The sequence below is a fragment of the Rhinolophus hipposideros genome, assembly GCF_964194185.1.
Source record: "Rhinolophus hipposideros genome assembly, chromosome: 11".
NCBI classification, from domain to species: Eukaryota; Metazoa; Chordata; class Mammalia; order Chiroptera; family Rhinolophidae; genus Rhinolophus; species Rhinolophus hipposideros.
In genome coordinates, this window is record NC_138057.1 from 3,318,748 (window position 1) to 3,390,836 (window position 72,089).

Consider the following 72,089-nt stretch of genomic DNA (forward strand, 5'->3'; position numbering starts at 1 on the left):
TGGCATATAGTTGCTCATAGTAATTTCTTACAATTTTTTGTATTTCTGTGGTGTCTGTTGTCACTTCTCCTCTTTCATTTCTGATTTTATTAATTTGGGTTGAGGTGATACTTTTATCTAATATAGAGTTCATACTCAAATTTCTCCATTTATTCCATTAATATCTCTTATTCCTGTTTTTTGTTTTTTTCTCCTAATGCAAGGCCCAATCAAGGACACCACATGGCATCTTGTTGTCATGTCTCTTTACTTAGTATCTTAAATCTGAGCAGTTTCCAGCCTTTTGGTATTTCCCCTCATGATATTGATAATTTTGCAGAATCCGGGCCAGTCAGTGTACTGTTCTATGAATTTGAAGACATGTAATCCCCGTGATAATAAAGATACAGAATAGTTCCATCCCCACCAAACAACTCCTGGACCCCACTCCAGTCCTACTAAATCAGAAACTGCATTTAACAGACTCCTTAGGAATATAACCTTTGAGAAGCACTGGCTTCTTAAGATAATATTTGAAAAATTTTTGGCACATAGCAGACTATCAATAAATATTGACTGTCTTTCATTATTAGAAGGTTTTCCAAGTGCAAACATTTTTGTTTCATTGTGTGAGAAAGTTCAACTTATTTATAGTTTTAATAAAGCAAACTACACATTGGTTGAAGAACGACATGGTCTTGCTGTAATCACTGTGACTGCAATCACTTTCGTGGTCATTAAACTGTCACCTCTCTACTCTGGTAATTTCAGAAAACTTTCATGAGTTCAGATGATTGACACCTGCCCCCTGTGTGCATGTGATTGTGCACATAGATACACAAATACACACACACAGACACACACACACCATGCAAACACTCACACCTTAACTAAGATTACTAGAAATAGCTTTTTGTTTTTCTTTATTGAAGATGCTGCTATAAAAGTTAGTTCCCTGGTTGAGCCTTCTACTAAGGAGAGCATTCTATTAGAACCAAGGAGGCTGCATAAAGTTTTCTGGGTCTCCTGGCCATCATCACTCATCCTCTAGCTGATACAAGGAAAACAGTGCAAAATGGCCAGCAAAGCATAATTTGGGCTGGAGTGGGGAGTGGTTCATGTTGCTGGTTTGTGAATACACACTTAGAGCCTTGCATACTTGACAGACTCAACCTTTTTAAAATCTTGCTCAATGTCTTTGGCGGGCCTTGAAAAACCTAGGGAAGATAGTAAGTATGGTCACTCCAATGTGATGTTAACAGTCAATTTCAGACCATTTAAATATGTAAATCTATTAAATCAGATTACACATATATTTGCGTGATGTTGTATTAAGGGTAGGGATCTCTTATAGGTTCACAGTCTCCAACTGTCACCTGCCAATTCCCTAAGAAAGATCACTCCCAATATTCCTGTTGATCAAGCAAAGCTACTTTTGTTAGATTTGTTGCAGTATGGGACAACACTACCTTTAGGGTCATACTGTCTCAGAGAGAGAAGTTAGGGGAAGAGGCTCATAAGGTGTCAGGGATGTGGCTGGGTGATTTTCAGTTCTCTCCTTTCAGAGGGAGAACTGGTTGGTGTTGGGCACAGTTTATGACTTGGGTTGGTGTGCACAGACAGGAAAGGTAGAGAAGAAAGTATTGATGACATAAGATGTCAGTTTTGATAATAAACTATTTTAATAATTGTTTCACAGTCTTAATCTGTCAAACAAAGATTTCATGGAGCAAGTAGCTACGCTATATCCCCCAGATCCTAATATTGGTTAGCACAGGAATGGGAGGGTATATCTGTCCGATAAATATTTAACACAAGACAAGGAAGTTGTTGATCTGAGTGCCAACAAGCAACTGCTTGGACCATGGATCGCTGTAGGCGTCCTGGGCCTCTGTAGGCATCTGAGACCCGAGAGTGGCAGGACGCTACTGATGTTCTGCCATCCCACTGAGATGTACATGTGTGCAGCTGTCAGGAGTGTGTGGGCACGGGGCCTAGCAGGCGAGTCCATCTCAGTGGCTTCTTCTATCCCTTCACATCCCTGCTTTTGCTCTGTTGTGTTGTGGGCTGTTTCTATGGCTTTGTGAAAAGCTGAAGGGAACAGCACAGCAGAAAGGTGACTTACCACTTAGACTAGGAGAAGAACAAATATTCTTTGACTATGAAAAATATGAATTGAGACAATCTTGCATAAATCACTACAAATATTGACTACAGTTGCATTTCCTATTTTTAGTTTCATGGACACTAGATTAATTCTCTAAGAGAAGGGTTTCTGTAGATGACAGTTCTGGAGATATGGAATATGTGTTCCTGGAGAGGTCCTTCATACTTTTCAGCACTCCGCTTGTGAAGGGCCTCTTGTAGAGCCACTGGTGAATTTCACTTACGTCACTGATACTCAGATGCATTTGACTAACAAGTACTTTTTACATTTAACAGGTACTATCATCCTGTAGAAACACATTTTAGTTACATAGTGAACCATACTGACTGTAGAAAGTATGGAAAACAATCTTTATCTGTCAATCAGAAAGACAGGGAAGTGAAAATGGATGGATGTGTTTCTGAGAAAAGACTTTCATGATGACAAATGAGAGCTTGTGAATAATTTTGACATTTTGGAATTAACTTTTCACACCCAGAACAATTTTGCTTTACTGGTGTCTCTGAGGTACAAATACAACCTATTCCAACTGACAGCCAATTATACTAGACTCTAATTATCCATACGGTGCCCCCTGAGTGCAAAGGCATTTCTTCATTTAGTGTGTAACAGAATACTAAACTCAGTGCCATGACACATAATGGGTGCTCAACAGGGCTCTTTGAACTCTTAGTTAAACAACTGTACATGAATAAAGAAGCATGTAAGTCACATTTGTAGAATTCATTCTTATTGATTGAACTTTATATTAAAATGTATTAAGTTTATAAAAGTAATAGATGCTCAACATTATAATGTATAACAGTACAGATGACATCACCTCCAATTTCCTTCAACTGCACTCTTCTTCCATCCTCTACAATTTGGTGTATATTCTTTTAAATATATATTTATGTGTTTATATATATATATATATATACCCAAAAATGTATACACATTTTAAGAAAGAAAAACTACTAAATTGTAATATGCAATATATACTGATAATAAAAGATGAATACAAGTCACGTTTGACTTCTGCAATTACGAGAGGTGCTCAAGTGATTTCCATCAGTGTCCAGACACTTCTGATTATGGCGAACTACTGCTTGAGCAATGTTGACCAAAGTGTCCACTTGTATAAATTATTTTGGCACCCCCGATACATATATTCTCAATCTTGATATTTTTCTCTATGTGATAGGAGAAAAACGGTAGTTTACTAATATATTAATTCCTATTTCTTTAATTTAATAGAGATCTTTGGTCAGCTGGTATATTTCATTTTGTGATATAGTTGTATTTTTGAAAAGTAAAATATTTTAATCTTATTTTATTATTTTGTGTCATAATATTGGGATGTTTTATGCTTTTGTGATGGCTTTTGTCATTGAGTGATTTCTTTGAAACAGCACTTTAATGTTATCACCCATTGGAAATAAAAAGAAAAGTTAGTTTTGATGTACTTGATTGAATTTGAGGATAATAATGGTCTGTAAGGAAGACGCTGATATAAGGGACTTCAAAAAAGTGTTTACTCACCTCTTTGGGAATTGGGAATAAATTCCCAATAAATTGGGAATTCTATTTATTCATTATGTGCTTATTTTCCTGCATGCTAAGTTAAAGTTGGCAGCTTCTAGAATGGCTCTCATGACCCACCTCCTGGTGTTCACACCCCTGTGTAATCAATCCTTCCCTGAAGGGGGGCTGGACCCAGTGACTGGCTTCTAACAGGTAGAATATGGCACAAGGGATAGGAGTCACTTCTGAGAGTGTTACAGAGACTCTCATATGTTGCTCTCACTCTCTCTGTGGCTCTTTAGCTTCTCACACTAATGAACCCACACTCACTGCCCTACAGAGAGACCCACATGGCAAGGGACTGAGATGCTTTCAGCCAACAGCCTGCAAGGAACTGAATCCTGCCAATGACCATGCAGTGGGCTTTGGAACAGAACATTTATCAATTAAGCCTTGAGATGACTACAATACTGACCAATATCTTGATTGTGGCTTTATGAGGAGCCAGAGATGGGCCATAGCTGGGTTTCTGACCCACAGCAACTGGGAGATGATAAATGTTGTTTCAGTCTACTAAATTTTGCAGTAATTTGTTACACAGCTACAGATAGCTAATACTAATTGTTAATTGATCACATATTCTACAATGTGTATATCTGTCTTAATTGATGTGTGTTTTTGCCAAACAGTAGAGGTTTTTGTTTTTTGTTGTTTTTGTTTTGTTTGTTTTTTCACCTAAAAAAAAAAAAATCTTAGACAGTGCAGGAGGTGGGCAGTTCAGTGCTGGCTTCTCCCAGAAGTGTGGTTTGCATGAGAGGCCCCTGTTTACAAATGGCTGCTAGGCTCTGTTTTTAAATTTGAGCCCAGTTAGCAACGAGGAGCCATTCTTGGTAGGTGTTTCCTATCTCAGAGTCCACAGCTCTTTAGGAATAATAGCAGTCAGGGTACCCTAAATTTAAACTAGCATACGTTATAGTTTTCTTCTATGTTGCTATACTTCTATTACATATCATTAAGTATGTTAAAGTGACGTTTTCCAGCCTTGGCTAGGGAACAGGTCCATTAGGATGCTTGTAAAGATTCTCAGGGCCCTCTCCAGATTGAGTAGAATCTCCGTTGGGAGGAGCCTGGGAAATTTTTTGGAGCATGCTGTCTTAGGAGTTTATGATAAGCTAAATTTAGGATAATTATTGAAACTTAGTCTATGGACATAGGAAGTATCACTGCAAAGATATTGAATAAAAGCACATTGTCTGAAGCTCAAGCCAGGCTGGACTATTTATGTAATGTAAGGGAGCTGAGGTCCTCTGAGCAGTGGAGGAATATTATAGTGACTAGTAGGAAAATGGTAGAATCAGCCTTTTTGCACATGTGAAGCCATGCTAACAGTATGGAACGGTAGGAAAAGCATAAATTGAGGAAGCAAAGGATCCAGTCTTTCCTAGATTTGTGACTCCAGTGAGTCACGCCATCTCTCTGAACTCCATTTGCCTCTTGTGAAAAAAAGAAAAATAAAGGAAGCTGTAAGAATATCTAACTGATAGGGTTAATTTGAAGATTAAATTGAAGTATGCATATAAAATACTTTACAAAGTACTGTATAAATATTAATTCTTATATTTTGCAAAACAACAAATCACTTTCTACATTAGTATCTTTAAAAAGCAATACTGACTTTTTCTTTTAAAAACAAACCAATATACCATTTTAAATGTATTGTGTAAGCCCATTATATGGTAAATAAATCTACAAAAGAGATCATTTTTCTTTTTTGTGCATTATTGCTTTATGTTGTGGCAATCTGATAGTGTCATAATTTTAGATCGCCTCCTTACAGAAAGTTCTTGCTCTGCAAGACTTGAAGACACTTGCTGATGATGCCTGGCTTAGAGAAAACCTACAGATATGTAAAATAGTAAAATAAGATAATTTGAAGATCATTTGAATAATGTAATTTGAAGTCAAGAATGCTATTTATAAAGAAATTTAAAACTGAGGGCACATGATTAGACAGTTTAAGCATCTCAAGATTACAGCTAACTGTGGTATAGAATGGAAGGAATTGTGAACAAATAATTCAAGTATCTACCTCGAAAAATACAATGCATATCAATTAACTATTTAAAACCCTCTGAGGAAAACTTTACTATGGTGATAATAAAAAAGAGGAGCATCTTATTTGTATATGACTTAATATTTTTAATATGTGGAAAACAGTATCAATCCAAAAATATCTTTGTGTTTCACTGTCAGAGTTGCGGAATATACAATTACTAGCCTTGAAAGGACAGGCCTGTGCTTTATTTCTATAGTTCTGGGAGGTTTTAGTCTTGGCTATCCTAATCTAGGCTGATGTAATCAGATTCTACATGTTATACTTTAGATGGGTTACTAGAAAGGCCCTCTACCCACTGACTTTAAAAATGAATGACTTTTCATTTTGTCCTGGGATTTGAACCTAGGAGTCCTTGACTGACTTTTTAAATCAGGTTAGCACTAGAGATGAGCCTTTTTCCCTGGGAAACATTGAATTGCTACCTATAGGAAAAATCCAATTACAGACAACAAACTTCATAATTTGAGAATGTTCTAAAAGACTGGAATGAGTTGCTCTTCAGAATAATTACTGTATGTATACCACATAATATCCTCTAGAGCAAATATCGAAAGAAACCTAAGCATTGTGTCCAATGCTTTCAGGGGAGAGCCACCAACTTTCAATTTAATTATAACTTTATCACTTATCACTCAATTTGGTACCTACAGAGTTGATGTTCCTTCAGGGAATACAAAACATTATTTTCTAATTAAAATATAATTATACATCAAGGACAGAAGGACAGAGATCATTTTACTTCTGCATCTCCTCACATCGGAATGGACATAAAGATGCTTAACTCTTCACACCCACACAGGGTCATCTCATAGTACTTGTTGTATTTCTATTAAATTATAGGTTTTTACCCAATGCTTTTATTTCAAGTTAAAGAACATAAAATCTCGAAAGGTGAAGAGTGATTGAAATAGGGTAAAGTTTATTTTGATTTCAAAACATTTACATTTTTCATTGGAATGCATACATTTTAGGATTAACAAATTTTGTTTTGTTATTAAATACAGTTCTGTAGTCTGTGTAATTCAGTCATTATTATCAAGCATTTATTACCAAACACACACGTGCGTCTTATATCCAAACTCTCTTTAGCTTCTCTGAGCACCTTTTTCTTTCTCTATGTCCTATCCATTCTCCCCTTTCCTAAACTATCCAAATAGTCATTGATGCATTTTTATTTTTGTCTTATGGATTGGTGACTCTACGGTTTATGCTATTGTTTGGTTCTATGTTTTCAGCTGGTGTTTGGGATCTAATGAACAGGTGGATTGAGACCCACACGCAGAGACATTTTTGAGTCAATAATGTGACAAGATGTTATCACTCATTGATGCAGCTGCTGCCCAAACAAGCACAAACTTCTGTGGTTGGTTATATTTTCGTCAGTTAGATCTATGTGTTGGATCTTTGCTTATCTTATAATTATTTTTTAAATGAAGTGAAAATTAGTACCAACTGCATGGATATTAAAGTGTGAAAAAGGCCTTTTGAGCCTTGCTTTTGCCCAGGGGCCCACTCCAAACCCTTTGGAGTGTACTTTGATAATGAGCTCTTGACTCATTCTCTGCTGCTTGGGTCTGCTTCTATTTCTTTGGAGTGTATTATCTCTTCTAATAAACTACTCTTTCACTACTTAAAAAAATAAACAAATAAAATTAAAAATAAAGTGTGAAAAAACAGGATAGAACTATGTGCCTCTAAAATGGACAGGACCTGTGTCTGCCAATGACAATATTACACACTGCTGTCATCCCCTCAAATACCTTTGTGAGAGTGAAGCATAAACAGAGACTTCTGCTATTTCACTCATTTCCCAGCTCAGTTGTGATGCCTAGAAACACTCTACTTTGCCAGATACGAAGCTCAAATTCTTTTATTCCAGTTCCTCTTTTGTATTCAGGAGTTTTAGAACATAAAGAACTCAGCCTCTTGGAATGTTGTTCAGGGGCTGGATTTGGGGAAACAGCAGGTTTGTATGTTTTTAAAAATGTCAGTGGGGCACAGACTCAACCAGTTAATGGTTGATTGACTCCAGTGAAAACATAAGCAATGGACTTAAACAAGGAAGAGAAGGGCAAATCCAAACCCAGAGAGAGAAATTCCATTAGGATGCAGTCCATTTCTCCTCCACATTTCTGAGCTCTTCCTCTGGGTAAGGCAGTGCAGAGCCCATGCAGAAAACAGAGGCAGCAGGTGACCCTTTTGACAAGAAACTTTTTGGGTAACAAAGGATAAAGCTTGAATAATTTTAATGATAAGTAAAGAAAGAACATATCACTAGGTAAGATTTTTGGCAGGTAGTGGAGCTTATAATTGTTGGTCTCCCATACCCCACTTTGCTATGTTACCCATGAGAAAAGCCTATGGAATATAAAAGCAAGGGCAAGATGACCTTGGTCCTGGGTTCACGAGAGTGTGGTATACCTGCTGCTAGAGATGCAGACAGCTTGAAGCAGAAAGACTGTGCCTGTTTCCCAGTGAGGACTAGAAAAGGGGCTGAGAGGGCTGTGCTATGGATCCTTAAATTGCTCCCCCTTCTCACCACCTGACTTCTACCACAGAAAGATGGTGCTGGGAGGCCCCCACAGCCATGCTGGGCTAGTGGGGCAGCTTCTTCTCTACAGTGGCCATCCTACACATGAAATCGGGAATAACTTCTGCCCTGCAGATTCACAAGGACCAGTGTAGCCAAACACTGTGTATCAGTAAAAATTAGCAACCTGTATTCAACTCTAGCTTAACTCTATGGACTTAACACTGATACCACCGAAACTAAATATAATAAACTCAATTGATTAATAATTGGAAAAATTCTTCCAGAACCACATGCACAAAGAGATACTTGAAATTGACAAAGAAAAAGAAAGTACGAGGAGAAGAGCACAAAGAAAGGGAAGAAGAAAAAAAGGAGGAAAAAAGAAAGGTGGAAGAGGGGAGAAGAAAGGAGAAGGAGAAGCTAGAGGAAGGAGGAGGGGAGGAGAAGGGTGAAGAAGAAGGATGGGTAGGAAGGAGAAGGTGGAGGAGGAGAAAGAAGAAAAGGGAGGGGAGGAGGAAACACACAAGTGCTCCAGTGGTTCCAGTCTGTGATGTGATAGGACTTTTAGAAGGAGAGAACAGAACATTTAAAGCAAAAGTAGTACTAGCATGAATTATAGAGCACATGTAAAGAAAGAGCCAAAACTATACATCTAAAAGTCTAGGCAAAAATTTAGGCCAAATAAAAGAAAAATTAATAAACACTTAGAAAATTTATCAGTTTTTTTTCAGAATAGAGCAAAATACTTAGATAAGATTTTTAAAATATATATAAAGAAAAAAGAGGACGTCATCAAAATGGTGGCGTGAGGTGAGCCTCTGTAAATCTCCCCTAGAATTTACAACTAATCCAACAACAATAACTCCACAAAGGACTTCCTGCACAGCAGACAGGCAAGCCGAACAGGCCCACTACTGAATTCACCTAAATGTGGGCGAATCGCGCGCGAGTGGGGGAGGAGGGAAGGGAGAAGTGCAGAGACGGAGCCGTGGGGGCACAGGACACAGACCTAGCTCAGTGCTCCGAGATGGCTGCATCCCGGAACTACCACAGCTGCGGGAGAGGGAAGAGCTCGGACTGCTAGGGCTCTGCTTACGGCCCACAGGGCTGAGGGGGCAGCATATAACACGGCTGAATCCAATGCTCACGGCAGAGACCTTGTAAAAAAGACTGAGGGAAGAGGGCTGAAAACAGTGGTTTAAGCCCTCACTTCCGAGCAGAGAACAGAAGCCTTAGGCACTGAGACTAGCCGCACCCTCCCTACCCTCCCAGAGCTCGCCCCGCCCCCACCTACCTGGTGCTAGAAATGGAACAGTAGCAGTGTCAGATCAAAAGAACAGAATATTTGCTGTTCTGAGAACTGTGGACCGCAGACACAGATTCACAGCCCAACTAGTTCTGGCAAAGGGGAGGGAGCTGTGGAAGCAGGACTGGCTGTGGTGGTGGTCGCTGCCATTGCTCTGGACACCTCTCACAACTCACCACAGCCCTGGCTCCACCTATCTGGGCGGATCCCTGCAGGAATAAACAGAACTGCTGAAACATACGGGCTCTGAATCTGGTGCAGAAAGAGCTTTGGAACTTCAAAAGCTCTCTGCATACCAACAAAGACACTGCGCCCAGTGACCCAGGCAAACCATAAACAGAGGAAGAGCCCCTCTCCTAGGGAATCCCCCAATTGTGTGAGAAGCTAGAATAATGCAGAGAAAACATAGCACTACTGTGTGAGAGAGGAAAAAAAGGCTGCAGTCAGAGAGAAAATAAAACATTCTACCAACAAGTACTGGAAAACAAAAGAAAGACCTCTTCCTATCAACCTGTTGCAGAAGCCACTCTGTAGATGTCTAGGAAGAGACATAATAAATCAGTAATTGTCATGAATAACCAAGGCAACAAGACAGCTCAGAAAGAAAGTGAAAAGTCTCCAGAAAAGGAACTTAAAGATATGGAAATATGTGACTTGAATGACAGAGAATTCAAGATTGCAGTTCTGAAAAACTCAAAGAGATGCAAGAATACACAGAAAGGCAATTTAATGAACTCAGAAATGCAATTAAAGAACAACATGAACATTTTACAAAAGAGACTGAAATTTTAAAAAAGAACCAAGTGGAATTTCTGGAGATTAAGAACTCAATAGAAGAAATTAAGAATGAAATAACCAGCTTAGATAGTAGAGTTGACCAGAAGAAGGAAAGAATCAGTGACATCGAAGATAGAAACCTGGAAATTACACAGATGGAAGAAGAAAGAGATTTGAGAATTAAAAGAAATGAAAGAACTCTAAAGAACTTTCTGACTGTATCAGAAAGAGCAATATAAGAATAATGGGCATACCAGAAGGACAAGAAAGAGAGAAGGGAACAGAGAATATATTCAAACAAAATTGTTGATGAGAACTTCCCAAACTTGTGGATAGAACTGAATCCTTGAATCCAAGACGCAAATAGAACACCCAATTACCTAAATCCCAACAGGCCTTCTCCGAGGCACATTGTATTGAAGCTGTCTAAAATCAATGACAAAGAAAGAATCCTCAAGGCAGCCAGGGAAAAGAAGACAGTAACCTACCAAGGAAAGCCAATTAGAATATCATCAGATTTTTCAGCAGAAACTCTACAAGCCAGGAGGGAGTAGAACCAATATTCAAACTATTGAAAAAGGAAATTATGAGCCAAGAATAATATATCCAACAAAGATATCCTTTAGATATGAAGGAGGAATAAAGACCTTTGCTGACATACAGAAGCTGAGGGAATTTTCTAATACACGACCTGCACTACAAGAAATATTAAAGGAGGCTATTCGACAACCATTCATAGGGACAATTTGTGGCAACATAAAAAGTGAGAGAGTAAAGGCCTGAACCAGAATATGCGAATAGAGAAAGTAAGCATGCTGAAGAAAATGGAATACTCTAAATATCAAACTTTCTTTTACATAAACTTAAAGGTAACCACTCAAAAAAAATCCAGAACTGAAATATATACTGTAACAAAAGAAGAAACACATGGAAACATCATAGAATACCACCACACAGACATAATAGACAACAACAAAAGGCAAAGAAACAATGGAGACACACCCTTACCAGAAAACTAAAGACAGAATGACAGGAAATCCTCACGTATCAATAATCACCCTAAATGTAAATAGACTGAACTCACCAATAAAAAGGCACATGGTAGCAGATTGGATCAAAAAACTAAACGCAAGCATATGTTGTCTCCAAGAGACACATCTCAGCTACAAGGACAAGCTTAGACTCAAAGTGAAAGGGTAGAAATTGACACTCCAAGCAAATGGTACCCGGAGAAAATCAGGTGTAGCCATAATGATATCATATGAAACAGACTTCAGGGTTAAAAAGATAACAAGAGACAAAAACGAACATTTCATAATGGTGAAGGGGACTATACAACAAGAAGACATAACAGTCATCAATATTTATGCCCCCAATCAGGGAGCACCAAAATATACAAAGCAACTACTAACAGAACGAAAGGGAGAAATTGACCCACACACAATTATACTAGGGGGCTTAAATACATCATTGAGAGCTGTGGATAGATCATCCAAACAGAAAATAAATAATGAAATAGCAGCCCTAAATGACACATTAGATGAAAAGGACATCATTGACATATATAGAGTACTTCGTCCTAAAACATCAGACTATACATTCTTTTCGAGTGTACATGGAACATTCTCAAGGATAGATCATATATTGGGACATAAAATCAGCCTCAGCAAATTTAAGAAGATTGAAATCATACCAAGCATATTCTCTGATCACAAGGCTTTGAAATTGGATATCAACTGTGAAAAGAAAGCAGGAAAAAACACAAACACATGGATGTTGTCACGCAGGGGACCCTGCATGCTGCGCCATTTGTCGTGCAGGGTCTCAGCTCCCACTCCCCGCCCAAGAACGCAGGACACGGTAAGGCCAAAAAGGAACACCCAAGGAGCCATAGATAGGGGAGTCAAACCAATATATTCTCGCTGGCGGCTGGGCTGGAGACACAGGAAGCAGGATCTACATAATCTGCCTAACAGCAGTCCGCGCTTGCCAGCCACCATCTTCTCGCTAGCCCCCATTCCCTTCTGCTAGCATAGCCACAGCCGTTATATTAGTGGCCAATGGCTTACGGGTTACAGCTGACGGCCAACTAGCCACAGCTGCTGGCCATCTGATCACAGTTGATGGCCATTTACTACCCGAGCCAGCACCTTTCTATGTGAGGCCGAGAGCCTGGAAACTGCTTTTTGGGGTTTTGTCCCCACACTCCACCCCTACAGGGTCTCGCCTCACAATCTATGCGACAAGTGTCTTCTGCGAGGGGCCCTGTGCAAGGAGCCTGGAGGTGAATGCACTATCCTGACCACAGCCAGGCTCTCTGGGCACAGCCAGGGTTTCTCAGGGCACCACCAGTACTTCTGGGCACAGCCAGACATCCTGGGCTTCTTAGGGTACCACCTGTTTCCCCGGGCACAGCCAGAGTTTCTCAGGGCACCACCACAGTACTTCTGGGCACAGCCAGACTTCCTGGACACAGCCAGGTCTCTCAGGGCACTGCCACTCTCTCTGGACACAGCCAGACTTCCTGGACACAGCCAGGGCTCTCAGGGCACTGCCACTCTCTCTGGACACAGCCAGACTTCCTGGACACAGCCAGGGCTCTCAGGGCACTGCCACTCTCTCTGGACACAGCCAGACTTCCTGGACACAGCCAGGGCCTCAGGGCACTGCCACTCTCTCTGGACACAGCCAGACTTCCTGGACACAGCCAGGGCTCTCAGGGCACTGCCACTCTCTCTCTGGGCCTCTCGGGGTACTGTGCTGGAACAACAGCGGCTCACATCAAGGTGCTTACATATTATCAATGGCGGCCAGTCAAGATCAAAAGCAAACATCAAACCAGTCCCACTACATGGTGATATGTTCCCAAACAGTCAAGCGTCCATTAAATCAGGAATAGAAGGCAATTCCCCATAGTCCATAGTCATTCGCCAGGGCTGTTCTGGGGGTGAGGGATGACCTTGACCTCGCCCTCATCTCCCACGGAGGACTCAGCAAGCATTTCCTCCTGGGACTAAAAGTCCTGCATCCGGGCTGCCTCAGCAAGCAGTTCCCAGCCCACAGGGCGGCAACAACCTTCGCTTTCTCCGCTTTCTCCGGCCTCTGCTGGTTGGGGAACCATCCACGTCTTTCCACCCCTCCACGGGAATCGAGCTCTCCAGCAGCTGCTCCTCCTGGTCTTCTTCAGACTGAGCTTTCATACGCACAAACTGCTCCACTGCCCTTCGGAAAGCTTTGGCCAGCAGCGTATCCTGCCGACTACGCCATGTGTCACGCAGGGGACCCTGCGTGCTGCGACATTTGTCGTGCAGTGTCTCAGCTCCCACTCCCCGCCCAAGAACGCAGGACACGGTAAGGCCAAAAAGAAACACCCACGGAGCCATAGATAGGGGAGTCAAACCAATATATTCTCGCTGGCGGCTGGGCTGGAGACACAGGAAGCAGGATCTACATAATCTGCCTAACAGCAGTCCGCGCTTGCCAGCCACCATCTTCTCGCTAGCCCCCATTCCCTTCTGCTAGCATAGCCACAGCCGTTATATTAGTGGCCAATGGCCTACGGGTTACAGCTGACGGCCAACTAGCCACAGCTGCTGGCCATCTGATCACAGTTGATGGCCATTTACTACCCGAGCCAGCACCTTTCTATGTGAGGCCGAGAGCCTGGAAACTGTTTTTTGGGGTTTTGTCCCCACAGATGTAAAACAACATACTTTTAAAGAACGACTGAGTCAAAGAAGATACTAGAGGAGAGATCAAAAGATACATAGAAACAAATGACAATGAAAATCCTACCAAAATAGTTGGGATGCAGCGAAAGCAGTTTTAAGAGGGAAATTTATATCATTACAGGCCTATTTCAAGAAACAAGAAAAATCCCAAACAAATAACCTCATGTTACACCTTAAAGAACTAGAAAAAGAAGAACACGTAAAACCCAAGGTCAGCAGAAGAAAGGAAATAACAAAAATCAGAGCAGAATTAAATGAAATAGAGAACAAAAAGACAATAGAAAAAATTAATGTGACAAAGAGCTGGTTCTTTGAAAAGATTAACAATATTGACAAACCCTTGGCTAGACTCACTAAGATAAAAAGAGAGAAGACACTAATTAACAAAATCAGAAATGAAAAAGGGGAAGTTATCACGGACACCACAGAAATACAAAGGATTATCCAAGAATACTATGAAGGACAATATGCCACCAAATTCAATAACCTAGAAGAAATGGACAAGTTCTTAGAAACATATAGCCTTCCAAGTCTGAACCATGAATAACTGGAAAATCTAAATAGACAGATCACCAGTAACGAAATTGAATCAGTCATCCAAAACCTTCCCAAAGGCAAAATTCTGGGACCAGATGGCTTCACTAGTGAATTCTACGAAACCTTCAAACAGGATCTAATCCCAATCCTGCTCAAACTCTTCCAAAAAACTGAAGAAGATACAGTACTCCCTAACTCATTTTATGAGGCCAACATTACCCTGATACCATAACCTGTTAAGGACAACACAAAAAAAGAAAACTACAGACCAATATCTCTGATGAATACTGATGCAAAAATCCTAAACAAAATTCTAGCAAATCGAATACAACAATGCATTAAAAAGATTACTCATCACAACTAATTGGGGTTCATCCCCGGGGCACAAGGATGGTTCAACATCCGCAAATCCATCAATGTGATACATCACATAAACAAAATAAAGAACAAAAACCATATGATTATATCAATTGATGCAGAAAAAGCATTTGACATGATACAACATCCACTTATGATTAAAATACTTAATAAAATATACATATAAGGAAAATACCTTAACATAATAAAGGCCATCTATGACAAGCCCTCAGCTAATCTCATAATTAATGGTGAAAAACTGAAGCTGTTTGCTCTACGTTCAGGAACACGACAGGGCTGTCCCCTATCACCTCTGCTCCTCAACATAGTGTTGGAAGTCCTTGCCAGAGCCATCAGGCAAGAGAAAGAAATAAAAGGCATCCAAATTGGGAATGAAGAAGTTAAATTATCACTCTTTGCAGATGACATGATGCTATATATAGAAAACCCTAAAGACTCCACCAAAAAGCTTTTAGAAATGATCAACGAATACAGTAAAGTTGCTTGCTACAAAATCAACGTACAAAAGTCCATTGCATTCCTATATTCTAACAATGAAATCTCAGAAAAAGAAATACGAAAAACAATTTCCTTTGCAGTTGCAGAAAAAGAATAAAATACCTAGGAATACACTTAACCAAGGATGTGAAGGACCTATATGCTGAAAACTATAAGACATTTTTGAAAGAAATTGAAGAAGACACAAAGAAATGGAAAGACATTCCGTGCTCATGGATTGGAAGAATCAACATAGTTAAAATGGCCATATTACCCAAAGCAATATACAGATTTAATGCAATCCCCATCAAAATCTCAATGGCATTTTTTAAAGAAATAGAACAAGAAATCATCAGATTTGTTTGGAACCAGAAAAGACCGTGAATAGCCAAAGCAATCTTAGGAAAAAAGAACAATACTGGAGGTATCACACTCCCTGATGTTTCCTTGTACTACAGGGCTACAATAATCAAAACAGCATGGTATTGGCAGAAAAACAGATACATAGACCAATGGAATAGTATTGAGAACCCAGAAATAAAACCACAGGAATATGGACAGATAATTTTTGACAAAGAATGTAAAAACATACAATGGAGGAAAGACAGCCTATTCAATAAATGGTGCTGGTAGTATTGGATAGCCACGTGCAAAAGAATGAAACTGGACTGCTGTCTGTCACCATGTACCAAAATTAATTTAAAATGGTTCAAAGACTTGAGCATAAGACCTGACACAATAAACTGCATAGAAGAAAACATAGGTACTAAACTTATGGACCTTGGGTTCAAAGAGCATTTTATGAATTTGACTCCAAGGCAACGGAAGTAAAAGCTAAAATAAACAAATGGGACTATATGAAACTTAAAAGCTTCTGCGCAGCAAAAGAAACCATTGACAAAATAAAGAGGCAGCCGATTAGGGGCTAATATCCAAAATATATAAGGAACTCATGAAACTCAACAACAAAAAACAAACAACCCAATTGAAAAATGGGCAGAGGATCTGAAGAGACATTTCTCCAAAGAGGACATACAAATGGCAAATAGACATATGAAAAGATGCTCAACATCACTAATCATCAGAGAAATGCAAATAAAAACCACAATGAGATATCACCTGACCCCAGTCAGAATGGCTATCATCAACAAGACAAATAGTAACAAGTGTTGGAGAGGCTGTGGAGAAAAAGGAACAGTGATACACTGTTGGTGGGAATGCAGACTGGTGCAGCCATTATGTAAGGTAGTGTGGAGGTTTCTCAAAAAATTACGAATGGAATACCGTATGACCCAGCCATCCCTTTGCTGGGTATCTACCGAAAAAATTTGAAAACATTTATACATAAAGACGTGTACTCCAATATTCATTGCAGCTTTGTTTACGGTGGCGTAGACTTGGAAACAACCAAAATGTTGTTCGATAGATGAATGAACAAAGAAGTTGTGGTATATATTCACAATGGAATACTATTCGGCAGTAAGAAAAGATGATATAGGAACATTTGTGACAACATGGATGGATCTTGTGAGTATAATTCTAAGCGAAATAAGTCATACAGAAAAATCAGAGAACCCTATGATTTCACTGATATGTGGTATATAAACCAAAAACAACAAAAGAACAAGTCAAACAAATGAGAAACAAAAACTCGTAGACACAGACAATAGTTTCGTGGTTACCAGAGGGTAAGGGGTGTGGGGGTTGGAGATGAGGGTAAGGGGGATCAAATACATGGTGATGGAAGGAGAACTGACTCCGGGTGGCGAACACACAATGGGATTTACAGATGATGTAATGCGGAATTGTGCACCTGAAATCTATGTAATTTCACTAACAATTGTCACCCCAATAAATTAAAGAAAAAAGAAAAGAAAAGGAAATGTTTTGGACTCCCCCCAAAGAAAAGAATGGAACAGCATATACAGAAATAGGACAAGAAAAAAGTGAGTATGACTCCTAAATCACATAAGTTCCATTAATTATACCACTCAATGATCTATTATAGTTAGTATTCTGCTGGTTAACAAATAATTAATGCTAATAGAAAAATAAAAAAATGGTGTAGTTATACTATAAAAAACAGATGATAAGCAGTAGTAAAATTCGATAGATAGTTTTTCATTTTTTAGGTTTATAATAGGAAATATTACAAAAATGTTCCTATTAGAGAAAGCAATTAGAAAAAAAGGCTCAAAAATGGGGAAAAAATCTATAACAAAGTAACTTCATATTCATAAGCATGAACCAAGAGTCACTATGATCTTCATGAGGCCAGAGATAGTATCTATCTTGTTTACTGCTGTATCTCCAGACATATTTTCTAGTGCTTGGAAAGTAGTTGCTGCTCAGGAAATATGTGTTAATCAAGCAAATAAAGGAATGAGTGAATGAATGAGGAAAGGAAGAGAGCTGATGGAAAGTGTATTACAGAGGAGTTTATGGGAGTCCCTGCCAGGAGACCGTTAGGGGTAAATAGCCTTCTTAGGCCTTTTGGAAGGATACAGAGTTGCTGCCTGCTAAAGATCAGTGAAGCTCTTTCAGGTTCATGACACCTGAGAATAGTCGGACATAATCTCTGCCCTTAAAAACCATGATCATTAAGAAAGACAGAAAGTTAAAGCTGGCAGAAAGTTAAAGACAGAAAGTTAAGGGAAGAGAAAGACTACGATAAATTCAAACAAACAAATAAACAAAGAAGAAATTTTGTCAGAGGAAATAAGTAATTCAAGAAAAAAGAACATTTAACTAATTTGAACATCTTCAGGAAGATTTGAGATGTCTAGTATTATTAGTAAAAAAGAAAGGTTACCATGAACAGGGAACAATAGAAGAATAGTAAGATATTTTTGGAAATTAAAATATTACCAGACTGAAAATATTGCTAAAACAGATGAATGATTAAGAGGAAACAGCCAAAGATAGAATCTATGCTCTGGAAGATGTTGAAAAACTCTTCAAAGGTATTAAAGAAAAAAGGAAAGAATTCGTAAATAAGAAAGAAATACTTCAACATGGATGTCTTCATCCAGGAATTCCAATGTTTCATCTAATACTATTTCTAGAAGGAGAAAAACAACAACAAAATGTTAGAAAAAATGTCAAAGAAGAATATTAATAACAGTGTTAAATATAATAAAGTAAAATATCCACACGTTCATGCTAAAATGACCCCACTGTGTGTTGAAAATAATGAATTAATAAAAATAGAGAAGACACTCAGCTGGACATTCCTAATGCAATTTTACAACTCAGAGCATGAAGAGATCATCCTAAAAGCTGCCACAGGCAGGGAAAAAATTGGCACGCAAAGAAATCACTTAGATCACATCCGAGTAGAGGTAAGGTCTGACACAGAGGCATGTGAAGCACGTAGGACTAGTACAAGGGACCGGGGGTATATTTATTTGCTATGCCTGCTGTGGAAAAATTAACCCAGACTTAGTGGCTTAAAACCATACACACTTATTCTCTTATAGTTCTAGAGACTGGAATTCCAAAATGGTGCTACTGGGCAGAAATCAAAATGGTAGCAAGACTGCGTTCCCTCTGGAGGCTCTGGGGGAGAACCCATTTCCTTGCCTTTCACAGCTTCCTGAGGGCACCCCGATCCTTGGTCATGGCCACACATCACTATGTCCTCTATGTCTGTTGGCACACTGTCGTCTCCAAAGATTCTGACCCCACGCCTCTCTCTTGTAAGAACCTTTGTGATTACTTTGGGTCTACCTGAAAACCCAGAATAAGCTCCCCATCTCAAGGTCCTTATCATAAGAACATCTGCAAAGTCTTTTTCACCACATAAACTACATATTCATTCATAGGTTCCAGGGATTAGGACATCTTTGCAGCCAGTATCTGACTACGACAGGGGCAGAATTCAATGTTACAACATAGAGTTTGATGCCTGGCTCCTCCTCTTATGTCGTTGCCTAGATTTGCACTTAGCTTCAAGTAACCTTTGATTGTGCATCTGTAAAGTAGAGATGACATTTATTGTTATATCTCTCTCAGCAGGTTGAAAGAACCTAATGAAATGTTTGCAAAACCTGTGTTGAAAATGCTGCACACACACACACACACACACACACAAATAAATATAAATATATAAAACTCCTACATTCTGATTGGAATGTATGAGGAGATCAATAAATAGTTGTTGCCATGAATGCCAGCTGTCAAAAAGTAAACCTGACATTCAAGTGCAACAGCATACCTGATATAAAATGTCTTCTTACTGCCAGCACGTGGCATCAAAAGCGAGGGAAATGGGTGTGAAGACACACAACCTCTGAGACTATTCTTGTTTGCTGAATTATTTTGTGCCACGAACACCAAGAAGTTTGGGCAGCCAGAGGAAAGAGGAGGACATTTCTCCTGCCAAGGCAGAGACCACTGTAATAACTTGCACGCTCTCTCTTCATTTTTCCAGTGGAAAATGTCCTCATGGTCCTAGCACATATGTCATCTTTTTCTCAGGGAGAAGGAAGGTCAGTGCTCTGAAGGAACGGAGAGGAAGCACTTATGGTCCCCTTTGCAGGTTGGAGGTCTGGACACGTGCCTTTCTGAGGACACACTGAGTTTTTCTCTCCCTCTTCCATTGTAAGATGCAGCCTCTTTTAAATACTTACTGAAATCACAATGCTAACAATGTGAACTTTTACTCATTTGGGAAGTATGGTAGGCACGAAAATGGCCCCCAACGACATCCACATCCTAAACCCTGGGATCTGTTACCTTCCCTGGTAAAAGAGACTTTGTAGATGTGATTAAGGGCCTTGAGATGGGCAGATGATCATGGATTATCCCAGTGGGCCTTAAATGCCGTCACAGGGAAGTCTTAACAGAGGAGAATGTTTGCTTCCTGGCTGTAGACAGAGATGTGACTACAGAAAGATGGTCAGGGAGGTGCACCAAGGGAAGACATGGGGATGGCCTCAGGCCAAAGGAAAAGCATTTTGCCTTGGAGCCCCCAGAAGGTACACAAGACAGGGGACGCTTTGATTTCAGCTCTTGTTGAAATTCCAACCTACAAAAGTATAAGATACAAATGTCTGTGGTTTTCAACACTAAGTTTGTGGTAATTAGTTACACTAGCAATGGAAAACAAATACAGGCAGGCTCTCTGGGCATGGCCCAACAGAGAGTTCTGACTATTTTTTCTCTGGGGGAGTCTGATTACCTCCCCAAGTCTAATTCCCAGTGAGCATCAGTGGACTCTGCATTAGGCTCCCCATGAATCAGGCTGGAGAGACTATGGGGACAGGCATGTCAGGGACCCTGCACTGCCAGCACCATGCTGGTAACCTGTCCTGACATGGCACAGAATGCCATTCACCTTTGTGCTGTGTCCTCACAGGCAGGAGTGAGAAAGTTCTCTGGCATCTTCTCATCATGATATTAATCTCATCAGCAGGGCTCTGCCCTCATGACCTAATCACCTCCCAAAGACCCCACCTCTAAATACCATCACATGGGGGATTAGGATTTCAATATATGGATTTGGGGGGGAACACAACTTTCAGTCCATAGCAATCATCTTTCTAATTTTCCCCCAACATCACCCAAGTGGCTAAGAGCCTGCAGTTTCACTGTTGCTGCCCTAATCTCTCTATGGATGCTAATTTGGGCTGTTCCTGAATCAGAATAAAACGGACTTTTAACTACACTAAACAAGCTTAGCTAAAATCTTAAAGTGAGACATTTGAAGCATTGAGTGTTATCAGGAGGGAAGAAACTAAGCTACCCTGTAATCTTGTCAATTCTGTAACAAAAAGCATTATACCAATGGTATATTTTTCATGTTAACTAATAAAATGACTTTATAATGTTTGACCCGAAACAAGTACCTGGGCACTGTATCCCAGCCAAGGTAACACAGAGCATTAACCATCACACATGAGAACTAAGATTAGGTGGGAGGAGAATTTTAACTTTCAATATACCTCTCTACATATTTTCTAATTCAAACAGCATAACCAAAAGTAAACAACTGAGACTGCCCATTCTGGTGCCAGCCTTCAGAGCAGCCTGCTTTTCTGGCTTCACCACAGGTACCTCAGGTGCTTTGTCCAAAACAGAAGGCAGTGTCTCATCTCCCAACCTCTAGGCCTGTTCTTCCTCCTGCTTCTCAGCCCACTGGCCAATCACTACATCCTGTGAATCGTTCTTCTAAAGGCTCCTTGAAGCTGTATCTACTGTGTTAATCTTGACTCTTGCCTGGATCTTTGAGTCTAGTCATGTCCAGCATAAAAACTCTGCCTAAGGAGTGCCAACACAACAAAACCATCCAGCCTAAGAGAAAGCTTATAAGAGTTTCTCTGAGCCAAACTGATGACAATTGGGAAGCAAAATCTCAACGGACTGAGAAAATGCTCTGCAAAATGGCGGTTTGCAGCCCATTTCATACATTACAATCAAAGGGGAAAGGTTACATGAAATCCATTGGTGGTAGATAAAGGGGGTAGGAGAAAGGAAGGCGGGGAAATCTCTGGGGTTGGATAAAAGTAAACTGGAGAGACAAGTACTTGTTTTACATAGGTGAGTTCAGGATACTTAATAGCTTACTTTTTATAGCACATAGAAATGGTAATCAGCGGACAAGAATAATAAGGAGGAATTCTGTAGTTTCCTGCTCTGGTTTGGTAAAAGGGATTACTGACATTCCAAGGGCATGTTATCCTAGATGCAAAAAGACAATAGACAGGCTCACTTAAGGTAGAGCCTTGACCTTTGTCAAGGAAGCTACAGACTAAAGATGAAACTTCCTATCATGATCCACCTTAGTTAGGAATTTTTGTGTTCACGCCATGCTATGTGGTTATTTTCAGTCTCCCGAGCCTGTCAGGTTTCGCCTGTGGCCCCTTTTTCATCCGCAGGAGTAACTAATCCAAAATTGGTTGTTAGAGCCGCCAATAGCTATGGCCCGTTTGTGTCAAATATGGTTCTCCTGGTACGGGCCCCTGAGAGCATATGTGCCCATATCCTCACCACCTCACATTGGTGTGTGTACAAAAACAGACACTTGTAGTTCCATGAATGATCACACTGTTTCACTTCTTTCTGAACTACCTTCCCTAAATCCCATTTTGCATCTGGGTACATTTCAGCTAGCCTGGGAGAGCTCGGGTGTCAGCCATAAGAGCAGCCACCTCCCACGCTACCTTCTTCCCTCTGTACTTCAGGAAGCTTGGGCTTGGCTGGGAAGCCCCATCAACCTGGCAGAAATGCCATCTCTTCACTCACTTCACTGATTCTCCAATGGGGCAGAAAGAGCATTAACCACAAGAATCGTGGACCCAAGGACTAGTGCATTCTGGGTAACTAATAAGGATTTACTTAAAAATAAACATTCCTTTCTATTTCCCCTGCAGGTAGCATTAAAAAATAATGAGTATTTCTTTGACATGATAGAGGTCTTCACTAATGCTATAGTGGGAATCATATATCAATATTAATGTATCAAATAAACATGTTGTACATCTTATATAGTGTTATATGTCAATTATGTTTCAACTAAAATGAGTATATTTTTACCATGAAAATATTTAGCATTACTAACATAAAACTGAATTAGTTTGAGAAACTTCCTTTCAACCGTATTGGTTAAAAGGAGATGTGAAAACACAAGGAATCAGAAAGATTTTGTACAAGAAAAACATAATGTCAATGTGGGGACAGAGCCCCAGAGAGCAGTTTCCAGGCTCTCAGCCTCATGTGGAGAGGTGCTGGCTCGGGTAGTAGATGGCCGTCAACTGTTGCTAGTTGGCTGTCAGCTGTAACCATTGAGCCATTGGCCACTAATATAACTGCCGCGGCTAGGTTGGGGAGTGGAGGAGAGTCGAGGAGAGTCGGTGGGTTGGCAGCAAAGCGCACATCAGGTCGCACGTTGTGTGAATCCAGCCTCCAGTGAGACCATAGTGGTATGACTCCCCTACCTATGGCTCCGTCGGTGTTCCTTTTTGGCCTGGCCACATCCTGCGTTCTTATGTGCAGAGCGGGTGCTGAGACCCCGCAGGCCGTCCGCACGACAGTCAAATCACCTAAGCTTTCTGTTTCTCTGCATATCACTCCCAAAATCTTTTTATTATGTTATAATGGAAATTAGTTACATATAACAGTGTAGGTTATGCTTAATACACTAGGTCAGGATCTGGGTCTTCAATGACACTTCAATGATACAGGAAAGAAATGTACTGTTAAACCTGAATAGACCCAGCAGAGTTAAAATTAACCAATTTCTCTGTACTTGAACAAACGTGGACAGCAGATAAAAAGGATGTTTCTGAAAGTCCCCTCTGCAACCCTGGTTCAGTGTTTGGCAAAGCTGACCTGTGGAATGCAGACTGCTTGCCATCCTTTGCCAAAAGGTACACTCACACTCTATCAGAGAACGGACAATTCTTACGGTTTTATGAGGATGAGGAGAAGGAGCTATAGTTATGGAACATCTGCTGTGTACGTAGGATGATTCTAAATTCAGAGAAGTTAACTTTCTCAAGGTCACAAGACTAACTACCCAAAATGAGACCGTTTGCTCAGCTGATTGTGGTAACCAAAACTATTTAGGCACAGTTCAGGAAAGGCTTCTTTCAGAATCTTCCACACCTTCCCATCGTTGACTACACTAAAGAGTAACCATTTCCAGGTGAGCACCGACATTCAGAGCAACTATTTCATCATGTGAAGGTCATTGCCTTTAACCTTCCTAAACCTTTACAATAATTGTCATATTTTCTCCAACTAACTCTAATCTTCCCATTCTATAGGAAAAGCCTAAGTTCTATAAAATTACTCCAGTCAAATTTTTCAACTTTCACTTTAGTACAAATTCTCAACTCCAGCCTGCCTAGTCGTTGTATCATTCTGACCTTAACAAAGTTCATTGATTTTTCCTCTTTCTCCTGACAGGCATTTAGAGCTTCGTTCCAATACAAATTCCAGTACAGTTTTCAAACATTTGATTTCTGTAGCGATCTCATGGCAATTTTTTAACCCCTCAGTGTTACAAATACATCATGAACTGAAAAAATAATTGCTAGAAAATGAGCTAGGTGCTAAAGGTATATTTTGGAAGTCACACATACTTTGTTGATAATATTAAGTGTCCTTTTGCTTTTTTTACAAACCTACAACATTTAATATATATATATTTAAATATATATGTATTCAAATATATATATTTAATATATATTAAATTTTATATATTTGAAAATATAAATTTTATATATTATATATACATATGTGTGTGTATATATACATATATATACATATATGTATATATATGTGTGTATATATATATATATATATATATATATATATATATCCAGCTGGCAATAAAACTAGGATGGGACAGAAATAAATTCTAAAAATTGTCACATAGTTCACTTTCCTGAGCAGAATGCAGTCCCTAGATAGATGTTCTGGATAGCACTCGTAAAGAGTGTCATACATTGCAGAGACTACTCTACTTTAAGTCTATACTTTAAGGATGTTAGAATTATTTATTTTTTTTAAGATTTTTTTTATTGGGAAGGGAAACGGGACTTTATTGGGGGAGCAGTTGTGTATTTCCAGGACTTTATTGGGGAACAGTGTTTTTCCCAGGACCCATCAGCTCCAAGTCAAGTTGTTGTCCTTTAGTCTTAGTTGTGGAGGGCGCAGCTCAGCTCCAGGTCCAGATGCCATTGTTCAGTCATAGTTGCAGGAAGTGCAGCTCACCATCCCATGCGGGAGTTGAACAGGCAACCTTGTGTTTGAGAGCAGCTTGTGCTCCAACCAACAGAGCCATCCGGCCACCTGGGAGCTCAGCAGCAACTCAGCTCAAGGTGCTGTGTTCAATCTTAGTTGCAGGGGGCACAGGCCACTATCCCTTGTGGGAGTTGATCCGGCAACCTTGTGGTTGAGAGCTCGCACTCCAACCAACAGAGACATCAAGCCGTCAGGGAGCTCAGTGGTAGCTCCTTGTCTTCACTCCAGCTGTGGAGGGCACAGCTGTCTGGCCTATCTGGGAATTGAACCAGCAACCCTGCTGCCCAGAGCTCACACTCTAACCAACTGAGCCACCCATCCGCCCCTAGAGTCATTTTATTAGTTAACGTGAATAATATTATCATGAGTATAATTTTTTTTTTTTTTTTGTCTAGAGTTTTCTTAAAAGCTTTGGGTTCTATTTTATGTTACCCTGGCAATAATTTCAGTATTTTGGCACTGGCGTGATAAAGAACTGGCAAGATTACCGGGTAGCTCAGTTTCTTCCCTCCTGATACACTCAGTGTTTCAGGGTCTTCACCTTAAGATTTTAGCTAAGCTTATTTAGTGTAGTTAAAAGTCCTGCTTATTCAGGTTCAGGAACAGCCCAGATTAGCATCAGAAGAGACAGGTTAGGGCAGCAATGAAACTGCAGGCTCTTAATTGCTTGGTGGCTTGGGTGGTGTTCAGAGAAAATTAGAAAAGATGATTGGTATGGACTGAAAGTTCATATATTGAACTTTCAAATTTATATATTGAAATCTTAATGTTCATATATTGAGATTCATATAATGAATTCATATATTAAAGTCTTAATCCCTCATGTGATAGAATTTAGAGATGGGTTCTTTGAGAGGGTACCAAACAGAAATGGTGCAAATAGACTCCAAAATACATATTCAGGAATATGTATGTCTATATCATCCCTAATGCATCTAAAACGGTAACAATATGCATCAGCGTCAGAATGAATAAATATATTATTGTCTGTGCTTACTGTAGAATATGATACAGCAATAAAAACAAATGCCTTAACAGAATTCACTCCACAGCCTAAATGGATGAATCTGGAGCGAAATAAGTCCACCCCTCCTCCAAAAAGAAAAAGAAAAAAAAAAAGTACACGTGGTTTGATTCCATTTATTCAGAGATCAAAAACAGATGAAAACTAATGTCTAGAGTTTAACAATGCTTACCTGGATAAAAAAAAAAAAATCTGAAAATAAAATCAAGTGATTGGTGTAAAAGGGAAGATAATGATCTATTTCATAGGCAGAAGGAAGGGATCTGATTAAGAATAAGGCATCTAGTGTTCTAGCAGTTTTATTTCTTGACCTAAGTAGAAGTTAAAAACATATTCACTTTATTATGGTTTACTAAAATGTTATTTATAGATTATGCATTTTTCTTTAAGTGTATAATTTCACAATTTAAAAACAAATTGAAAAGAAAGTGAAAAAAGTCCATGGCTATGTTCAGAAAAAAAATCAATAACTTCTAGCAATGAAAGTTAAACAATAAATCTGGGGATAAGATAGTCAGGAATAGGCACAAATAATATATTGGATCATCAAATGCAATTAAATCCTCCTATTTATAAGGTTGGGTCATTCTGAGATTCATTAAGTACAGATCATGGAATCTATACACTTGTACGCTCTCCAGTCAAGGATATATATATATATATATATATATATATATATATATACATATATATATATATATGTATATGTATATGTATATATATATATATATATAATAACAGGTACTTTATATATATTAACTATGGGGATATATTAGATAGATATAGATAGACAGAAGATAGAAAAAATAATTGATAGATAGATAGATAGATAGATATTGGATAGATGATTGATAACAGATAGATGGATAGATAAATAGATGACAGATAAATAATAGATGAGTAGATGATAGATAGATAACAGATAGATGGACTAGGTAAGTAGAGATATGGATAATATACATATAATATGTCTGTCATACACATTAAGAGAGATTTCAGAGCCAGCCACAACCAAGATTGGTGAGTTAGAAAAGAATTCCTTATTTCTGTAGTTGAGATGATTTCACAGTGACTGAATAATGTTCGAACATAAATTGTACTATGAAGGATGGAAAATGCCCAAATAGGGAATGTTGTTAGACACACTGAGCTTTTGTGTGCCTGTGGTATCTAGTCCCCATTTCTCCTTAAGAATTGAAGAGTGTGCCTCTTGAGGGACTGGAACTAGATAAGGTGGTCTCCTGAGGACCTGTCCAACCATGGCTCTTCTCCTGTAGGTCTGTGCTGAAGACTGTATGTAAATATAATGGAATATTATTTAGCAAAAAAAAAAAAAAAGGAAATCCTGCCATTTGCAACAACATGCATGAACCTGGAGGACATCATGCTAAGTGAACTAGGTCTGTTAGAGAAAGACAAATACTGCATGCTACCACTGATACGTGGAATCCAACGTAGTCAAACTTACAGAAGCACAGAGTGGAATGGTGGTTACCAGGGGCTGGGGGAAATGGGACCTGGCGAGGTGTTGATCAAAGGGTGCAACTAAGCCAGATGAATCAGTCCCAGGGGCCTGCTGTATACATTGTCCCCATAAGTGACAACACTGTACTGTATACTTAAAACTTTGCCAAGACGGTAGAGCTTACGTTGTGTTCTTATCACAAAAAATAATAACTTTAAATAAGAAGGCAGGAGGAAACTTTTAGAGCTGATGGTTAGGTTCATAGTAAGAATTGTGGTGATGGTTTCATAGATGTATCACGTTGTATACATTAACTGTGAACAGCTTTCTGTGTGTCATGAAAAAGAGACTGAACTGTCATAAGTACTTTAATCAAACAGTGAGGCTCAAATTACACTGAAGGTTTAAAACTCTCCATTTTCTCACCACCCTAAAGTGGTTATATTAACTAAGCATTCTTTCTGAAAGTTGTCAGGGTAGAAGGGAATTTAGCTTTCACACACACACACACACACACACACACACACACACACGCATACACGGAGCAACATCTTCTTGTGTGAAAACTATCAATGATGTGATCACTCTTGTGAGAGAAAACATGAAAACAAGACAATGGCACTGGGTGAGGAGGCGGCTGCAGGTCACTGGCAGAGGCCATGCCACTGTCCTGGGCCCGTGAAGTCAGCTTGGCCTCACGCTGCTGTGTCAGACCCTCCATGTCTTTAGTTTCCAGCAGTTTAAACACAGCGCATGTGGGACTGATTTCTTTGAGCGTAACATTTTTGACATTTGCTGGGCTGAATTCTCTAAGGGTATGTCTTTGACCAACTGCTCACTATTGCCTATTTTCTACTCTCCCCCTTGTCCTGACCAAACTTTGGCACGAAACCTTCGGTCTTTCCTACAGGCCCCTGAACTCTGCTGGCAAGCACACAAATGCTTCTGACCATCTTCTCCCGGGAACCTCTGATCACAGGAGACCTGTTTGCCAGACCCCACTGCTCATTTCCCCTTGCTTGGCCAGCAGCCCGGCAAAGATTCTGCTCATTTTTGCCTGCTTCCTTTACCCATAAAAGAAAAACCTTATTCTGTACGATGTTGAGACACCACCGATTTCTGAGAGCAGAGCACTCGCCCTATTGCAGTGCTCTTTCTTTCTTTCTAATTAAAGCCTCTCCTTATGTCAGTCCAGACTTGTTTCTATTGGACACTTTGGACATATTTGGGAGTCTTCGGTTAATATTTTCTGAAATATTTTTTTCTGTGCTGCACTCTTCTCTGTTTTTGGAACTCTGATGGCATAAATGTGGAAACTTTGGTGTTGCAGCACAGGTACCTAAGATTCTGTTCATTTCTCTTTTTGAATCTCCCTTTTGTGCAGCTTGGATAATTTATTCACATTTACTGACTCTTTCCTCTGTCACCTCCATCCTGTTTCTATTCGGCCCATCCACTGGATTTTTTATTTCTGCTATTGCATTTTTCAACTGTAAGTTTTTCATTGGTTTCTTTACTTTCTATTTTCTATTCCTTTACTGCAAGTTTCTAGCTTTCTATTCATTTCAAAAATGCCTGCCCTTTCATCTTGGGGCATGTTTATAAGAGTGGTTTTAAGGTCTTTAGTTTTCAGGTATTTGGAGAAGTCCCATTTTCATACGACCTAGGAGCCCTGCCTCCTGTGCTGTAGCTTATTCACAAATGCTGGGGTGAGACCAGGATTTCACAAAGTGCTATGTAATCAGTCTCTTGATCTTGCCTCTCTGGGGTTTTCTGTGTCACTGTCCTGTGCCGGGGTCTTCTGCCGTCTGTCCAGAAGCCTGGGGCTCTAGTTTCTCTACTCTCTCCCACAATCGCTGTGACCGTCTGCATCCGGTCCAAGCAGTCGGTAGACAGAGGGAGAGAAACAAACAACAGGGGTTTGCCCTGCACTCTTGGAGTCTTACTCATCCTGGTCAGAAAAAATTTCCCCTCCCTTGATTTTTCGGAACATGCCCAGCCACCATTTTTGCTACAACTGTGCGATTGCATGGGGCTGTGGCTGGAGGGAAGGGAAAACAGTGAAACCCCTGGGATTTCCCCAATCTCTGACCCTTAGGAGTCCGTTTTCCCACTTCTTAGATCGGAAGAGAGGGTTTCACTTGGAGTTCCACACCAACGCACCTTATGGGTTCTGGTGTGTCTGAGTTCAGCCAAGTGATACTGGAACAAAAGCAAATGATAAATATACTCCTATCTGGTGGAACTTTAATCCTTACTGTCCTTCCTTAATCAACCTGCAACCACTTAATTTTCAGAATTTTCGGATAGCTGTTCCATGCATTCTCTACAGGATTTATTGTCGAATCTAACGGGACAGAGTGGAGGGTGCTTACTCCATCTTTCCTGGGATCAGCACCTGATGTCATCCTCTGTGAAATATCTGCTCAAGTCTTTTGCATATTTTTTTCCATTGGATAAACATTCTTGCTCAATATCTCCTTTTCATTTAAAAAATAGTTTCATGATTAGGTAGTTCACTTTAACTCCTAGTGGTTCCTTTGAGTCCCATAGTTTTCAATGTAAGATTAACATTAGCAGCATTTGCTCAGAGTTTTGTCCTTCTACTCTTGAACAATCCTTTTAAAGGGATTATTTTTTGCCAATAAATTCTATTTCCAAAAAAATAAAATTAGATATCCTTTAATGTTAAAACAGAATAGTGAGTCTTCTCAGAAGGAGACTGGAGATAATGGCAGCAGGGAACAGTCATTGGCTTGTTACACCACTGAAGCCTTACTCCCAGGTTTCCAAAGGCCTAGAGCAGACAGATAAAAATGTGTATCTCATTGCCTAGAGCTATTTCCACTGTTTTATCAAAATACTTGTCATCAAATGCACTATGAAATTAAAGTTTGTACATCCTTACACATTTTTGCAAACTTATACAGATACATAGAAAGATGGAAGGAGGCAATGTAGTTTGAAAACAAATATTTTAAAATAGTTCTGACCTTCAATAGGAAGACAGTATAAATTCTAGTGCCCTCTAACGTTATTGACAGGGGAAATGGATTATTTACTTCGTTGATATTTATTTTTGAGTTTATTAGGTACTCTTAGCAAAGTTTAGACATATTAGCAAATGGACAGACTCCTATCCACTATCTTCTCCAGTGGGTTCAATAACATGTTTTCCATATTATTGCTCCAGAAAAACTATATATGTATCCTGTTTGTCCAAAAGATTCAAATTATTGTGGTTTCTCTTCTTATTTGAAGGATATTAAAATTTTCAAAGCATCATATTTATATGTGTGCAACACTCATCACTAAATGAAATAAACATCAAGATACTAAATATATTTAGTGAGGAGTGTTATATATAATATCCAGTATTCTTATGTCCAAATACACAGTTTTTATAGCAATAAATATTACATAATTATAGTACGTTAGTGGTTATGATGTCACTATTCTATGTTGGTTACTTTAAAGTATTTTAATTCAGGCCAAAATTGTTGGTATTTTCCTTTCTAATCTGCTGAAAGTGGCCATAGCAATTATGATGTATGACAGACTCCTCCACCTGGCAACCGTAGTTGCCATGGTGATGACCGTGTAGGCAAGGAGCACTGTTGACTCACTGTGCTTTCTCTCTCAGCTTCATCATCTTCAAAGGGGAAGAAAGTGCATCTGGCCAAAGATTGCCTCTCAGGCTCCTTTGTGATCTGAGCTATCAGTTAAGAGGGGTGGTCGGACAACGAGGATTTGCCTCATTAGAAACGAATTTTCCACATGAAAGGATGGGTAATGTGTTTTGCCAAAACACAATCTGCAACAAAACAACACGATTATTGTGGAATGGGTACTGAGGCATGATTAATACTACATACTCCATGACAAAATTTAAAGAAATATACACTCTTTACATTCTGTGACATGTTCCAGCTTCTATAATAATCGCATAATGAAAGACAACATCCATTATTGATAAATTTCAAGATGATTTTCATTCCATAGCTGTGAGTTAAATATTTTTAAAAATCCTATCAGTTCAGACATGTCAGGTAATTTAAAGTTAGGATTCAATGCCCGATTCTCCCGTCCAACACCTCTAAAACCTCCAGAATATTACTTAATCTCCCTGTGGTTTGATTCACTTATATGTAAAAAGAAATATTAATAGTAAGGTTGGAATAGGAATTAAACGTGAAAATGTGTGTACTTAAAACAGTTCCTGGCATAATAATCATTCAATGAGTGTTTACTGTCATCACCATTAAGTATTACAGTTCCTATAAACTGGAGTCCCTGCATCATGCTTCTAGGATCCCTGGAGAGTGATTGCCCTTAAACACTTGGGTCTCCAGTCCAATGTCTCTATCCTCCCTTGGAAGCTGGAGTGAGATACAGTTGGAGAAGACCGCTGTTCCAGTTTCTCACTTAGATGGGGCTAACCTGTCAAAAATAACAAGTGGGGGGTATTCTCCTCTAATGGTGGCAGGAAGCAACACGGATATGTGGATCTCTCCTGCTGACTGGAACTTTCCCTCTGGGGAACTATCCCAATGTCTACCTGGGAGAGTGAATTGACAGGTCCATTGGTCTCAAGCTGAACTGTCCTCTTACTCAAATTAATTGGTAATACAGAGGTCATTTGGTCTTCCAGCTGCTGGTTCTGCTGTTTTAGTTCTCATGTGAGGCAGAGCTTAGATGAGAAGAAACCTACTGTGGGGACAGAGCCAGGAGTGCAGTTTCCAGGCTCTTGGCCTCACGTGGAAAGGTGCTGGCTCAGGTAGTAAATGGCCATCAACTGTGATTGGATGACCACCAGCTGTGGCTAGTTGGCCGTCAGCTGTAACCAGTGAGCCACTGGCCACTAATACAACTGCAGTGGCTACGCTAGCAGAGAATGGGGGCTACGCTAGCAGAGAATGGTGGCTGAGCTAGCAAGCGCGGATTGCAGCTAGCAAGTGGGGTTGGTTGGTTAGCAGAGAAGTGAATGGCAGCTTGTGGATAGTGTGGCTCCTGCTTCCTATGTCTCCAACTCAGCCGCCAGCGAGAATATAGTGGTGTGACTCCCCTGTCTATGGCTCCGTGGGTGCCCCTTTTTGGCCTCACCATGTCCTGTGTTCTTATGTGGGGAGCGGGAGCTGAGACCCCACCTGACACCCTGCATGATACCTACTTATTAGCTCTTTTCAAAAACTCACCCTTATTGCTAAAAACTTTTTAAAATTAAATTTATTGGGTTAACATTGGTTAATAACATTATATAAGTTTCAGGTGTACACTTTCATAATACATTATCTGTATATTCCATTGTGTGTTCACCACCCAAAGTCTAGTCTCCTTCCATCACCATATATTTGACCCCCTTTACCCTCTTCACCCACTCCCCCACTCCTGTTTCCCTCTGGTAACCACCATATTGTTGTCTGTGTCTATGAGTTTCTTTGTTCATTTCTTGATTTTTGTTTTATAAATATTTAATACTGATTGATTTATCTTATGGACTCCATATGCAAAATTATCACTACAGTCTATAGAAATTCCGGGACCCCCAAGTAGGATAATACAAAATGTTTTTGTGGTGGTATTGCAGTGCTTTGTTTTCTGGAACTATTTTAGAATTTTAGGCATTGATTTTTTTTTTTTTCATTAATGTTACAGTTCCAGACTACCGAGGGCTTTCTGAGTCACACCACTTTGTGTAGTCATTGGACTGTATTCTAATGCCCCAGTGAATTTAACATTCTGTTGTAATAGACTAAGTGAGGATAAAGTGTTTAGATTGCTTACTGAAGGAGCACAGAGACGGGTAATGCGTACCAAGGAAGGGAGGAGCAGCTGCTGGTGCGGAGTGTTGAAGGTGTCACAAAGGGCCGGGGAAATTTAGAAAAGCACTTATGTAAAGATTACAAGGTGGATCTATTCCAATGATGCTAACTTCTGTAGATTCCAGTAAAAGTTGAATTTGTCAAGGTTGAACATACTTAAACGGGAAAGTTCTACATTTCTTTATTCCCTAATGTTTTCTTCATTAGGCTGATGATGTACTTTTAGATCTGTTTGCAGTCCCCCCTAAAAGGACTATAGTGTCAGTGTTCTTAGTTCCTGTTTTTAATTCCTTCTCCCACTCTCTTTAATAGACACCCAGTCTAATATGTTTGACATCTATCTTTAAATATGCATACACCTTACAAAATGCATTATTTTTATTAATAATACTTTATTAATTGGTTAAATATTGTTTATTACAGATGAATTTAATATTTTGCTTCATTTGATTGTTTTTTTTTTACTATTTGTTTTAAGTATATAGCCTGTTACTAAGTGTATATCTAGTTCAAGGAGTCTCAAACTATTGGATCTCTAGAACTCTTTACACTCTTAAAATATACTGAGGATTCCGAAAAGCTTCTTTTTACTTTTATATTACATCTATCAGTAGTGGCCCTATTAGAAATTAAAATTGAGAACTTTAAAAATGAATTACTAATTTTTTGAAATAATAATAAAAATCCATTGAACATTAACAGATATATTTTATGATATATAATAAATATTTTTATAAAAGATAACTATATTTTCTAAAAAATTAGTGAGAAGAATGAGTAGCATTGTTTTTCATTTTTGCAAATCACTTTAATATTGGGTTAAATTAAAGGTAGTTGGATTCTCACATCTGTTTATGCATTAAATTTGTTGCAATATGTTGTTTTATTTGAAGAATATATGAAGAAATTCCGGCCTCAAATAGGTAAGTGGTTAGAAAAGGGAGGATATTCTAATAGCCTTGTCAATTCATTGTGGATATTCTTCTTTGGTACCCTAACAAAACTTGACAAGTAGTAGTTTCTAAAGGTTAGTTGCAATGTGGAATCCGAAACAGTGCCAACTTTTCATACTCATTTGCATTAAAATCCATTGGTCTATATTGCTCTTTTAATGGATCATTTGCTCATGTGTGATATTGTGATATCATACGTTGGTCACTTAGAAAATACTGATTCACTGACTAATGCAGTTTTTCCAAATGTTGACATATCTAATTTTATAATATTAAAAATCACATACATTTAACATCTCATCAGAAAAGTCTTTAAGTTTTGGAAAGCTGTCAAAATTCCAAAATCTAATTTTCATTTGAAAGCTCAAACCTTAACACTGGCAACAAATAATGTCAGTTATTTTCCCTGAATTGACAGGCTCACTTTGTTCATTTTTGAGAAAATGCCTGCCAAAATCTAAGTCTGATCATCGTGGCTTGCCTTTCAGTGTACAATCAAGTACAAAAGCTGTTCCATGAAAAATGTGACTCTTTCAGCTCACAGCTCAAATAATTGCACAAGTGACTTCCCTTTTTGCATTAGGCAAGTTCGATGGGTACTTCCCATTTCATCACAGGTTGAGATTTAATAAAATTAATAGTTTTTACAGTTTAATGAAGAATGTTGTTGGAGCGGCCAGATGACTCAGTTGGTTAGAGTGCAAGCTCTCAAAAAGTTTGCCAGTTCAATTCCCACATGGGCCAGTGAGCTGCGCCCTCCACAACTAGATTGAAGACAACCAGCTGGTACTAATCTTCCAGAGGGGCGGCTGAATGGCTCAGTTGGTTAGAGGGCATGCTCTGAACAACAGGGTTGCCGGTTCAATTCCCCTATGGGATGATGGGCGGCGCCCCTGCAACAACTTGGAACTGATGGGTCCTGGAGTGGTGCCGTTGTTTGATTTGTGCTACGCCACTTGGCTTTGAACCAAAATTGCAAATATCAAGTTAGAGGAGAAAAGCAAATAACACCTTCATATTATTATAAAAATGGCTTTAGCTTCATGAGCTGTCTCAAAGGGTCTCTGGGAACCTCTAGGGTCCTCAAGTTACACTGTGAGAAATGGTGTCTTAGCCCATCCCCTCTCCCTGCTTAATATTATGAATGCTGTGACTACATAGTTAAACTGATCCACATGTATACGGGGATATTATAAGATGACATTGTTGAGATTTTAGAGAGAAAAATCAGCGTAGTGCTGGGATACACATTAAAAAATGTATGTCCAACCTTTAATTTTCTAATACATAAAATAAGTAAATGTAATTTCCAGTGAACACATACACATATTGAGACGTATGAGTTAACAATGAAACTTTTTGATTAAAAAATCTAGAATGTCACAGGATGACTAGAAAAAATTACCAGCATTCAGTTTTAATTATAAATATGGCAAGGAAGGACCTCTACCTCAATTTATGTACTATTGTATTCTTAATATATTCTAGGTAAACACTTTATAGTTATGATTTAATGTCCACCTTTCTCTGTATAACATGGTACAATGTCTGGTTTGGTGAATTACATTTTTAAAACGTTTGTATCATCTGTCTTCCATTATTGAGAGGTTTTCCATTAAATTTCTAAAGAAAATGTATGGCTCTGATGGCATTTATAATTTTATCAAAGTCTCTCAGGCAGACTAACGAAGTCAAGATGATGGCCTTTTTTTTTTTTTTCTTTTTAACCCAATGTCCTTATCTAGTTACACTGGTGTTATAAAATTACTTTGGCAACTCACCCTCTCTCTCTTTTATAGGACAACTTGTACATAGAGGGGGTACCTGTTTTTTCAAAGACTGACAGCACTCACCTGTAAACTTCTAGAACTCAAGGTTTAGAAGGTCTTTAACTAAATTCACCTTCTTGAAAAGTTATTGGCTTATATGAAATTTAAAAAAATTTCATTCTATGACAATTTTGTCATTTTTATGTTTTCCAGAAATGATTTATTTAATTTAGGTTTAATGTACGTATACTTGTTCAAAACATCTTTTGGAATTGTATATCTGTTATTTTCCCTTTCATTCTGTAGTATACTTATTTGAATCGACTTCCTTTTCTTTCTAATTCATCTGTCTTTCTGGGGCTTTCTCTGCATTGTTGATATTTTCAAAGAACGAGTTTTAGGTTTGGATATTTCCTATTATTTGGTTCTTTAATCCATTAATTTCTTCTTTTTCCTTTTTGCTTCTATGGTTATAAAAATATACAAAAATGTGTATTTTTCAACTTTCTCATTGAATTCTTGGTATTTAACGTTTCTACTCTTCTGACTTGAAAGTATTAAATTTCTGTGAATATTTTTTTCTCTATCCTCACTGTTCTTGATTTGTCATGCTTTATTTTCATTGAGCTGCAGACATTTCGTAAGGTCGCTTTTTATTTTCCAGCCAAAGGGTATTTAGTCTCATGTATTTAGTTAATTTCCACACACACAAACACATGCACAGAAGTAGAGTGCCAGTGCTTTTTGTGTCTTATTTTAGAAAGCCATACCTACCTTAAGGTCATGAAGATATTCTATATTTTAAAAGCTTACCAGTTTTTAGCTTTTTCTTTCATGCCTTTAATTCATCTGCAATTCACTTTTTGTGCAACCTTTGTGGTATAAATCATTGTATTTCTCCCCTATAGATATATAGCTGTCCCCGCATCATTGATTGAAGAGAACATGCTGTTCCCACATGATGAACATGAAATACCGTTACCCGTGTATGTGCAGGTTTGTTTCTATGAAGCTTATTCTCTTTGGTCTATTGGACTATTTCTGCACAAGTACTGTGCATCTCTAATAACTATAACTTTGAAATAAATTTTGATATTTGTTAGAACAAGTCCTCCCAGTGCTTTTTAAAAATTAAGTATATTTTCACTATTCTTGGCAGTTTGTATTTCCATTTATAAATTTTAGAATTGATTTATCAAATTTCACACAAAAATGAGGGATTTTCATTGGCAGTGCAATTTGGAGGAAAGTGATATTTAAAATATTAAGTATTTCAATCCATGAACTTATTATATTTTCTCCTTTATTTAGTATCTTTCAGTAATTCTCAATAATAGTTCAGAATTTTATTTATGGAGAACTTGTCCATGATTTCTTAGATAAATTCCTGTGTACTTGACTTTATTTTACACTATTACAAAATCTATGTTTTTGTAAATACCATTGTTTTTTAGTTCTTTGTTCTTGGCATGTAGAAATATAATTGACATTTGTACATTGAGTTTGTATCTAATAACTGTAAGAAGCTTTTTTTTGTTAATTCCAATGGTTCATCTATAAATTGCTTTAGATCAACTGCATGTAAAATGATGTCATTTGCCAACAATTGTTTGTTTATTCCATTCCCATCCTTGCACCTTTTATTTCTTTTCTTGCCTTACTGGACTGGCTCGCATTTCCAATTTAATGCAATCTAATGATCAAAAGCAGTACATCTTTTTTTTTTAAACTTCTATATCTCAAAGGAAAAGTTTAACTCTATCCATTTATTAAATTTAGCTCATTAAAATTTATTTATTGAACCCCAAGTGCACAAATTTTATTTTCCAGTGTTTCTTGTTGATTGATTATCTGAGATATAATGCCCTCTAAAATAAGATCAGATGCAAATGTTATCTTCATAGTCTACTTTCTCCAATTCTTTTGGTATTCACCCCACTTAAGCTAAAATACAAGCAACTAGGAGATGCTGACTTCCAGAGAGCATGACATTCAAGCCCTCCTAGAACCAATCTCTTTCTACCACATTATTATTTCACAAAGTTAGCCTTTGCTAAACCACATCATTATCCACAGAAAAAAGGCAGTGTTCAAGTTCAGTTTTTGTCTTTTAATATACTATAATGAAACTTTATAAGCTGGAGCTCAGTCAAAACCACTACGTATCTCTGAGGCATCAGTTGTACATTACTCCTATGAAATATCTTCCACAGACTAGAGCTGTTCATAAATTGACTAAGAAATCCTGTTGATTATGGAATGGATTATGGATTATCACAGAGTTTCAGCACTACCACCACGACTCTGTGTTCACTGTTTTCCCATACACTTTGCTGCATGTTTCTAAATACTATTGGTTCTGAACAGTAACTCCACGTGTGCACTGCTTGAGACTTTTTGTCTGTGTTTGAAATCTAACCCTAGAGAAACAATGTAACACTATTGCTCTGAGCTGAAAAAGCTCACATTAGGAGGTACTGGGGTACATAATTTGATACTGGTGGTCAGTTGAGACATTGTTTGAAATCTTTGAAGTATTCTCAAGCCATTAGCATGAGATATCAACTTATAAAAAGTGACTTTGATTGGAACAAAAACTTACACTCTTGTTGCTGATCATTGCCATAATATACAGCATATTCTGGGAGTTCAGAGATGGTTAGAATTATAAAATTGAATGCTATTTTAAAAAAGAAACCAAACAAACAACCAAAGAAATGTTACGTACACCAAGGTCTAATTGGACTTACAGACTTTTTCTTTCCATGTAAAATTCTGAAGGCAAATGGGCTTACGTGGTGTTATCATATTTGTCAACATTTTTCCTGGACCGATTCATTGCCATGAGGAATATATATTTTTAATGCCATCTGGTTATGCACATTTTAGCAACATTCTCCTGAATATCTAGCAAGGTCACTGGGAGGAAAAAAATGTTCCTTGCTTGCCAGCAGCATTGCTGAAGTAGATTGCTTGATATTTACAAGTTCCGGTGTTTCTACTTCTGCTTATCACTCAGAGATTGGCTCTTTTAAAGGGAACTTGCTCTCTGTTTAAATTTGTTATCTCAGGAGTCATGTGATGTTATGTTCGCAGGATACCGTGTTTTGTGGAGCAACTTATAGGATGTATTGATTTAGTAATTTTGTTCAATTTTTGCATGTGTTAAATTTTTTACATTGATAAATCATGATAATTTGAAGACATCTCTTTGAAGAAATAGTACTATTATTATTATTTTTGTACTATTATGCAGGACAATAGAAGCTATGTTGACAGCATAAAGAATAAGGAAAGAATAGTCCATCGCTTAGTGGTAGAAGGATAACAGATGACAAAGAGAAAAAAGAGACTCTTAAATCCATTTTCCTTTCATATAAGAACAAATGCACATTTTTTTTTTTTTTAGATATTGTAAGCACGGAGAAATATTTGTACATGGACAGGCTTTGTATACAACAGATATATTTAAATGAGTCAGAGCCTTGGGTCAATATTACTTTACTTTAGAAAAACCAGACATTCAAAGCTCTTGAAATCAACAGGAGATTCAGCAAAATCACACTGCAGAACAAAACTAACTTTTTCCTGGCTGAGCTGACGTTTGCAGATTTCCCTCATGGCTGCAATAGAGATCGACTGAGCCCAGTGCCAAAATCCAGAGCTGGTGCCTCGGGTCCTTTCCAGTCCCAACTAGTCTTAAATTCTTCTCTTTAAAAAACACCATCCTGCTTTTTATTCATGTGTAACTCGGGTGTCAGTAAATGAAAAGTTCGAAATAATACTGGCAGAGACTTACTGAATATTTAATATATGTGTCTGAGGATCAAAACGGATAATTCATGTGAAGGTCTTAAACATAATATCTAGAATATACTTAATGAAAAATAAACATTAGTTCTTACTGTGCTTGTTAGCTCTTATTAAGAAACACTTAGTAGGTAATGTTTTATAAAATGAGCTTATGTTGATATTCAGTGCATAATGAAGTCTCTCTCACCTTATCAGATAGAATCACTTTATTTTAGCTTCTTTGAAATAACTTCCTCACTTTATATTGGGGACTCCTGTGACTGTGCACAATGTGACATGCTTGTCTCTGCAGCGAGACTTGTTGGTGTGACACACACTCCTTTAATTTTTACTCGGTGTGTCTGATCCATTCTGGATTCTTCTCTGAGTTTTCCATCATCAGCTTGACCTGGTATTCCTGTTCTTGCTGCTTCATTTCCTGGCTTTACTGACCCATAGTGCCAATACCTTGGGTGGTCTTGATGTTTGTTCATTGTGTATGTTTTGTATGCATACGCTCAACAGGATTGCAATCCCCCGAGGAGGCAGTTAACAAAAGCCAGATATATAATTTATCATCAAAATTGTTGAGTCATCCATTGAGTTTAATTTTTTAATGGCCTCTGTTTTGTATCATAATTATGTACTTCACAAGTATTTTTAAATGTATAGTCTTTAAGATGACTCTCTTATTTCACAGAGTTTTTTAGTACAGGAACCTGTTGTATTTTTTGGTAAGCACTGTTTGTTCTTTCATTTGTTTATATAGTCAGCCATCATGAAAGTCACTGTCTGAATCACAATAAGGTACACAATTTACCTTTTAAAATAAAATGAAACAAAAATGATTCATTTGGGGGACCTTAAAGTAAAAATGCATACTCATTCAGCAACGTGATCCAGACTAAGGGCATTCTATTGAGAAGAACAAAATAAATTCTTGAGAAACAGTGAAGAGGCTTAGTTCTCAAATCCCAAAGGCAACTTGTCAGACTCTCCATATTTTAATTATCTGCTTCATTAGCCACCAGAACAAGCAACTATCACATGCTAGTCATCAAAACAATGCCAACACATCCAGAAGGATATCTGTCACTTGGTACAGTATGATAGCTTCATTCACACTTCCTAAGAAACTAGAATTTCATTTCAACATCCTAAAACCACCAGTTTCTCAGTAAAACCTTAAGTACTGCTGACAAGGCAGCTTCTGAGATCAGGCTGCATTTCTGGAATTTCTTTCCCTGGATTAAATTTGTATGAATTCTGGAGCCAATTGGAAGATGCCTGAATATCAAAGCTGCATTAAAAAGATAATATGTAGAAAAACACTTTAAAACCTATAATCTATGAGATCCTAAATATTTTTTGTGAGGCCCCATGCTGCTTCCTAACTTTATGGATAGGTAGGAAATGAAAAATTATGATTTTTCAGTTTTTATTGTCAGATAGGTTGGGGCAAGGAGACAGAAACATCTCCCAGATTCAAGAAAACATAAAAGTATAGGTTCATAGTTGTTTCTTTCTATTATCTTTTAACACCCAACATTCAAAATATGACTTTTATTTTCGTGATTCTTATATATAAAGCTGGGAATCTAAAAACCCATATAGTAGCAATATAGACTACATTTAATAGATGTTTTTGTCAACCTTTATAAATTGCAATCATAAACACAAAAAGGTTATAAAAATTAGCATTTTAATAAAAATAACAGATATTGATTGAGAACACAGTGTATACCAGGCATGCATATAGTCAGGATAAACTCATGAGATAAGTGCATTTGCATTCCCATTTTTATAGAGAGAATTATTGCTCAGGTAGGGTTAAGTACAGGTCTAAAAGTCATGCAGCTAAATAGCTGAGCTGCAAAAGACTATGGTCTTGCCTATAGGCTCTTGTAAAATCAGTGAGAGTGAGCTGGATGTCTTCTGTTTGCCCCTCCAGATCTTTCCTCACCCTTCTCCATGTTTTCCTGTACTTCTTGGGCTTCCAGTTGGGTTTGGTCAGTGGAGTTCAGCCAAAGAGAAGAGGAGAGGAAAAAGTTGGGGTATTTATTTCCTCCCTGCAGGGACAATGAGTCAGTATCTTGATGAAAGTCAAAAACCCATGTCAGGCAGTCCTTCCACACAACATTCTCTTTGTCGGGGTTCTAGTAATTGCTCCCCACCTTGTCTCTTCAGGCTTTACAGTAGTAACAGCTTTGGGGTACAGAACTATCCTCTACCCAATTTAAGGCCAACTCTTTCTTGTCAGGATCCTGATAAGAGTCTATCAGAATCTAACAGAAATAAATTATAAAATAGAGGTGTAATTTTCTTATCCCTACAAAGGGGATATAACCACAAGATATCAGATAGACATATCAGAGCACCTAGCATGATTTGTTTCATATAGAATATTTTATAAATTCAATTAAAGCAATATGTGAATCAATAAGTCCTTTAAATACTGACATTACTAATCTACTTGATCATGTTGCTGTATGTACATACTGTCTCTCACATTTTCTGTCTGCCATATTGTAATCTAGGTGTGGGGACAAAGCCCCCAAAAGCAGTTTCCAGGCTCTCTGCCTCACATAGAAAGGTGCTGGCTCAGGTAGTAAATGGCCATCAACTGTGATTGGATGGCCATCAGCTGTGGCTAGTTGGCCATCAGCTGCAACCAGTGAGCCACTGGCCACTAATATAACTGCTGTAACTACGCTAGCAGAAAGGATGGTGGTTAGCAAGAGCGGATTGCAGCTAGCATGGCGGAGTGCGGGTCACAGATTGCAGAGAAGTGGACAGCAGGTTGCAGACAGTGTGGCTCCTGCTCCCTGTGTCTCCAGCCCAGCCGCCAGCGAGACCATAGTGGTATGACTCCCCTACCTATGGCTCCGTGGGTGTTCCTATTTGGCCTCACCATGTCCTGCATTCTTATGTGGGGAGCGGTAGCAGAGACCCTGCAGGCTGCCCTGCATGACACATGGTGTAGTCGGCAGGATACAGTGCTGGACAAAGCTCTCCAAAGGGCGGTGGAGCCGTTTGTGCGTGTGAAAACTCAGTTTCGGGAAGAAGAGGAGCAGCAGCTGCCGGTGAGCTGGACCCCCGTGGAGGGGTGGAAAGATGTGGACAGTTCCTCAACCAGCAAAGGCTGGAGAAAGCAAAGGACATTGCAGCCCTGTGGTCTGGGAAGTGCTTGCTGAGGCAGCCCGGATGCAGGACTTGTAGTTCCAGGAGGAAACACTTGCTGAGTCCTCCTTGGGAGATGAGGGTGAGGTCAAGGTCATCCCTCACCCCCAGGACAGCCCTGGTGAATGACTATGGACTATGGGGAATTGCCTTCCATCCCTAATTTAATGGACTACTTGACTGTTTGGGAACATACCACCATGTCGTGGAACTGGCGGATGTTTGCTTTTGTGTCTTGACTGGCCGCCATTGAGAATGTGTAAGCACCTTGATGTGAGCCGCTGTTGTTCCAGCACGGTACCCTGAGAGGCCCAGAGACAGTGGCAGTGCCCTGAGAGCCCTGGCTGTGTCCAGGAAGTCTGGCTGTGCCCAGAGAGAGTGGCAGTGCCCTGAGAGCCCTGGCTGTGTCCAGGAAGTCTGGCTGTGCCCAGAGAGAGTGGCAGTGCCCTGAGAGCCCTGGCTGTGTCCAGGAAGTCTGGCTGTGTCCAGAGAGAGTGGCAGTGCCCTGAGAGCCCTGGCTGAGTCCAGGAAGCCTGGCTGTGCCCAGAGAGAGTGGCAGTGCCCTGAGAGCCCTGGCTGTGCCCAGGGAGACAAGTGGTACCCTAAGAAGCCCAGGAAGTCTGGCTGTGTCTAGAAGTACTGGGGCAGTGCTCTGAGAGGCCCTGGCTGTGCCTGGGGAGACAGGTGGTACCCTAAGAAGCCCAGGAAGTCTGGCTGTGCCCAGAAGGACTGGTGGTGCCCTGAGAAACCCTGGCTGTGCTCAGAGAGCCTGGCTGTATCCAGGATATTGCATTCACCTCCAGGCTCCTCACACAGGGACCTTCGCGGAAGACACTTGTCGCGTAGATTGTGAGGCGAGACCCTGTAGGGGTGGAGTGTGGGGACAAAGCCCCAAAAAGCAGTTTCCAGGCTCTCGGCCTCACATAGAAAGGTGCTGGCTCGGGTAGTAAATGGCCATCAATTGTGATCAGATGGCCAGCAGCTGTGGCTAGTTGGCCGTCAGCTGTAACCCGTAAGCCATTGGCCAATAATATAACTGCTGTGGCTACGCTAGCAGAAATAAATGGGGGCTAGCAAGAGTGGATTGTAGAGAGACGCATGCCGCCAGTGAGAATGTAGTGATGTGACTCCCTACTTATGGTTCCGTGGGTGTTCCTTTTTGGCCTCACCATGTCCTGCGTTCTTATGTGGGGAGCGGGAGCTGAGACCCCACAGGCTGTCCTGCATGACACTAGGACACGTGTTATGCTCTAGAAATTTACAATTATCATTTAAAAAGACTTATTTATTTTAAATGTGTTTTTCCAGGACCCATCAACTTCGAGTCAAGTAATTGTTTCAATCTAGTTGTGGAGGGCGCAGCTTACAGTGGCCCATGTGGGTATCATAGTGGCAACCTTGTTATTAAAAGCACTGTGCTCTAACCAACTGAACTAACTGGCCACGTCTACAATTACCATTTTAACTAACCTTCGTTAACATACCATTTCAAATTCAAAATGGCATTTCTCAAAAAGGCCATAGAAAAATACAGTTTAATGAAGAACAAAGGTTTGGGGGTCCTTGTGCTAGGCAGAACATGGAATTGAGCAAAATTAGAAAGTACAGGGAGTAGGGACAGAGCCCCAGAGAGCAGTTTCCAGGCTCTCGGCTTCACATGGAAAGGTGCTGGCTCGGGTAGTAGATGGCCAACACCTGTGGCTAGTTGGCCGTCAGCTGTAGCCGGTTGGCCATTAGCCACTGATATAAATGCCACGGCTGTGGTGGAGAGAGAGTCATCGGTCGGTTGGCAGAAAAGCAGACAGCAGGTCGCATGATGTGTGAACGCAGCCTCCAGTGAGACTATAGTGGTATGACTCCCCTACCTATGGCTCCGTGGGTGTTCCCTTTTGGCCTAGCCACATTCCGTGTTCTTATGTGGGGAGCGGGAGCTGAGACACCACAGGCCACCCTGCACGACAAATGGTGCAGCAAGCAGGGTCTCCCGCACTACACAGGGTCATGTACATTGAATACTAGGAAGACGATAGATTTTAAGAGGTCCTTAGTATCAGTGATGACACAAAAGTTCTTTGTGACCAACACAGCTAACTAAGCTTGATCAGATTTACTTACCTCACTCTTTTGGTCTCAGTTATCCTCACTGTTATTTGTATCCTTTGCTAATAATGAAAATGTTGCAAACATAATTTTTCATGAAGGTGTTGATGGCACTGTCTGGATTTACCCCATGAGCTAATGGTGTTAATGTATAATATAATTGTCATAAATATTTCTTCTACATATATGTAGAACCACATATGTGTGTTACAATTTTTGCTTTAATCATCAAACATAACTTAGAAAACTCAAGGGTAGGAGGAAAGTGCGTTATAACCAATACTTTTATGCATTCTTTTGTTTTATTTTTCCTTCTTAATGTTTCAAGATTCTTTTATTATGTCCCTTCTGGTTAGAAAATTTATTTTTTATTTTATTTCGTTTTCTGATTTTGTTCTGTGTTCAGCCATTTGTTTTTCCAGGTGTACAAAGCAACATAATAGTTAGACATTTACAACCCTCACAAAGTGATACCCCCCCCCCCCCGAAAAATTTTTATACCCCTCACAAAGTAATAACCCCCTGAAAATTTCTTTTAGTTACTCTTTCAGAATAAATCTGCTGGTAACAAATTCTCTTTTTTTTAAAATGAATTTTATTGGGGAACGTTGGGGAACAGTATGCTTTTCCAGGGCCCATCAGCTCCAAGTAATTGTCCTTCAGTCTAGTTGTGGAGGGCACAACTCCAGTTGCAGTTTTCAATCTTTGGTTGCAGGGGGCACAGCCCAGCATCCCATGTGGGAAGTGAACAAGCAACCTTGTTGTTGAGAGCTCACGCTCTAACACACTGAGCCATCTGGCCACCCCTCTGGAAGCTCAGCAGCAGCTCTTTGTCTTCAATCTAGTTGTGGAGGGCGCAGCTTAGTGGCTCACGTGGGAATCGAACCGTCAACCCTGTTGTTCAGAGCTCAGGCTCTAACCAACTGAGCCTTCCGGCCGCCCTGACAGATTCTCCTGAGAGCTACCATGTTTATTGACTGGAAGACTCAGTTTTGTTAAATGTCAATTCTCCCCAAATTGATTTATACATTTAATCCAATCCTAATCCAATGTCCAGCAGATGTTTTCTTTTCTTTTTTTTTTTAAAGAACCTGAAAAGCTGATTCTAAATTTCATATAATAAAAGCAAAGGATCAAGCAGATCAAAGAGAACGCCTTTGGAGCTTTGTCTAAGCAAGATGTTTTTTGGCTATGACATGCAGCACACAATCTATTAAAAGAAATATTTATAAATCAGAATAGAAAAAAATTGCAAACTTTTGTTCTTCAGAAGACATTTTTAAGGGAAAGAAGACAAACCATGGACTGAAATAAAATATTTGCAAAACTTATTTGCAAAATGTATATCTGATAAAACACTTATATTCAAAATAAGTACACTCAGTATTCAATAAGTAAATAATAAACCAATAAAATGAGCAAACATTTTGAGCATACACTTTTCCAAAGAAGATATGTATATATGTGGCAAATAAACACATGTGAAAATGCTTGCAATCAGTCATTCGGGAAATGCAAATTAAACCACAATGTGCTATCACTACACACCTGTTAGAGTGGCTAAAATTAAACTCACTGACCATTCCTAGTATTGGCAAGGATATAGAGAAACTGAAACTTGAGTACAGGTTAGTGAGAATTTACAACAATTAAAAAAATAAACTAGCAGATTCTTTAAAAATGAAATAACAATATTTTGTTGTAATCTAGCCATTTTAATTGTAGGAATCCATTTTTATCCAATAAAATGAAAGAATATGTTCTTATAAACACTTATACATAAATGTTTATAGTGGTGTATTTTTCATAGCCCCAAATTGGAAGCAACCAAAATATCTATCAACTGGTGTATGGATAAACAAATTTTAGTATGGTAATAAAATGGGGAAAAATGAACCATTGGTACATGCCACAACATAGTTGAATCTGAAAATAATTAAAGTGAGGGAAAGAAGCAAGACAGAAAAAGAATATACACTGTAATTCAGTTCATGTACATTTTTAGAAAATGCAAATTAGTATATAGTGACAGAAAGCAGATCAGTGGTTCTTTGGTGATGGAGAATCAGGGTGGGATGCAATGGAGGGATTACCAAGGGTTATGAAAAGACATTTGAGGGTAATGGATATATTCAATATTTTGGCTCCAATGAGTGTTTTCCATGTATGTATACATATGTCAATTTTTTTCAAATTGTATAAATATGTGTAGCCTATTTTATGCCAATTATACCTCAATAAATTTGTTTGAGAAGAATATATTTAGAATAACCTCAAAAAATGTCTAAGAATAAATTTAATAATATATGAGCATGGCTATTACAATTGTTGAGAGTTATTAAAGTAGAAGTAAGTGAATGGAAATATATTACAGTTATAGAGAGAGTGTAGGTATCAATTTTCCTATAGCTGATTTATAGATTAATGCAGACCATCAGAATCACTGTAGGAGTAGTATTTGTGAACATACATATATCATCTTAAAATTTATATTGAAATGTAAAGGATAAGTAAAGTTAAGATAATTTTGAAGAGAATGGAAAACTCATTCTCCTAATTATATCAGGACTACAGTTATATCAACACTAATTATAAAGCTCTAGTAATAGAATGAATGTGGTATTAGGGTGTATAGAGACAGAATAGAAATTCTAAAACTACAAAACACGTAATGTGGAAACCTATTTATTACAAGATGACACTTCAAAACCATGGGGTAAAGACAATCTCTTAGTATTGGCACTGAGTCTTGACCCCAATATCACTATCCAGAAAAACTAATGACAAGTCAATTATAGACAAAATATTATAGGAAATTTTTGAGTTTTTAAACACAATAAAGAAAAATAGCTTCTCACTCTTATGTGGAAAAATATTTCTTAAACAAGGCACAAAAAGCCACCCTTACATAAAAAATGAAATGTTGGACACAAAAGATTTCAACAGGACACAAGAAGAACATAAGGGACATTTAATATACTGGAGTACATTACATTTAGAAACTTTAGTCTATCAAAGATGGTTTAATGTGAAGGTTAGGACGTTTAGGTTCCAAATGCATGCTAAACAATGCTATTTTTGGTATGGTAGTATTTATTTCCCTATTTTCATATGGCCTATGACAGTAGGAAATCTGTTTTCAAGACTGTAGTGAGAGAGGTTTTGGTCAATTTTTAGATAAAGGTATTGAGAGACTTCAGAAAAGTTATCTGAATATTTTTCAAGGCTCAAAACATAACTAGATAAAATGGCAATTTACTTCTCTGGAGCAGTTTAAATGACTAAACCCAGGATAGCCTGTTATTGCTGGGAAAAAAGATTTGGTGGGGGGGGAATGTGTTTTTCACTCATCTCCTGATACATTTTCTAAGCTGTTGACAATGTTAAACAGATATTTTAAAATTCACATTCCTAACAGAATCATAAACTTAATTGCATATTCTACCAAATGGTAATGGTTGAGACAGTAATCTAATCCAGATTCCCAATGAGTTGCAAAAAGGAGAAGACAGCAATGGCAGTGCAACCTAGGGAAATGTGGGTGACATTAGGGAGCCATGTAGTTTTACAAAACAGTTGTTTACGTTAGGAAAAACAGCAGCAGAAGAGAAGAGACTTCTGCTTTCAGTTAAGAAGAGCCACCCATAAAATTCAACAAAATATATGAAACAATGTTTTTCAGAAATTAAGTACAACAAAAATGATGAATAGTGGTCCTGTTCACCTAAGAAAGTAGAGATTAGACTTTGTGGTTGCTAAGGCGGCTGAAAGTATCAGGACAGAACACTGGAGAGGAAGGAGCTGCATAGTGGGTTTATCTAGGAGACTTCTTGAGAGTTCTCAGTGAGTCTTTTTTTTAATTAAAGTTTATTGGGGTGACAATTGTTCGTAAAGTTATGTAGATTTCAGGTATACAATTCTGTAATACATTACCTATATCTCACATTGTGTGTTCACCACCCAGAGTCAGTTCTTTTTCTATCACCATATATTAGACCCCATTTACCCTCTGCTAGTGTCCCTCTCCCCCCTTACCCGCTGGTAAGCCCTAAACTATTGTCTATGTCTATGAGTTTTTGTTCCTTTATTTGTCTTGTTCTTTTGTTATTTTCAGTTTTATATGCCACATATCAGTGAAATCATACTATTCTCTACTTTTTCTGTCTGACTTATTTTGCTTAGCATTATACTCTCAAGATCCATCCATGTTGTCACAAATGGTACTATTTCACCTTTTCTTACCACCAAATAGTATTCCATTGTGTATATATACCACAACTTCTTTATCCATTCATCTATCGAAGGACGTTTTGGTTGTTTCCATGTCTTGGCCAATGTAAATAAAGCTGCAATGAACATTGGAGCACACGTGTCTTTATGTATAAATGTTTACAGATTTTTTGGGTAGATACAGAAGAGGGATTGCTGGGTCATATGGTAATTCTGTTCGTAATTTTATTTCTTTTGTGGTTCTTTTTTCAAATTAGTTTCAGGTGTACAAAACAATGTAAAACTTAGACGTTTATCATGTATATCCCTCACACAGTGATAACCTCCCTCTCCCCATCTACTACTCCTCTGACATCTCATACAGCCATTACATTTCTACTATCTCTATTCCTAATGCTGTACTCCACTTCTTGTAAATATATATATATATATATATATATATATATATATATATATATATATATATATATATAAATTGTAGGTGACATTCATTATTGTTCAGCTTCAGCTTCAGGTGTACAGTGCAGTGATCAGGCATCTACATCATCCCTGAGGTGGTCTCCCTAGTGAGACAAGTGTCCATTGGATACTCTACAAATTCTTTACAACATTATTGATTACATTCCCCAAATTGACTTTCGTATCCCTGTGGCTATTAGTAATTTTTTGATGAACCTCCACACTGAAGAACCTTCCATAGCGGCTGCACCAATCTGCATTCCCACCAACAGTGGATGAGGGTTCCTTTTTCTCCACAGCCTCTCCAAACTTGTTACTGTTTGTCTTGTTGATGATAACCATTTTAACTGGGGTGAGGTGATATCTCATTGTGGTTTTTATTTGCATTTCTCTGATGATTAGTGATGTTGCGCATTTTTTCCTATGTTTATTTGCTGTTTGTATGTCCTCTTTGGAGAAATGTCTCCTTAGGTCTTCTGCCCATCTTTTAACTGGGTTTTTGCTTTGTTGTTGAGTTGTATCAGTTCCTTGTATATTTTGGATATTAGCCCCTTATCGGAGGCACTGTTTGCAAAAATCTTCTCCCATTCAGTTTGTGCCTCTTTATTTTGTTGATGGTTTCTTTTGCTGTGCAGAAGTTAGTGAGTTCTTTTTTTTTTTAAAGAAAAGATTTTATTGGGGAAAGGGAACAGGACTTTGTTGGGGAACAGTGTGTATTTCCCGGACATTTTTAAGAAATGTTTTTAATTTTTCTTGGGGAACAGTAGTGTGTTTTTCCCAGGACTCATCAGCTCCATCCAAGTCAAGTGTTGTCCTTTCAATCTTAGTTGTGGAGGGAGCAGCTCAGCTCCAGGTCCAGTTGCCGTTGTTAGTTGCAGGGGGCACAGCCCACCATCCCTTGCAATAGTTGAACCAGCAACCTTGTGGTTGAGAGGACGCGCTCCAACCAATTGAGCCATCTGGCCACCTGGGAGTTCAGTGGCAGCTCATTGGCTTCATTCTAGTTGCGGAGAGTGCAACTCGCTGGCCCATGTGGGGATCGAACTGGCAGCCCTGTTGCCTCTAGCTTGCACTCTAACCAACTGAACCACCTGTCCACCCTGCTTAGTGAGTCCTTGATGGAGGGCTTCAGTGTGCATGTACAGGGCAAGGCTCTGAGAGGCATCAGAATGAGTGACTCTACCATGCTAAGAGCTGAGCAATAATGCCAGAGGTTTTGCATAGCTGACAGATACTGGGTAATATTGCCCACCTACCTTGAAGAGATCTTGCTGGAAACCTTGGACATTAAATTTATAACCCAAAATATGTAACACTTTCGGAGTAAAAACCGTGACCTGAGTAAAAGCCATATCCTATGAATTAAGACAAAACCAAAATAATTCCACCACAACAAATAATAAACTGAAGCCTAAAAAGAATTAGAGAATATGCCAATAATTTAATTATTTTGCAGAACAAAATGATATGGAGAACATAAAGCAGAACAATTTTTAAAAGAGACAAGGTAATCCAGACTACCTATAATGTATCAATCACAATATATACCACACACACAAAAATGACTATACATGCAAAACTCAGGAAAATGTGAGCCATAACTTAGAAGAGAAGACTTCAACATTAAAGGATGCTGAGATGAATCATAAATTGTAATTTGTATTGAAGGACTTTTAAATGATTATTATAAATAATGTTGAAGGATTTGAAGAGAAAGATGAAAATAATGAATTAATATTTGGGAATTTATAGCAGAGAAATAGAAACTATTAAAAAGAACCAAATGGCATAGCTTGAATTGTAAAGCACATATTTTAAGTGGAGAGAGAAAAAAAAAATTAAGCTTAATAGCAGATTGGATACTGTAGAAGACAGGGTCTATAAACTTGAAGACAGATCAACACAAATTATCTAAACTGAAATACACAGAAATAAAAATTGTTTTTTAACAAATGAACAGAACCTCAATGACTTTCAGAACAATATTAAACAGGTTAACATACCTCTAATTCAAATTGTAGTAGCAGAGAGAAAATGTAGGAGAAAATTTGTTTCAAAAAATAATGGTGAAAAATCCCAAATTTGGTGAAAACCACACACACACTCACACACACACACACACACACGTGTGTGTGTGTGTGTATGTATAAATTAGCCATAACAGACAAGATACATCCAAAGAAAATCAACTAGTCATACCACAACTAAATAGCTAACAAGTGAAGATGAAAAAACAAATCTTAAAAGTAGCATAAGAAAAAGTACATATTACATGTTGCAAAATATCACTAAGAATAATGTCTCACTTTGTTTTAGAAATAATGAAGGCCAGAAGAAAATGGAACTTCAAGTGCTGAAAGAAAACTGCCAAAACAAAATACTATCTCTGGCAAAGGGCTCTTCCAAAAATGAGGGAAAATAAAAAAACATTTTTACACAAACCTCAGTTGAAACAGTTTATAATCCGTAGAGATGAACTACATGAAATGCTAAAGTTTTTTCCCAATGAAGGATTTTTACCAGATTGAAAACTCTTATAGGAAGAAATGAAGAGCCATGAAAATAGTAAATGTGTGAGCATATGTAAGCAGCTATCATTTTTCTTCTTGTTAAATATTTCTTTAAGGGTCAACTGTCTGTTTAAAACAATAGCAACATGCTGAGTTGTGGGTTTTAGAACTTCTAGAGAAGTAAAATATATGACATCAATAATGCAAAGAATAAGGGATAAATCAAAGTATATTTTTGTAAGGTTATGTTTTAAGTGAAGTGGAACAATATTAACTGAAAGTAGATGGTGGTAAATTAAGGACGCATATTAATTCCTTGAGTATCAACTAAGTAATATTCAAAAAGGAATATCTTAAAAATTACAGAAGAAATAAGTGGAATATTATACAATAATCAATTATCAAAAAAGAAGGCTAAAAAGTAAGAATAATAATGGAAGAAAACAAATAGCCAGAGACTGGACGTAAACACAACTGTGTCAATAATTACCTTAAAATGATGCAGGCTAACCCCTCCAAATAAAAAGTCAAGATTGTAAGACTAGATTTAAAAAAATTGAGATCCAATTATATGCTCTTTATAGAAGAGTCATACTTTAAATGTAAAGACAGAGACAATTTGAAAATAAAATTATGGGAAAATATGACTTGTAATTCACAGATTTTAATTTCAAAACAAGGAACATTACCAGAGGTGAAAAACAAATTAATTATGAGATTTCTTTTGAGAACACGATAGGCTGTATGCTAGGTCGCAAAACAAATGTCACAAAACCTGAAGATTGATTTATTACAGAATATGTTTTCTAACCACTGTAGCATTAAATTAAAAGTCAATGGCAATGAATTATCCAGAATAGCCCTGTATAGTTGGAAATTACACACTTATAAAGAACCAATCAATCAAATAAGAAATAACAGTGAAAATTAGAAAATACATTGAATTGAATAAAAGTGAAAGAAAAACATAAAACATTTAAGTTATAGCTAAATCAGTACTTAGAAAAATATGTGTAGCTTTAAAAGCTTGTATTAGAATAGAAAAATAATTCAAATCAATAATCTAATTTTCTAACTTAATAGAAACAATAGAAAAAGGAAAGAAAAATATACAAAGGAGAAGCAAAGGAAGGAAACATAAATATAAGAGCAGAAAACAATGAAATTGAAAACAGCATAACACAAATTATTAATATCAGGAATGAAAGAGGAAATATTACAACAGATCATGTAGACATTAAGTATATGATAATTATTATGGACATTTGTTATAAATTCAAATGTTAGCCAATAATTTTAAATGCTTAGATAAAAAAGGCAAATTCCTTGAAAACCACAGCTTACCAAGTTGGATACAAAAAGGATAAGAAAATTGGATAGCCCTTTATTTTTTAAAGAAATAGCATTTATAATTAGAAGTGTTTTCATGAGTAAACTCTAGACCTAGATGTTTTTATTGTGAATTTCGACATCTAAAGAGAAATAGTACCAAACATAGAGAAACTATTTAGAAAATAGCAGAAGTAGCACATACACATTTTATGTGGCCCAAAACAATACCAAACCATTTTTAAAATTTTACTTTTCAAATACAGTTGACATACAATATTAATTTCAGGTATATAACATAATGACTAGACATTTATATAACTTACAAAGTGATCACTCCAGTAAATCTAGCACACACCTGACACCATACATAGTTATCACAATATTATTGACTAAATCCCCTATGCTGTACATTACATCCCTGTGACTATTTTTATAACTGGCAATTATACATCTTAATCCTTTCACCATTTCATCCATCTCCCACAACCTCCCTTCCATCTGGCACACAATATCAAACCTTAAAAAGTTAATTACAAAAAAATAAATTACAGGACAATATCCGTCCTGAACAAAATATTAATAAGTCAAGTCTATCTATCTATCTATCTATCTATCTATCTATCTATCTATCTATCTATCGTCTATCTATTTATGATTAAATGTATGTTTCGAGGGTTTATTCTAGGAATTTAGGTTTGGTTTAAAATTCAAAAACCAGTAATGTATAACTTATTACATTGACTAAATAAAGGAGGAAAACTAATCGTCATCTTCATAAATGAAGAGAAAGCATGTAAAAAAGTGCAATGAAAATTCATGGAAAAACTTTTCAGTAACCCAGGAATTGAAGGGGGTTCTTTCATCGATCAAAGTGCATTTACAAAATTCTTACAGTTTACATCATAATTTATGGTGATATATTGAACTCTTTTCCCTTGAGATTGGAACAAGGCAAACATGTACACTGTTATCTCGTATTGAACCTTTTATTTTTAGGAGAGCCTAACCAATTCAATAAGGTTTTAAAAAGAAATACATTGGACAAAGTTTACAAAGGAAAAAACAAAATTTTCTATATTTGCAGAGAACATGATTTTGTACATAGAAGTCTATCTTAAGAAATATATAAAAATGCAAAAATGAATAAGTAAAATTTGTAAGGTCATGGAATATGAGTTTACAGGATATAAAATTATGTGTATTTTTGTAAATTGGTGACAAAAATTTGGAAAATAGAATAAAAATTTACCATTCTAGATTTTACCATTCTATAAAATCTAGAATATAGATTTACCATTCTATAGCACAATTATCAAATAGAAATTAATATACCAAAAGATATGCAGGACTTATACAATAAGAACCAAAACCCTTATCAGAGGGTAAAGGGGGAAAGGGATGGTAGATGTGGGTAAAGGGGATCAAATGTGGGTAAATGGTGATGGAAAGAGAACTGACTCTGGGTGGTGAACACACAATGTGATATATAGGTGATGCATTACAGAATTGTACACCTTAAATCTATGTAACTTTGCTAACAATTGTCACCCAATAAACTTGAATTAAAAGAAAAAAAAAGAACAAAAACCCATTGTTGAGATAATTTACAGACTATTTAAATAATTGGAAAGGTGTGCAATATTTGTGGATAAGAATACACAATATTGTTAAAATCAGTCAGTTATCCCCTAATTAATATAGTCTATCAGTCCCAACAGGCTTTTATTATACTTTGTGCGAAATAGATAAGCTAAATGTAAAGTGTGTATAGGAATGCAAAGACTCTAAGACAGCCAAACCAATCTTGAAATAAGAACACAATTAGAGGACTTACACTCCTTGCTTTCAAGACTAACTGTAAAGTTTTTATAATGATCTTGAGATTGTCATGCTAAGTGAAATAAGTCAGATGGAAAAAGTCAAGTACCACATAATTTCACTCATATGTGGGATATAAAACTGAAAACAACAAAGGAGCAAGACAGACAAACAAAAAGTCATAGACACAGACAACAATTTAGTGGTTACCAGGGAGAAAGGCGGGTAGAGGGTGGTATGAAGAGGGTTAAGGAGGTCAAATATATGATGATGGAAGGAGAACTGACTTTGGGTGGTGAACACACAATGGGATTTATAGATGATGTATTATAGAATTTTACACTTGAAACCGATATAATTTTATTAACCATTGTCACTCCAATAAATTTAATAAAAAATAATCAGGCAGTGTGGTATTGGGGTAAGGATAGGCAAACATAAATTAAACAAAATATATAATCTAGAAATAGGCCCTCACATTTGTGGTTTTTTTGACAAATATGCTAAGGTCATTCAATAGGGAAAGAGAAGTTTTTAAATAAAATGTCATGAAACAACTATGTAAATTTTTAGGATGAAATAAATTTTGACTCAGTCTCACACTATACACAAAATTAATTTGAGACTTTAATAGACCTAAATTTAAAGGTAAACTATAAACTTGTTAGAAGAAAACAGAAAAGCATATCTTTAAAACTTGGGGAAAAGCAAATGTTTTGTAAATACAATACAGAAAGCACTAACTATAAAAAGTTTGAAGATACATAGATTGATTTCCATTAATATTAGAAACTTCAAAGACATCATAGAAAGAAAATGAAAAGACAAGGTATATACTGAAAAAAAATTCTTAGTATATATCTCTGGTAAAGGATTTGTAGCCAGAATATTAATGATATCTTACATATCCATAATAAAAAAGACAGCCATCCCAAAGTAATGGTCAAAATATTTGTATGATTATTTGAATGTATGAAGGAACACTAAGCAAAAGAAAAGTATTACTATCAGTATTATGTATCAGGGAAATGCAAATTAAAACTGAAATAATATATAATTCTACATCCAGAATAGCCAAAATCTAAAGATGCTCACAATACCAAATATGGGTGAGCTTATGGAATAACTCAAACTCTAATAAGTGTAACATTAAACAGTACTTTGAAAAACTCTTCTAAATATGTAACACATACATTTGCCCTCTGATACAGCAATTCTACTAGGTATTTACTCAAGAGAAATAAAATATATGTTCAAAGAAAATCTTGTACAAGGATGTTTATAATAGCTCCAAATTGGAAACAATGAAAATGTCCATGGACATAAGATGATTAAATTATTGTGGTACATATTCCATATGTACCATAATGGAATATTATTCAATAATACAAAAGAATGAATTACTAATACAGGCAATAACATGGATAAAACTTCAACACATTATGCCATGCAAAAGAAACTGAACACATTAGATTATATGAGTGTAATTCCTTTCATGTGAAGTTCAGAAGCAAGCTGAATTAATCTATGGTAATACTGTGGGGAACTATAGTGGTTGCCTATGGCTTAAGGGGTGGCTTGGGATAGACTGGAAAGAGGCACATGGTAACTTTGGAGGTTGATTGGAATGTTCTTTATTTTGGTGTGGGTGTTGGTTACATGACTATAAACATTTAACAAAATCTCATTGAATTGTTTTTGTTAAATGCTTAAGTTTTGTGCATTTCCCTGTACATAAATTTCTCCTCAATAAAAATTTACAAACACGTGAGTTAACATATGAAAAAGGTATGCATGTTACACTTCACATAGACATACACAAATGGTGCCTAGAGAATGCACAAACTTTTTTTTATTATTTGCAAGTGTATGTAACAATATAGTGATTACACACTACGAGGTCAAACAATTAAGTTTGCAAATGCATCCTAGAAAAAGTGCTTCATACCTCATTGTTGAATATCAGTATGGTCACCTTTGAAGTACTCCCTTTGGGAAGCTATGCACCCATGCTAGCGCCTAGTCCACCCTCAAAGCAATTTTGGAACTCTTTTTCTGGAATGGCCATCAGAGCTGTCATTGTATTACCCTTGATGTCCTGAATGTCTTCAAAATGTCTTCCTTTTGATATTTCCTTTATCTTCAGGTAAAGAAAGAAATCATTGGGGCCACATCAGGTGAGTAGGGAGGGTGTTCCAATACAGTTATTTGTTTACTGGCTAAAAACTCCCTCAGAGACAGTGCCGTGTGAGCTGGTGCATTGTCGTGATGCAAGAGCCATGAATTGTTGGCGAAAAGTTCAGGTCATTTCCGTCTAACTTTTTCATGCAGCCTTTTCAGCACTTCCAAATAGTAAACTTGGTTGACTGTTGATCCAGTTGGTACAAACTCATGAATAATCCCTCTGATATCAAAAAAAGTTAGCAACATTGGTGCAACTAGGTCATGAACTTAATTGTCAGACCCTAAATGTCTAATCACTATATTGTCGTATACACAGCTTTTACAATGATATTGACTATATTCCCCACACTGTACTTTACACCATGTGACTATTTTGCAACTATTAATTTGTGAGAATGCACAAATTTTACACAAAAGATATACAGAAGTTAGAATCATTCCTTTGTCCACCACACAAAATCATTGACATTAGTTTCAGTTCCAATTGTTAAAAGTAATTCAATGTTTATCAGTGCATTAGTTAAGATCACTATCATAACAAAACTTAATAGATATAATGGTTCAAATACAATCAAAACCCATTTCTCATTCACATAATTTCTAAATTAGTGCTCTTGATCGACAGATTGATCTCCTCCAAGTAGTCATTCAGGAACCCAGGCTCCTTCCACCTGTGGCTCTGCCATTTTCACCACATAGCTTTTGAGGTCACACTCTATATTGTCTCCATTCCAGCCAGCTGGAAGGGAAAACAACTTGCAGAATCATGCCTGGCAAGTTGTAAGGTGCTGGACCTGGTAGAAGCACACACCACTTGTGCTCATATTCTATTTTCTAGAACACAGTTATGTGGCCACATCTAATTGCAAAGGAAGAATGAAAATACAATCTAGTTGTGTGCTCCATGAGAAAGCAAGTCTGATGAATAGCTAGTCAGTCTCTAGCTCATGTGTAAGGGAGGGGGTTCTGTTTCTTTCTTTTTCCCCCCTTCCTTTGCCAGCTTCCACTGAAAAAAATGTGAAAAATATCCCCTGTATAAATGCCAATTAGTTATCATTTATTCTTACATGTGCTGAAAGCCAAATTGCTAGGGCATATGCATGAAACCATTATACTTTATTATGTTTGCTGGGAAAAGGACCCAAAAGAAATGACTCCCTGTCTATGATCCAGAGCGCCCTAGGGAAATGACCAAATGTCCATGATTCCACATGCGATCTAAGTAAGAATTTTGTGCAAAGTACGTAAATAACATTTTTTTCACATATTATATCCTTTTTTTCTTTTCAGAAATAGCACATTCTAGTTAATGTCTTACTGAATTCATGGCAGTTTTTTTTAGTCTCCATGTATTTCTTCAATTACTTTTTTAAAGATTTTAGAATAGAGTCGTTATATCAAAATGCTTGGGAATCACATTATTCTAGATGATTACCAGCTGTCATCATTATGAGGTCAAAACAATAGACTGTTTTAGGATAGGAGTTCATTCAGATTTTTAAAAATTATTACATGGCATTAAAATGTTAACAAATTCTTAAACTCTCAAAATAATTGTGTTTTTTTTTCCCTACAAGATTTATTTTTCATTTTAAGAATTAGAAAATATCAGCATCAATTTCCTGTTGGGAGGCATCTGGTCTCCTGAGCGGGAATGTTTAGCAAGACGATGAAATTCTTGCTAGAGTCACAGATTTAGCCTCTGCTCACATCTCTTCAGGCAACATTCTCTCTGGGCATCATTCATCTCTCTTTTTAGTTCTTTTTTAAGTTTTGAGATGGACAATAGTGCATTGTGTGCTCAGCCTCTGAGGACCCTCTCAGCTGGAATTGGAACCAACAGAATCCCCTTACTATCTGATTCTCGGGATTTCACCTGCTGTTCACATGGCACCATCTCTACTAACGGGCAGATCACTACAATTAATGTGTAGAATTATATCCTTCATATTATTAACTCCATATAAAAACATAGCTTCCTTGAATACATATTCACATTTGCAGCAGGAGAAAACATTACCTCTCTAATGGTGAGTAGTGCGCAAAAGCAGGGATCCAAAAAATTATGGAGCTCTTGGCCTTCCATCCAGCACTTCCGTTTCCCATGAGGCTGGGAAATTAGAATCTGGCTCTGGAGAGAGTAGACATGCGAGCTATTTCCCAAATGTTAGGATTTTAAAAATGCCTTTCTTTTTTCTTTCCTTTTTTTTGTTTTTTAAGGAAAAAAAGACAGGTTGCTCTGCCCTGTAAATAAGTGTGGTATCAGTGTTTCAGCATCTTCATTAATAATGAACCAGGTGATGAAGGCAGATTAAAAGATGTTATGATGCCGATGAGTAGAACTGAGAAGAAACATTTCCAGACCCTTGATCCATACACTGGCCACTGCTTCTCCCTGGGAGCAGAGTCCTCTCATGACAAATGTATGATGCTCAGAGTGGGCGACAGCTTTTGAACAGAGTAATAAAAGTATTAAATGAACTAGTAGATTGTCGTCTTAAGTTATTTCATTATTGAGTAGTGAGCTGAAGACCTCCTTCAAAACATAACCGAAATAAGGATTTCCAAACAACTCCCATCTACTACGAGTCAGTGTAATTGGTGTTATTAAGTTATTTTTAAAATAAAGTTTTAAAAACAACGTACTCTAAAAATCACAAAAAACATCTCATGGTCGTGAGACATAAATTCTTTAAAAGGTTTTGAGATGCTAAAAGCCTTTCAAATCAGACGTGTTTGGCAGCCTATGCCTGCCGGTAGCATTGAGCCGTCTGCCTGAATCTAAGTGAGTTACTCTAGCATAAAACCTTATTTTGTTGCCTGAATGGGAATGAGAAAATGCAAAATCATCAGTAACAATTTTTAATAACTAAATGCATTGTTTTCTAGCATCCTCACTGAATTACCTCTTCAAAGCCATTACAAATACTCTTCTCTTCTGAGGGCTGGGTTCCCTTCAGTTTCCAAATAGGTTTTTTTTTTTTTTTGGGAGGGGGAGCCACCGTCATAGCTGTCAGTGTTAATTAGTCTCTCCTGAGTGGTGCTTCCTGCCTGAAGCACTCACCGTCCCCTGCCAGACCCTACAGGTACTTGCAAAAAAACCATGTTTACCCAGCATGGCTCGTGCGTGCCTGTATTATTTGATGGCATTATGGAGAAAAAAATCATCAACATGTTTCTGTAGGAGTGCAAGTCAGTTTTATACATGGTGAGAACTTCTTCTAAGCTAATCTTGGAGTGATAATCCTCAGCAGGGCATAAAATTTTACAGAAACCTGTGAGCTGAATAATGAGGCAGCTTATAAATTACATACAGCAAAAACACTTCTATTGAGTTACCTTTATAAATCTATTTTTATTCAATGCCATTTTACGCATTTCTTATTATTTCTTTTCCCCTTCTCAAATATTGCACTGCTTCTTATCAGAAAACGACTCTCTCTCTGAGCGTTTCTCTCAGAAAACGCTTCTTATCGGAAACCGACATGGCAGTCTTTTCATATGTGGCAGATAGTTTTTTAAATTTATGGTTATAATTATTGAAATTCTTTCTAAGGGCATTTGTAGACTCAGACAAATACTAATGAGCCAAATTGAGTCATATTTTCCATGAGAAGTATTTGAAAGGTATCTATTGTTTTTGTGTTCTCTCCATTCCCTTTTTCCTTCTCCTGGTAACAGGATTCACCCCAGAACTGGGTGTGGGATCTTTGAGGCCAGCTGCGACTTTCCCAGGACTCTTACAGCTGTACCAGCATTCTCTGAAGCATGTTTACCTCTGATTTCAAACCTGAAATGGGGGAGCGAGGCACTGCTGGTGTCATGGTCCTTCTTGAAGAAGTTGCCTAGACAGATGAGTGACAAAGGGGGAATCTGGGAGGCCTGGGTCCCAGGGGACTTACAATTGTTGGTAAGGCAGGAACCCCCCTTTATAAAGTATGGCGATATCAGGTGACAATCCCCCATTTACTTATTTAGGATTTTATTTATTTATTTTTAAAATATTTTCTAATTTTTTTCAGTTACAGTTGACATATATTAGTTTCAGGTGTACAACATAGTGATTAGACATTTATATAACTTATGAAATGATCACCCTGATAATTTCTCTTTTTTTATTTAAGAGTATTTGAGTTAGGTGTCTGTTTGATGGCCACTCTCATCATGTTTGACTCCATCCAAGTCTTTTTGGTGCTTAGTCCCTCTGGCTTCCATATCTATCTGATTCACGAATGTTAGAAACAGATCATCACTCTTATAAATTGAGTACTTGCTGTACACTGGCGTAAGTAATTCACGCACTGAATTCTCACAGCGACCATGTGAGGAAGACATCAACATCCCTCCCTTTGCAGAGACACAGAACTTACTCAGTCAAGGTGCTCTTCCAGGAGGTTGTCCAGTTCGAACACAGGCAACCAGATGCCAGAGTCCACATTCTTAATGCCCCTATTGGGTAAATCAGGAAATTTCAACTCTGGCTAGGATAAGCAGGAGGGCCCCAAGGAAAGGAGCAGAAGAGGTGATATGCTGTTCCTTATTTGTCTCACTCTCCATGGTCTCTGATTTTGTTGAGACTAGTCCAGTGTCAGCGTGAATGGCACCAGGTTTGTTGCTATGGTTTCCTTATTTGCAAAACATAATTTGAAATCTCTTATACCTGGAAAAGAAATTCAATTTTTGGAACCATAGACCAACTACAGATTATTTTGTAGAAAGCTACTGAATATTTATTGCTTTCATGCAGAATGACAGGCTTACAGTTCCTTATATGCTCAATGTTACTGGGTATTGGCATAAAAAAGTGATTCCTAAACACCCACGGAACTCTACAAATGCTGTCTGCACAGTGATGTTTACAACATAGCTATATAACATTCACACTTTCTCTCACTTCCTGATATGGAGGAATAGGAAGCTTTGTAAATGACAGTTATGAACTTACAGACTTTAAATTTCTCTATTTCAATATCTGGGCTCTTTCTTTGGAGCCCAAAAATCAGAAACTAGCTTTGGTTAGACTACTGACTCTGCCTATGGCTGTGTGACCTTAGCAAAGTTACATAACTCTCTGAGCTTTTGCTTCTTCATCCATAAAATGGAGATAAGAGTGTCACGTTATCTGGTTGTTGTGAGAATTGAAGAGTGACACCAACACATAATAACTGGTGGCTGGCATATTAGGGATAAACAGAAGCCACTGCTGTTATTTGTATTATTAACATGTGGGTTTATGCATACAGACCCTTACCCTTGGGCTCATAGCTGCTCCTCGGCACATATACCAATATTTCTTCTCTGATCACAGCCTTTGTGATGTGTTTGGAGTTGGGTACAGCCTGCAGAGTGGTAGATGCTTTGCCCCATTCTCTAAGCAGCCAGTGAGACAGTGAAATGGAAAAGGACACAAAAAGAACTGAGGTGCATTGCTTAGGCCCTACAAAGAGTAACTGAGATCTAGTTCAGAAAAGGGAGTGAGAGGAGGGCTCACAGGTAGGGCTCACTGCTCCCAGGGAAGGCTGAATGAACTGTGCTTGGAGTTACCAAAGTAATGTGGATGTTTAAAATCATCTGAGACATTTCCATTGTCAACTTCCAACTCCTTTAATGTCAACTAATAGTTTTCAGCTCCTAGGACTTGGAACTCAGAAGTCATCCCATATGTGGGAGAATCAATGGGCTCAAAAGTTGGCCAGGAGGGAGACACAGTTCAGAGAGAATGAAAAGGTCATTGTGAAGGACTTAGGCCAACATATTCAAAGATCTACATGAAGTAGTTACAGTTTTCAGATATGACACGACCAAAAAAACCTTCAGAGAAATTATAACGGGAACCCAAGAACTCTCTTGAAAATACACCAGGCCCAGTTTAAAAGATGAGTGCTGTGACTTCTTTAAGAAAGAGCTGCTTCCTATGGCATAAAGCTCGGAAGAAAAGTTGATCAACTCAGTTGAATATGTTTGCCAAATAATTAATCTGTACTATATAAAAAAACAGTAAATATTATCTGAGGATATAAAAAATATCAATACATGGATATAACAATATTTCTGAAGGATACACTCAATCTGGCATTTCTCCCCAAACTGATAAATTTAATGTAATGCTAAACATCAAGAACATTTTATAAAACTTGCCAAGCTCATTTTAAAGTTCATTTGAAGGAGAAAATACAGAAGATTGACTAATGAAAGATTGGAAAAGAAAAATGAGGGGTACTCAGCAGATACCACAGCGTACCACGAAACACACACAGGGTGCCAAAAAATGTATACACATTTTAAGAAAGGAAAAAAATGGTATTAAAATTGTAATACTCAATATATGCCGATAAGAAAAGATGAATACAAGTCACGTTTGACTTCTGCAATTACAAGAGGTGCTCGAAGTGGTTACCATAAGCATAATTTATATCTATCTATATCTATCTATCAATCTATCTATCTATCTATCTATCTATCTATCTATCTATCTATCTATCTATCTATCTATCTATCTATCTACCTATCTATCTATCTCTATATCTATATAAATATATATATATAAATATATATATATATGTGTATATATATATATATACATTCTCCAAAAGTAGTGTAGAAGCTTTAAAGAGGCAACGTTACCAACCTGTCTCGTTTTCATTTACTCTAAATAAACATATGTAAGTCTCATGACATGGAGGGTATTATAGGAGGCTGTGTTTGATCTAAGTGACTTTTGTTCCCTCAGCCTTTGACATTTTAATCTTTCCAAAACATTTGTGGAATAGGCAGAGAAAACAACACCCTTTCATAATACTAGGGAGAGAAGAAAACATCTCCTGAAAAAAAATCTTGACGTAATGGGTATCTGTCCACAGAATGTAAACAAAGAAATATTAATGTAACTATTGAACTAAGAGAATAGATACGATGAGGTGGCAGCAGTATTTTGTACATAGTTTTGATGTTAAGGTAGAGAGAAGCAGAAAAAGCATTCTATTAAATGTTCAAAAATAGATTTACCAGCTGTTTTTAAGAAAAGTGAATGGATCATATGGTTTATAATTCATACATTTATGTTTGAAGTTTTTATTTTAAATTCTTACTAGAAATGTTTCTTCAGAGTTCCATTTTTCTGAGGTAAATCATGGTCTTATGTGTAAAATCTATACAGCCTGAATCCTGGAAGAAGACATTATTTCTGCCTAGGCAAAGATGAAAATGCAGACTTCATTTTTATTTTGCAAAATTTAATGAAATAGAAGTATATGCAAAATAGTCTTCTAAGTTCAATTATTGGAGGTTTTCACCTCGGTGAAGTCCCGGCCTTTAACTTACAGAAAGCATTATTGGTCACTTGTAGATCAACCAATTTTTAAACATTTGTATTATTTAAGAGTTTGTATAATGTTTTTATTATTAGTCTTATTATTAATGTACCATAATCAGAGATGTTTTACATTTCTAGTGGAATGGTTGTTCATTTTTATTTAATATGTAGAATTTCAAAGAAAAAAACACTATGATTGGCCCAAGTATCCCCCACCCCTCCATATTTCTGCTTCTGCTTGCTAACGCCTGTCCACCAGAGAGGAGTCACTTTGAACAAAATTGGAACAAATTTGCCTCTTTTTAGATATAACATTACTTGGTTTTTAAAGTTTTGCTCTAGAAAACAAGGGGAGGAGAGGGACCAATGTCAGATGTTACCAGGAAATGGCATTGTACATCAGTTCTTTTGCTCTGGAAGGAAAGAATTCAACCAAGAGACAGTTTGTGCAGAATAAAACAGCCAGAAGTTTATTAGTAAAAGAGAGTACACTCTGAGACATGGAGCAGGCTGACCCAGGAGAGAGAAGCAGGCTCTCCTTACATTGCATGAAGGCTTTTATTTCTAATGGTGGAACTGCCTCCCCCTCTCCCTTCTCTTATCTCTCCTTCTCCCCCTGAAGTGCCTCGCCCTCCTCTCTCTGGTATTTACCAATGCATTTCTTTGATTTAGGGGCATGTGTAAACACATCCCTTTGATTTAGGGGCATGTGTAAACACATTCCTTAGAGGTATGTGTAAACCTGGAATCTTGTTGGGCTAGTGAGGTATTGGTAGTTCTGACAAATAGGATGTGTTCCCCCTTTTCTGACTTTTAACAACACATCTCTTTGATTCAGAAGTATGTGTGAGCCTGAAGTCCTGCTGGGCAGCTTCAAGGGGTCTTGACCCAACTAGGAGCTGCAGCAAATAGCTTTCTAACCATGGCTCAGTTTCTCCTGCTCCTTTCTATCTTTCTATCTATCTATCTATCTATCTATCTATCTATCTATCTATCTATCTATCTATCATCTATCTATCCATCATCTGCTTACCCTATCCGAATTATGCATCTGTGTTTTACAGGAATTAAGTTGTCTGCCCCACCATGTGTTCAGCTGGTGGGAAGAACTCTCAGGAGACTGGACCAGAGGAAAGAGAAACCAGGGAATTGATTACCCCAGAAATTTCTCTGAAAGTAAGCTGTTAAAGAAAAAACAATTCTGACAGTCATAAAAACAGCAAGGAAGACTTTATTCAGGACTATTGAAAATGTGTCGAGAGTATCAAAACGGGACAGAGATCAGACCCAACACCAAATACAGCAAGAGGAGCCAGGATTTATAGCCAAGGACTAGGTTGGGGTCAGTGCACGGATGACGACTAAGTGGTCATCAATGGTGGGGGCTTCCTTGTTGACCGGGACTGCCTGTGTAGAGTTTGGTCAACGAGAGTCTTTGTCAGTGTCCACTGAGGAACCTCTACCCTTTGCTCTAGTTACTGCTCTCTCCCTTGTCCCTGAGACTGCGATTTGGGGTGGATCCCTGCGATTGCACAATCCCACTTTTTGGTTTTCCTGAACTTTGGCCATACTTTTGTGAATAGTGTCTAATAAATGCTCCTCTATGAATAAGTCATCTGATGTCATTTCTCCCCCACCACTACCTTCCCTTCTCTCTTCTCCAAGCTCCAGTCAGGCTGACTTCTTTCCTTGTTAGAATATACATCATATTCTGACTTATATTTCTTCTGACCTGCAGCTATGTTCTCTATTCTTCTCCCTGCCATCTCCTTTTCACTCATGGCTGAACCCACCTCCCAGGCCTCCCCCAAATCATTTTTTCTAACTATACTTTGTACCAATATTACTTTTTTTCATAGCACTGACCACATCGGAGATTATATTGTTCAGATATTTGTTTACTGTATTGGTTAAGATTCAGTTGTAGATGAAAACTTTACCATTTTTAAGCAAAATGAGAATTTGTTTGTTTGTTTTGCCTTGTATACTTTGGTTTACAGAATCTCAGAGAGGTTTGGGAACAAAGTTTGGTCGTCGCACAGCCAGAAGAAATCTGCCGATGAAGACCCTCCCACTGCCACTGCCACATGGTGCTGATGGAGCCAGAGACCAGACCCAAAATTCTCTGCTGGAGCCACAGCAGTGACAAACCAGAACCCTAAAAACACAGGGCCCTGGCCTCCTAAGGACACCCCAGCTTAGGAGGAACCTAAGCTTCAAGGGAGTCTATGAAGTTGACCCTGGTGTCCTAGAAAGGCCTACTGCCGAGGACCACTGCAGAGCTGGGGCAGCTTCTTCTCCCCTCCGGTGGGTAAAACCTGAGCTTTCCAGAACAGCAAGTGTGCATGGTTTTCACCACTGAATATTCAGGGTCTAGAGTAATGCCTGCTCTACGGTAAGTTTGTGGAATAAATGAAATTCTAAATATATTTGATTTTTATTTACACAAAACGGCCATACTGTAAGTTCTACACTTTTTTCCTTCAGTAATATATCTTACAAAATTTTGCTTGTATCAGCACAGATAGATTTATCACATTATTTAAATGGAACACATAGTAAACATTACATAATTGTACCATAGTTTAAAAAAATGGTTTCCTATTGTCTGTTTGTTTTTTTAAAGTGTTGAATTAATGACCTAATGAAAAAAACCTGAATTTATACCTTGTCAAGTACATCTTTAAGGTATATTTCCACCATGAAAGTGATGTCTTAAAGTACATTTATACGTAAAAATATAATATTGTCTAATTTCCTTTAAAGTACTGAAAGTACTTGATAGAGTCTAGCTACCCACATTTTTTTTTTATTATACTCAATACATATAACATAAAATTTACCATCTATTTAATCATCTACCGAAGGACACTTTGGTTGTTTCCATGTCTTGGCCACCGTAAACAAAGCTGCAATGAACATCGAAGTACATATATTTTTACAGATAAAATGTTTTCAGATTTTTTTGGGTAGATACCCAGGAGAGGGATTGCTGAGTCATATGGTAATTCTATTCGTAATTTTTTGAGGAACCTCCACACTGCCTTCCATAGCGGCTGCACAAGTCTGCATTCCCACCAACAGTGTATGAGGGTTCCTTTTTCTCCACAGCCTTTCCATCACTTGTTACTATTTGTCTTGTTGATGATAGCCATTCTGACTGGGGTGAGGTGATTTCTCATTGCGGTTTTTATTTGCATTTCTCTGATGATTAGTGATGTTGAGCATTTTTTCATATGGCTATTGGCCATTTGTCACTTGGTCCTCTGCCCATTTTTCACTTGGATAGTATTTGTTGTTGTTGAGTTGTATGAGTTCCTTCTATATGTTGGATATTAGCCCCTTATCGGAGGTACTGTTTGCAAAAATCTTCTCCCATTCAGTTGGGTGCCTCTTTATTTTGTTGACGGTTTCTTTTGCTGTGCAGAAGCTGTTTAGTCCTTCGATAAATGATTGGATAAATAAGATGTGGTATATATATGCAATGGAATACTTTTCTGCCATAAGAAAAGATGAAATAGGACCATTTGCGACAACATGGATGGATCTTGAAATTATTATGCTAAGTGAAATAAGTCAGACAGAAAAAGTTGAGAACCATATGATTTCACTGATATGTGATATATAAAACTGAAAACAACAAACTAACAAGACAAACAAATGAAGAAACAAGAACTCATAGACACAGACAATAGTTTAGTGGTTACCAGAGTGTAAGGGGGTGATGAGTGTAAGGGGGATCAAATATATGGTGATGGAAGGAGAACTGACTCTGGGTGGTGAACACACAATGTGATATATAAATGATGTATTACAAAATTGTACATTTGAAACCTATGTAACTTTACTAACAATTGTCATCCCAATACATTTTAATTTAAAAAAATTACCATTTAAACCATTTTAAAGTTTAAAAATCAGTGGAATTAATTATGTTCAGAATGCTGTGCAACCATCACTATTGTCTAGTTTTAGAATGCTTTCATCACCCCAACTGGAAACCACCTACCCAATAGTCGGTCCTCATTCTTCCCTCCCTCCTGTTTTGGGCAACCACAATTCTGTCCTGTCTCTATGGATTTGCCTACTATAGATGTTTCATATAAATGGAACTTGGTCTCCTTCACTCAGCACATTTTCATGGTTCATCCATGTTTTAGCACACATTAGTACTTCACTTATTTTTATGGCTCAATAATATTCCATCTTTTCGATAGACCACATTTTGTTTATCCATTCATCAGTTGATTGGCATTGGAGTTGTTTCTACCTTTTGGCTGTTATGAATAGTGCTGCTATGAGCAGTCATGTACAAGTTGTTGTTTGAACACCTATTTTTAATTATTTTAAAACAGGAGTGTTGGGATATATGACAACTCTGTGTTTATCTTGTTGAGGAATCATCAAACGGTTTTCCACAGTGACTACACCATTTTGCAATCCCGCCAGCAATATATGAGGGTTCTAACTTCTTCACATTCTTGCCAATGTTTGTTATTTTCCATTTTGTTGATTATGGCCATCCTAGTGGGTGTGAAGTGGTTTCGACTTGTATTGCCCAAATGATTAATGACATTGAGTGTCTTCTCATGTGCTTGTTGGCCATTTATATGTCTTCTTTGGAGAAATGTCTATTCAGGTGCATTGTCCATTTTTATTATTGGGTTGTCTGTTTTCTGTTATTGGGTTTTAAGAGTTTTTCATATCCTCTGGACACTAGACCCTTATTAGATATATGATTTGAAAATATTTTCTCCAATCCTGTGAGTAGTCTTTCCATTCTCTTGATAGTATCCTTTGATGTTCCCAATGTTTTAACTTTGATGAAGTCCAATTTATCTATATTTTTTTGTTTGTGACTTGAGCTTTATGTACCATATCTAGGAAACAACTGCCAAATCTGAGGTCCTGAACACATACTCCTATGTTTTATTTTAACAGTTACATAGTTTTACCTCTTATATTTAGGTCTTTGGTACATTTTGAGTTAATTTTTATATGGTGTGAGATAAAGGTCCAAATTTATTCCTTGGCCTGTGGATATTCAGTTCTACCAGCACCATTTTATTAAGAAACTGTTCTTTCCCCATCGAAGGTCTTGGCCCTTTTGTCAAAAATCAACTAATTGTAAACATGAAGGTTTATTTCTGGGATCTCAATTCTATTCCATGGATCTGTATGTCTGTCCTTATGCTACGACCACGCTGTTTTGATTACTCTCTTGAAATTGAAAATTATGAGCCTTCCAACTTTGTTCTTCTTTAAGATTGTTTTGGCTATTTGGATTAGGCTGGGCATTACACCACCTTTTTAAATTTTGCTATTATATTAAAATCAAAATTATGTGCACAATGTTGTTTTAATTTTCATTTTTATTTAATTATATCCTATCCTAGACATTTTTCTGATATATACAAATCTGTTCTATTAATTTTCTGGCTTTTTTTTCAAAAACTCTGTATTGATTTTTGTAATTCACTTTTCTATTGAGTTTTCATTCTTTTTCTTATTGATTTATATAAACTTGTTTTACAAGTTCAGGATATAACATTTCAGTTCTCATGTGAGCTTGTTTTTGTAATTCTTTTGACTTAGATGTAGAAATTTTTCAGTTGTAGAAATGTTCAAATTTCAATGATTTCAATGTCATATATATATAACCTTCTCTACTCCAAGATGTAAAAGTCACCAGCTCTTTCTGATAGGACATTCATGATTTTATTTGTTAACTAAAATTGTTGATACATTTGGAATTTATTTTGAGATGGTGTAATGCCCAGCTTAATCCAAATAGCCATTTCTAAATCATAATATAGAAATTTATCTTTATGTTTTTACTAAAAGTTGAGAAGTTGGCCGGGCGTAAACCCCACTTCCTAATCATGCGTTATTCTTTAATGCATTGATTTATGGTCATTAATTTTAAAACTTCTTAATGAAATATAACAGGTATGCAGAAAAGCTTACAATCATAACTATACAGCTCAAGGAATTTTCACAGAAAGAACATATCTATGCAAACAATCTTAGGGAGAGTAATAGAAATCTTTTAGCATCAGACACTCTCTTCTCTTCTCTCACAAGTCATATTTCCCTTAGTGTAACCGCTATTCTGATGTTTAATACTGTAAATTGGTTTTGCCTAATTTTCAACTTTATAAAAATGGTATCATACAAAATCATATACTTGGCGTCTCTGGCTTCTTTCACTTAACATTATGTTTGGAGATTCATCCGTTCTATTGTGTGCATTACAGTTCATTCATTCTCATTGTTGCAAAATATTCTGTGTAAATGGACTCCAGTTTATTTATCCATTCTACTGTTGATGGGCATTTGAGTAGCTTCCAATGTGGGCGCTATTACAAACAGTGCTGCTATGAGCATTTTTTTTCAATGTAAATCCATATTTATTTCTAAGTGAAAAGCAGCCTGTTATAATATTTATGGCATAGCATGATGACTAATAAATAACTTTGTAAAATTATACTTAAACAGAGAAAGACAGAAAAAGTAATAAATAAATTAATATTTTCAGGGAGCACTTTTATTGAGCTCTGCAATCCACCTATAATTGCTTTTCTTTATGGTGTTAGATTGGGGTTAAGATTTAATTTTTCATATTGATATCTAGATGGCTCAGCACCACTTGTTGGAAGGTCCATTCTTCTCTATTGCATTGCTATGTCATAAACGTGAGTCTGCTTCTGGATTCTCTTTTGTCCCTTTGGTGAATTTGTAAATCCTTGCACTAAAAACACTGTTGTTACTTACTTTAAATTCACTTTATAAACTTTAATTTGCTTTATAAAGTTTTTTGATAAATAATAGTGTAAATTTTGTCCTTCAAGTAGAAATCCAACAGAATCTACAAGCAAATGATTA